Source organism: Quercus robur, chromosome 1 (genome assembly GCF_932294415.1).
Source record: "Quercus robur chromosome 1, dhQueRobu3.1, whole genome shotgun sequence".
NCBI classification, from domain to species: domain Eukaryota; kingdom Viridiplantae; phylum Streptophyta; class Magnoliopsida; order Fagales; family Fagaceae; genus Quercus; species Quercus robur.
In genome coordinates, this window is record NC_065534.1 from 35145179 (window position 1) to 35217267 (window position 72089).

Genomic DNA, 72089 nt, shown 5'->3' on the forward strand with positions numbered 1-72089 from the left:
CCCAAAATATTATCAATCTCATCATGAGCTGTATCTCCACTACAACCACAACACTTCTTTTTAATGGTAGCAAGCTTGAAGCTTTTCACCATTCGAGAGGGATTAGGCAAGGTGATCCAATTTCACCCTACCTTTTTCTGTTGTGTATGGAGTTTCTTGGAAGCCAAATTACTAGCATGTGTGAAGCTAAGAGGTGGGATAAGGTCAAAGCATCTAGAAATGGGCCAAGCTTTTCCCATGTTTTCTTTGCTGATGATCTGACGCTGTTTGCTAAGGTTGATCATAAGAATTGTGAGGCTATTATTGAAGTTCTAGACAATTTCTGCAATCTTGCTGGGCAGAAAGTTAGTTCGGGAAAGTCAAAAATCCTTTTTTCCTCAAATGTCACTAGAAGAAGGAAGAGGTTCATATGTAGGAAATTGGGAATCCATGCAACTACCAATCTTGGAAGATATCTTGGTTTTCCAATCCTCCATCAGAATAGGGCCGGGGCTGCTTACAACTTTGTGGTGGAGAAAATCCAAAACAAGCTTGCTGGCTGGAAGACTAAGCTACTATCGAGGGCAGGGAAGTTAGTGCTTGCCAAAACAGCAGCTGCACCAGTAGCAGAATACTATATGCAATGCCAAGCCTTACCTACCAAAGTGTGTGATGCAGTGGACAAGATTATCAGAGACTTTCTTTGGGGTTCAACTAAGGAGAAAAGAAGAATGCATATGGTTGACTAGGGCACAGTGACATTACCTAAAGAGTTGGGTGGATTGGGTCTTCATTCCATGAAAGATAGGAATCTTGCTATTCTAGCTAAACTGTGTTGGAGGTTGGCAAGTGATCAAGGGGCGCATTGGGCTCAAATGTTGGCTGCTAAATACCTAACTCCCTGAAAGTTCAAAAACGTGTACAAAACACCTTTGAACGTTTAGACCCCCAAATTACAACTTAACCAATACAAGCAATATGTCAAACAACTAGTGTGCGGAAACTTAACACATGCTATAATACGAAATTGGTTAAAGACTATCTAAGCCATAACAAAATAAAACCACAGCAAATAATAAAAAGGCAAAGATAGAGAGGAAGGAAGATGCAAACACAAAGACAACACGCGATATGTTATCGAAGAGGAAACCGAAGTCCTCGGCGAAAAACCTCTCCGCCGCCCTCCAAGCGGTAAACAATCCACTAGAAAATACAGTTGGGATACAAGGACAGCAATAGACCCTCCAAGCCTAATCTACCCAGTGCACCTAAGCCCTCCAAGCTTCTTGCTCCAACGAGGTTGCGCCGAACCTTTTTCTTTTCTAGCTTCCCGGATTCCACTACTAGACCGTAGCATCAACCAATGAAGATTAGTTCCTTCCTAACTGCTTCTCAGAAATCCAAACAACTGTCTCACAGTGATGATAATGGTGAGAACCAGGTTTGGTATAAAACCTCTCAAGGATTTGACAATGGAGTGGAAGAGAGTAGAGGAATTTGAAAAGACTCTAAGGTATAGATTGTGGGTGAAACAATCTTGTTTTTCTTTAGGGTTTCTCTCTCAAAATTCTCTCTGGAAGCTCTCTTTCAATCGTGGGTAAAAGGGGTATTTATACTGGAGTGGGAGAAGAATGTGAAACGTCAGGTTTTACAAAACAGGGGTGGCTCGCGGCTTGACTAAGTCGCAAGATCCAGTCGTGAGTTAACCGTATGGCCAGTTGTCCTGTTTTGTCCTGTAGTGCTCCAGCTAGCATGACTATTCATCTTCCAGCATGCTTGGCACGTGTGCTGCTTCTGGCGGCTTGCAGCCGCGAGTCACCCGCGAGTCCCAGCCGCGAGTCTCTGTTTTCTTGCACACTCTTGAGCAATCTTCACTCTATCTCACTCACTACCCTTACAACAAACCCACCTAAATACAGGGTTACTAAATGCTGAATTACAAGCAAATTTGGTACGGAATAAAGCCAATTAGATGGTTGAATAAATTCAACCTTACACTCCCCATAGGTTGGAGCAAAGAAGATCAGCCCCTTACTCAAGTGTTTGGACTGCCTGCAAAAAGGGTGGCCCAATATATGTCAAGGGTCTAAAATGGGCTGTGAGGAATGGTGAGTCAATCAATGTTTGGAGGGATTTTTGGCTTCCAATTGGCAAGCTTCAAAACCTCATTGAGGGACCTCTGAACCGGACTGAAGAGCAGATTACAGTTAACCAATGCTTTGATAATGAAGGTGCTTGGATAAGCCAAAGTATATCTTTTGAGTTACCAAACCAAGTTCTTAGTGTAATTAAAGCTACACCATTGTCTCTAAACCAATACACAGAAGATACTCTTCATTGGGCTTTTTCCAAAGATGGCGTATTCTCTTTGAAATCAACTTACATGCTGGCAAGAAATTTAAATCCTTTGAACCTAGTGACAAATCCGATAGCTTGGGTTTGGAAGGTAGTAGCTCCTCCAAAGATTCAGTTTTTTTTGTGGCTATGTTTACATAATAGTGTGCCAACTGGAGACATTCTAGGTTCAAGGGGTTTAAATATTGACCCCATGTGTAATTTGTGTCAAAGAGGCAATGAAACAATTGAGCACTTGCTAAGGAGCTGTGAGGTAGCACAAAGGTTTTGGTAGGATTTGAAATTTCCCCAATGCCTGAGGGATTCTTTCAAGTTACTCTTTGGGAAGTGGCTTGAGATCAATTGCCAGAAAGAGATCAGATCTGATATAATGGGGTTGCCGTGGAAAATTTTGTTTGTAATGGGGATATGGCATATCTGGCTCCACAGGAATGAAGTCACATTTAGATCGGGAAGGGTGGATAACACGAGTCACATGAGGTGTATCAAAGAAAGCGCTGAGTTCTTCTCACTGGGTATCAATTACAAGGTATAGAAACTTAAGTCTGTCATTCCCGTTGGCTAGACCAAACCACCTGAGGGGTGGGCGGCAAAACTCAATTCAGATGGTTCTGTGATGGGAAGAACAGGTAAGGCAGGGGGAGGTGGTGTGATCAAAAACCATGAAGGGTTTTGGCTAAAGGGATATGCAAGACCAATTGGGAGCACTAACAGTTGCAAGGCTGAACTTTGGGCTTTAAGAGGTGGATTGGTGATGGCAAAGGAAATGGGGCTCAACAGCCTTGTCATTAAACTTGATGCGCTGAGTGTTGTGCTTCAGTTTGTTCATGACAAATAACAGTATGGAACCTTTATTGACTGATTGCAAGAACCTGCTGAGGGAAATACCCAATAAACAGATTGTTCATGCCTACCATGAAGCTAATCAATGCGCTAATGCATTGGCAAAATTGGGAGTGACTTCCTCGTCTTCCTTTACTGTGTTTTTGTGTCCATTGCCTGTGGTGGATAATATTTTAGCTTTTGATAAAGCAAATATGTGTTGTAACAAACTCGTTAATTCCTAAGTTTAATGTAACTTTCATGTTTTACCAAAAAAAAAAAAAAAAAAAACTATTTTTATTCGTCAACCTAAATTTTGTGGTAAAGACAAAGGAGATAAAATTGAAAGAACGGAGAAGTAGAATATGAAAAGAAAATTACTTGGACCTTTGGGCCGAATCAATTACAAAACCACGAGGTCTTTAGGATTTGGGCCGGTTACACTGCTTTAATTTTGAATTTTCATCCTCACACTTAAAGATTTAATTACTTTATTTCTTGCGGTGTCATTCAAGAACCCGGCAAAGCCTATAATTGACCAATAAGCCAATTATATTACCAATACAACCACGTATAAAATCATATTTTTTTTAAAAAATAAAAAATAAAAACTAGTTTTCAAATTTTTGTTGATATATATAAGCAAAATTCTTGCATGACTTTTCTGAACACTGATTTCGCAATTAATATTTCACCTCCAGTCAGCCTAATAAAGCTTTAACAAACCACAGACGAGGTCGATGCATGGCTGCTGCTTTATCTCTAACCTGACTAGAGCATTCAAATTTCCTCAACAATGTGGTGGAAATTTAAATGCATCTGAGAAGATGCATTAATTATTATTCGTTGATACAACAATAAGTATTAATTTATTGTAAACGGAGTTTAATATCGCTATGGATATAAATGCAGATCTATTATATTCTATTAAACTCAATAATTACGAGTCTATACCTGTGTACGACTCGAGCAAGTTCCATTATTATTATTATTATTTTGGCTGAGTTTGAAGAGGTTCCATTGGTTATAATAGTGGATATAGTACAATTATTTAATAAAGTTTAATTAGTAGTACACAACTTAAATGAATAAACAATATTCAATAGAGTTTAATTTTTTTTTTTTAATGAAAAATAGAAAGAGATATATATTTTCTCCGTTGAAGTTAATAATTATGATTATGCCTCTCATCATTAGCATTCATCATGAAAAGAATTACTAGAAAATATCAAAGTCAAAATTATTTAAATTATCTGGCACTTGCATAAACACCCGTAAGTGAGAAATTTATATAAACTATTAAGACCTTTTTTTTATATAAAATACTTAAATTAACTTTATATACAACTTTGGTCAAAAAAAAAAAAAAAACTTTATATACAACTTAAAATTACTGCGCTTCTTTTTTACTAAAGGGAATACAGCACAAATTTTAACCTTATAAAAATATATACAGCACAAATTTTAACCTCATAAACCTTTCATTACCAAAGAGAAATTACAGATGATGTAGAAAGACCAGACCTAACTGATATTATGATGTGAATTGACTATTGGGGAAAAATTATTCGATCAGACTTTGATGTAAAATGGTTGGATTCATTAACCCACAATATATAAATATAAATTTTACTTCTACTAACTAAATCGTCCTCATGAAATTTTTTGAAACACTAATCATTATTAGAACATTTATTACAAGAGTCCACTGTATACTTCGAGAGCAGTTGAAATTGCACTCAAATCAAAGGTGTTGTCCCAATTTTAATGACTAGCAATGTATATTTGACCTTTTTTTTAGAGAAATATATTCAACAATTTTTGAAACATGAAGCATGACAAGTCAGAAGACTCGAAACATCTAAACACGTATACATCCAAACCACAAAAGAATGTAGAAGAAACATGTGATAAGATTGTCATATTGTAAAACTGTAAGGGGCATTTTTTTCCCCCAAAACTCAAACCACTCAGGGTCCGGCCACTTCATACATGTAGTAGAACTGTGAAGGCAGTAGTAGTAGTATAGAACTCAAAATTTTTAAAAATTAAAAAAAAAAAAAAAAAAAAAAAAGAAAAAAAAAGAAAAAAAAAAGAAAGAAGAAAAAAAAGAAAAGAAAAAAACAAGTTAAGGTCAGATTCCATCCGCTTAATTGGTGAGTGAGAGCAACATTGACTTCAACTCTTTCTGAAACTAGGAGAAAATATCAGGAGCGTCTGCTTGCCAATTAGATCATTAAAAGCATTCACTTAATAACAACCCTTTCCCATCCATCAAATGTTACAATGTCATGTTACTTTGTAGAATCGCAGCTTCGTTCACCTGCAGATGTAGAAAAATGATATACAACAATAAATAAGAGAGAACAAATTTCAATTACCCAAATTAACAATGAAAAGCCATTGATTTGTAAACCATACGGTTCCTAATGAAGGGAACGTAAGAGAACAAAAAGGTTGTTCTCAGAGCATTGGAAAATGCAAACACCTTGATATCAGATGATTTATACTGGATACTAGGCATGAACTCAGGCCATTAAAATTCTAAATTAGTTTCAATTTCTGTCCCACAATTTTGAAATCAGGATTTGCAGGTGAAAGCTAACATTTGAAGTGGAAGGTTAAAAGATATTTTGAAGTGTCCATCTGGAATCAAAAATCAAAAGAGAATACTCAAATTGGGGGGGGGGAGAGGAAGTGTTGGGAGAAACAGAAATGTATATGCTTCCTCATGGAACAGAAATGGTGTTTGGTTGTGTGTGGAAAAGAAAGGGATAAGAGTGAAGCACAAAATCTATGCAGCCACCCAAAAGAAAACTATTATCCAAAAGCAAATAATATTTCATCCTTACCGACTGGCAACCAGACCCCACATTTTTCGGGAGATTGATCCTTCATCAGGCTGCCCAACGAGACCAGTTATGAGTCAGTACATCCTCTCAATAAAGTGCCACCAAATTGCAAAAGATTATTTTCGCTTTTCTGTTTAAGCATAATATTGCCAGCCAAGTAAAAGATAGATCATTCTTATAAGCGACAAGATCACATCCCAAATGTCCTATTATAGAGATCACCAGAACTGGGCATCCGATACTTTGAATCTTCATAACCATTGTAAAATTTGTTATATCCCAATCTTTCATTTCTTAGGAGATCAGCCATAACCAAACTGTTTCCACTTTGAACTTCATTCCAATTGTCCCAGTTGCCATTAGACATATGCGCACTTCTAGACTGTTGGAGGGGCAGCTGTGCAAAATGGGATATATTATTAACTTGTGGTTGATCCACAAGCCTTGAGGAAATGCCATAAGAATCATTATGGTGAGAAAAATTATCTCCAATGTCAGAAAATCTTAAGTTCTGCTGCGGGGAGAGTGATCTTTGCATCAATAGTTGCATTCTTGCATCATTTTCAAAGGCACTTAATTGTGGGGAAAAATTTGATCTCATGTCCAAGCCCGGATTGCCAAGCCCACCTTGAATTCTCCCTTTACCAACAGCCAAAATTGCAGGATCCATAAACTCAATATCCCCGGTATTACCAATATTTCCAGAGGTAGGTGCCTGATAGGAATTTCTCAACAAGGAGGAAGTGTCAAGCAGATGATTTCCTGAGAAGAAAAATACAAAAGTAATACTTTATCATTTTGAACAGAATATATCTATAACAATCTGTTAAAAGATCAGCACAAACTATATTATAACTAACCAGCCATAGGGTCAAAAGCTTGGTCCACTCTCTCATTAGATGAAAAACCCGGGGGCGGGGCCCTGCTTGGAACTGAGAATCCAGGAGGGGCAGAAATTTGTGCTCTCGAAACACCTGATAAACAATGGTAAGAAAAACATGAAGAGATGGTAGGCACAAAATTACCATTTCCACATATACACATTATATCACATGACAAACCAAAATTGTTTTTAAGTTTTTTAACGTAGAATAAAGAGAAAATATCCAATAGATTTAACTTTTGGCATAACCATAACAAGTGAACAACCAATTTTATGCCATCCACTTTCACCAGCAGTTAAAAAAAAATCCAAGATGATCACCACCATTGTTCAACCATGTTAGACATGCACAATGCATGCCTTTTCACGCGGAGTAACTGGACTCATAGATCCATATCTAGTATGTGGCAAACGAACTGTCCTAAAGATCTTATTTCACTTTCAGATCTATTAGGATTGAAAATATATTACTGGTAGGTGTTTTGTAATCTTTTTGACACCTTCACATGCAAACCGGAAAGGATTTTGGGAACTCTGAAGTTGACATGTATGACATCCTGTGTACATGTCAAAGCATTAAAGATATTTCCATGCCCCCAAATCATAGAATCCACAAACATAGTGCAGTCTTTAGAATTGGAAGGGCAAACTAGTCATACAGCATTTTCTTTCTTTTGATAAGTAGTGACTAATCTATTTGCACACCACAAAACAAAATGTCTGTAACAAACAGCCCTCTCTCTCGGGTTGGGAGGGCGCCGCGGGGGGGGGGGGGGGGGGGGGGGGGGGGGGGGGAGAGGGGGAGATCATGTGGTAGCTTTCAACAGTAAATTAAGGATGTGTTATTTAACTGAGTTCCACCCAGAAATATTGAACTACATAGCAGAATCACTTCTCTAATTCTGCAAAAATATTAGATATCAAAAACCTAATTCAAGGCAAAATTGATAAAGGTCAACATGTCAATTTTTTTTTCCCTTCCAGCAAAGAGAAATACCACATTGAACCTAATAAAAAGATTGTTAAAAGGAAACAGAGATATATTATGAATTTTCATCAAATGATAAAACAAAAGTGCTAGTATAAGACAAGATACAGGAGATTTCACACAAATAGCTGGCATAATCGCTTAATAGGGCCACACACAACAAAACAGAGGAACTGGAACAAATTCCTTCAACACACACCAATGACTGAAGCACTGCCTAGCCAACTTTACAGCAGCCCCAAATTCAAATGTAGAAAATACCCAAAACATATACATTTATGATCAAAATCAACATCTAGACTCATTCATGTACGTGAGGAAGCACAACCAGACTAATTACAAATTACAAGCTATCAATATAATGGCAAGCAGAAGCTTACAAACATAGAACCACGATGATCAAGAAGACATCACACAAAAGCAGATGCAATTATATAACTTAGGTTTGCCAACATAAAATCATAGGAGGTAAATAAAAATTCAAAGAAATGTAAAACAACACTCACCAGAAAGCTTACTAGAAGAGATAACAGGATGACTGCTAGTAAGAAATTCAGATTCTTCAAAATTTCGGGAAGAGAAACCATTGCCAATTCCAATTTTATCCATGTACATATCTCTTTCAGCAAAATCCTGGCTATATGAACGGCTCTTTGGAAATTGCTCGATTGCATTAAAAGATGGTTGTACATCAAATATTTGATTTCTCGATTCCTCGTGCCTTGCAAAAGAAAACCTGGACTGATTATTATTATTTTGTCCTTTCCAAGAACTTGACATTTTGAGAGAACTAGACTCTTTATCTCGTTCACCCAACAATTTAACTAGACGCTGAGGGGATGCCAACGATTCATTCCATTCAAAGTCCAATGATAATATATTTGAGATTATACTGCTCTCTCCTCTATCAATAACAGCATTGCTGTCACCATTAGCTACATCACCCAAAAATCGTCCCATCGGATTTCTTCTCTCTTCATTTGGAAGTAAAAAGGAGCGATCCAAGGACCTATCCAAACCAGAGGCATTGCCGACCAAGTTCTCAGGGAAACCATTAGATAATACCGAAATGCTAGATGAATGTAGATGTGAGCCTTCACTAATTCTATTATCCAAAGATATTGGATGATCAGTGTTTAACCTAACTGCACCGTATACCTCACTATGTGGCAATGGATGGGACCTTGAAGCATGGAGTGAATTAGCTGAATTAGGCAAATACGTAGCCCTACTCACAACTTCCGGATCCTTGAGTCTTTGACTATCAAAAGATAGTACATCGTCTTCCACTTCAGAAGCATTATCCTGTGCTACTTGACCATTTGAATCTGATCTCCAGTCACATTGTTCACTTAATGCATACACCCCATTAATTGGGGTAGCTTTCCCAACTGTTGTGGTTGCAGGTTCTCTGTATTGCTCAGCATAATGTTGCTGTAACCCTTGAATTCCAGGCGCTTTAATCAAAACAGGATCAGACTCTGAACTATTAGGTCTGACTACACCAGAGTGTTCATCTCTTGCAATTCCATCAATGCTTATCGAAGACATAACAGAACATAAGTTCTGAATCTGTCCACTAGCAACCACCCCTAATTTTTCAGGAACAGAAGCACAAGAATGCCCTGTATTATAAGCAGAATCTGTAATGTCTGGTGGCATATTAATGCCTCCATCATTGTCCTTGGATGCTGGTGGACAAGATAACTCATTGCTCAATGATAAAGAAGCATGAGTTCCATCCGGTATGGCAAGTTTCTCAGTTGGATTGCTTAGGCAATCCATACTTGTATGCTGTTTCAAGGGTTTCAATGATTCGGATTTACTTTGAGGGTTTATGGTTTGAATATCTTCATTTAATGTTGGCTTCTTGCTGCCATCACCATGCAATGTGGAAGCCTGAATTGTGCCTGCAACTGCTGATGAAAATACTGATGTACTACTAACTGCTTCAGTTTTCTGTTTGGAAGGCCCATTTGCACATGCTATACTGGCAGCTGGTGGCTGGCCATTTGGAGCACGTGTTGCCCTGGTACAAGTAATCAAATTTTTAAGACAAGTAATTATGATCAACAAAATTAAGGCCAAACCCAGCAAAATTGCATACCATGAGGCTGCAGGAGGGAGCGCTACCGGGCTACCAGAACTTGAATTTGGTGGAGAAACTCTAACAACACTTGCCACATTCTGCTAGATAAATGTAACCAATTTCAGTTAACATCAACATAGATGCTGATGTTTTCCATCACAATTATGATAGCTGAATAACAAGAGTTAATGTTCTATAAATCCCATATATTCACTAATAACATCATCCATTCACTCCTATGTTGCATGGAGTAATGTTCGGTGGAGAATCATAATCATACATCTCTATGAGTCAAATCATAAAGCTGGATATTTAAATATCATGAACACTAGATATAACTTTAGCACTAATAATTATTATATGTTTCCTGAATTCTGGTCCCAACCATAGCCATTTGGGATGTCCCAAAATACTTGTCCATTGTGAAAAGTCGATAACCACAATCTTTATACCTTCCCATCCTAACCTTTACTTTATTTGGAAAGTCAATAATTCTTTTTTATTTGCTTTGTTAGAGTTAAATAATGGTAGTTTCGAAAACTGAAATTTTTTTATTTCAAAGAGAATGCATTAAATGATATTCCCTTGAAAAGTTGAATTTCTAAAGTGGACAAACATAATTGGACAGGAGTACTTAATAACAAAATATCATTGATCCTATCCTACATTACAACACCTGCTTGAGTATGAATGCGAGAAGCCGATGATTGTCTTGATCAAATCGTCTTAAACATCCTCAAGCCAAAATATCTTGATTAGCCAGTTACACACATTCAATGAGTGCTGAACCAATAACTGTGAATAACTTACCAATAAAAAAATTATAAAAAAGTGCTGAACTAATGACCTCACCCTCCACTTTATTCATATATACTCTAGGAAAATCAAGCGTACATATAAGCATAAATATTTTCGATTAAAAATATTGTATATGATACATATTTATTTAATAACTATAAATAAATGAAAAGTCAATCAAAGAATTTGTAGAAAAGGCCATACCTAAATTAATTTCAAAAGTTGTTTAGAGAAGATCAAACATAATTTAGTCAGAATTTTGTTGAGTGTTGGGTTGCTTTGTTGAAAAGTACACATGCACACATACCAACACAACTATATAAAAGCAACAACAACAATAACAACAATAAAGTAAAATCCAGATAATTTTATGCTTAGTGTAAAGCAAAATGCTTATGATTTTATGATGTATTCTCTTACACTTGTACTTTTGATAATAGGTTTTGCAGCAGAAGCAGAACTGTTACTGCAATATTCATCTGCTGGTGGTGGCAAAAGATTCCCCGCACGCCGTTGCATATTGTTTGCAGCACCAGTAATTTGCTGAACTCTACTCCTTTAAAAACACCATGCAAGTTAATTAATCATGCAATGAAGGCACCACATAACTATCAAGCAGCACAAAGCAGGAAAATCATTTGAAAGATTTTGCAAGATGAGCACCTAAATGCATATATAATCAACTTTTCAGCTGCATTTCCTACCAAATTTTTACAATTTAAAAACGCAAACTCTAACCACATCCTATACTTCACCAATAACTTGAGATTTCTATTCAGTTCTAGAAATGACAAGCATGCACTCTTAGATATAAGCCTTTCAGAATTCTAATCTCATTTTTACCCATCCCACTAGTGGAATTTCCAATTGTTACAATAATAACTCCAAGCAAATGGTCTAGAATTATCATATTTCTGATATTTAGGTTTCACTAGTCCATTTGGGAACAACTTATTTAGCTTTTTGCTGGAAACTTTTTGTCGAAAGTGTGCTAAAGTATACATGTACTTCGAAAAAGTGAGAAAAAAGTTAGGTTATAAAAAGTTGTACATACAAGCTAAATGCTCAGCTTATAAGCCCTAGCCAAACAGACAATATATGCATTATAATGAGGTAGGTCTTTGACTACATTAAACAGCACCATAGGAAGAGGTTAGGGGGAAAAAAATTTACCTTCAAAATTACTATACAGTACAAAATCATAAATATACCTTGTATATGCCGAAATTATTTCATCTTTAGAGAAACTATCCTCTTGAGAACCAATCTCATGCAAATAGAGACAATCAGGATTGGTGCAAGGCTGTACCAAATAGATGTTTCATACCCAATTAGATTACGCTAAACTTGGAAGGGAAAAAAAAAACATTTGCTAATAAGTCATAAGACCAATCTAGAAGTAATGATTCATACCACATTTCGCAGCCAAGCATGGCAATACTTTGTAGTCCCAAAGCAAGCCCTGATACAAACTTCGAACATTATTAAGCATACAACTACAATGGTGCATATTCATCCAACCCAATGATGAAAGAAGCATGTTTAAAAAAACATAATCAGGCACTTACCTCAACGGTCTACCATCCAAAATAAACCCATGTACATTTTGAATACAACGAATTGCTTCCTCCTCTTTTGAGTAAGTAATATATCTGAATGAATTGATATTTAGTAAGAAGAATAATACAGATAACTCTGAAAAAGTTAATAAAAAACACATAAAAATTAAACATATTAAACAGCTCAAAACCCCATGGAACAGGAGACCATAAATGTGACAAGGGGAAAAAATCGTATAAGCTAAATACACTAAAGACAAATTATGATACATATATAATAAAAATTTAAGCAACACTTTTACTTTACACTTCCAGGTAAAAACTTATATAATAAAATTTCAAACAGCAATAGCAGAATGTTTCACACTGGGTGCGTTCGGTAACCAAACAAAACAGACATTAAGAAACTTACACACTACATGTATTGTTTGGAAATTGTTGAATTACACCAGCAGCTGTCCGAGACATGGACACTTTTAGAACCTTACCATACTGACCAAAATATTCACGGTGCTGGAGAAGCTGCATAAAACATTAAAGAAGAAATATTCAAATGCTCCTCCAAAAAACTCAACTGAAAAGGTACTGATATACACAAGAGAGAGAGAGAGAGAGAGTACATCTTCATCTGCCAGATTAAGAGGCAAGCCAACTATGTAGACAAGGTTCCGTTGAATCACTCGAACACTGCTAAGTTGCTTACGTCCATCAGATGATTTGGTCTTCGCCTTCTGGCATTTTTTCCTCTCGAAACTGATTTCGGCCACCAACCTGCAATGAAATTTATATTAAAATAAAATGAAAACAGAAAAACAAATGGAACTATCAATTTCTTGGCAGTAGCATATACAATGTTTAAAAAATAATCACCTCTCACAGCTTGCAGCCATCCCAACAATTTTTTCCTTATCATAAGGCGAACGACATGCAGGACACCGCCCCTCTGTGTCATCCTTTTCAGCCATGTCCATAATGTGATGCCAACACCAAACACATATCTGTGACAAAGTGGACAAAGCTTCAGAATAACATTAAGAAAAGCAAATTTATTAGAAATGTGAAACAGGAATTAGTATCAAACCTCATAGCCGCACTTGCACGGCTTCAATTGCTGATCAGTCAAATCCATCTCTTCTGCGCAGAGAGGACAAGTCCTTTCTCCTTCATCACTCATGATTGCCTGATAAAAATTCAGGAAAAAAAAACACAAATTTAAATATTCTAACAACAAAACTGTACAACCAACATGTTCAATATGCTTCAATTTGCAAATAAAAACTCATTGTTCTCGTTTTGGTACAACAGCAATTGCAAATTTAAAGCCTTTAAATTATCAAGCGCAAAAATAAATAAATAATAAAAATCCCATCACTTCACTGAACCCACTTGATCCAGGGGCTAAATCCTTCACTTTCCGCACACAAAATAAACACTTTTCCCTTTTTTTTTTTTCTTTTTTTTAAGATTTGGAAAGTAAAAACGGAAATTCTTGATAGCTCATAGCTGGAAGCTACTGATAATCAATTGCCCAATTTACTTGGTCCACATTCACATTAAAATATATGATATATTGCAACAAAGATAATATTAAAGAAAAACTCCAAAATTTACAAAAAAAATTGAAGAAAATGCCCAAGCTAACCCAAAGGCATCTGCAAACCACTGCTAAAGCCCTTCTTTTTTTGCAAAAAAAAATCCAATTTCAAATCCTAAAAGCCCTAATTATTCAACATATCGGCATTTTTCCGATCAAATATTAAAAATTAAATTAACAAAAAAGAAATGAAATTCAATAATCATCGCCGCAAATATATCACAGATCATTCAATAAAAATCTACCAGAGCAAGTTCACCAATCACATATATTAAATAGAAATGTTAATTAATTAATTAATAAAAAATCAAGATCGACGACCTAAACTCCCGAATCGTTGACATGCAACATCCAAATCAAAAAGCAAATCGATAGGCTCGATTTTCAAACACAAATTTTTTTATTAAATTTTGGAGAAGATAAAAAATAAAAATTAAAGCAGATTGAGGTTTTATAAATAAATTTTTTTAAAAAAAAATTAGGGATCTTGGAAAGGAGTAGAAGGATCCAGAAATTAGGGCTGGAGATTAGAGGAAAAAAGGACTTACAGTTTGGGGATCGAGAAGAAGACAACGAATCTGTAAGAGGATGAGATTGTGTGAGAAGCGCACTATAGAAAACCCAGGGACACAGCTAGCGAGAGCGAGAGAAAGAGAGCGAACCACAAAAGAGAGAAGAAGGGTCTATTAAAGAGAGAGAGATAGATAGCTCTTTGTTGTTTGGCTTTTTTGGCTGCTGGCTTCTCTTTTCTCTCTGCGTCGCTGTCATTTAAATATTAGGGATTTCCACTCAATGCCCTTCGATTTTGTCTTAATTGCGGGAACGTGCCCCTTCTTCACTTTTTTGAAGACTTGAGAGTCTACTACATCTACACGTATCATGTTTATGTATTGTCTCCACACTGCTCCAGTTTTGTCGACTTCGAGGAAACTCTTTTTTTTTTTTGAGAAACTCTTTTTCTTTTTTTTGGTGAAATGTATTGTCACATCTTGTATTGTGGTCCATATAATTTTAGTCCCAAGTTTTTTTTTTTTTTATAGAATGTGTACCACATTATTATCTACCTAAAACTTGACTAAAATTGGATCCAAACCAAATGATGAAAACGGGTTATGGGTAAGGGTTTCTTTTTTAACCATGAAAAACATGGTCAACACAAACCCATCCCACTGAAGTCTAAAACATGGTGTTAGGTTGGCTTACTCAATTTTCGAGAACAAAAGGGAGGGAAACTCCAAATCACATGTATTTAAGTTTGGGTGAATTTTCATTTTTGTACCTTTTTTTTTTTTTGTCATTTCAATGCTTAAATTTTAATGTTTCTATCAAATTAGTCCTTTCATTCATTATCATTTATAAAAGTAACACAGTTTTATTTGCTTGAGTGCAATTCCAAGAAAGCCCACCGGCTAGGTCATGGGACAAGGAGTTTGCCTCTCTAAAAACCCAAGAGAAGAAATAGGACTCAAATGATCCAGAGAGATTATATGGATTTCTTCAATTAGGTTGGATATTCACCAAGGAGGAGCAATGCCAAGGCATTTGTCCATTTGGTAAGAGATTTCTAATAAAGTTATTTGTATTTTTTGAAAATACGTGTGTTGATAAGTGTGTGAAAATATGTATAATGTTATTTAAACACTAAAAACTGTTATTTAAACAACGGTAACAAACAAGAGTCTATACATAACTTGGAATCACTTTCTACATAAAAAATTGCCCAGGCTTTACTGTTTTGCTAATTGGATTAACCATTTGATGGCCTCCGCTTCTACTTTGACAAAGGCCATGGTGTCTTCTTTTTTTCTCAAATATTAATACCAGGGATCCTATCCAATCTTTGGCAATTGAGTATGTCATCAAATGGTTTTTGGACATCGTTGCATCACAATTAATTTTGATTGGGTTTTCAAGTGGAATGGTCCTGAGAGGTCTCTCTTGAAGATAGTTAGGATTCAATTCTTTGCTTTTTGTGCTTTTGAAAGAGCAGGGAAATTCTTTATGGCATAGATGGAAGTATCCCATCGTGAACAACTTGATTTTGCTTTCCCCATATGAAATTCATGGCCAATGCTACAAAGAGGATGAAATCATCTTCGATCAATTTGACACACAAAAGCAGCTGTGAGGTTTAGAAAATGATTGATAAGGTCCCTAGTTGAGTTTTGCATATGTATGAAGGCCTCACATGCTATTGAACCCTCCAACTTTGACTAGGGGCAATGAAGAATTAGGTGGATTAGAGTCTTTAAAGCTTGGCCACATAAAGGGTAGCTTGTGTCTAACCCTTGAATGGAGCTGAATATCTTAGTTCTGGTTGTAAGAACATTTGAAGAGCTCACCATAGCATCATTTTACGCCTCTCTTGCAGATTTAGCTTCTAGATCTTGTCCCAAATTATTTCCTCATTCCTTTGTTCACTCAAAACGAAGTTCTTAGCAAAATTGTTTGAGATTTTAGATTTTACAAATTGTACCCAAAAAAAAAAGTGTGCTTTGAGTAACAGATGATTATTTCTAATGGTTAGTAACAATTTTAACCACTACTTTAAAGGCTATGATTCTTCATGTTTACATTTCAGCAGTGTCTTTTCGTTGTTGTCTTTTCGTTATATATTTAGATGTTTTATATGTAGTTTTTTACTACAATACTCATATGCAAGGAAATTATAAAATTTAGGATAGTAATTATGTTGATACCCATTTTCACGACTCATTTTCTATAAGCTCAATTCAACCAAGCCCGACTTCCTTGTGGGCTCAATTCATGTATTATATTTTATTTTATTCTTTTAAGCATGGCCCAAGCCCATATGATTCATGGGGGAAAATGAGGAAGTGTGGTTTGGAGGGTTTGGGTCGGTTTCTTTCGAACCTTTTGCATGAGCCCAAACCAAGTGTGCTACCAAGTGGACTAGGGACACCAGTAGCATATCAGGCTCATGGAGGAAGTCTTGTACCTGAAATTTCCACCTCAAGAGAGCTTTTATGCTATGGCCAACCGTGACCTAAAGTTTCTACCCTAACCCGCTTTTACCTTTAAAACATAGTTAGCTCTCATTGGCCAACTCCAACAGTTAGCCCTCACTTAAGTAAGTGTTCCAATAATCTGAAATGTCTAACCAAGGGCAGCCAATTAGAGCAAACCCCCTTTATTTCCCAAATCATGTTAAAAGCATGTCAAACTCTTCCCTAAACAAAAGCAACCCAAGCCAAGACACTAAATTAGTGTCATGGGGGATAAAAGCCCCTTCTACTATCAAAAAACCAGTCATTAACAACACCCCAAACTCAATATAAGACTTTTTCTTCAGTTCAAAAATGAACCAACCACGTTTTTCCCTTAGAGTTGAAACTTGAAAGAAAAAACCCACTGAGCCAGGAAACATTCTCACAATTTTGAACCTTAGGGGTGGAAATATGAGTACAGGGGAACCTTCCCTCTCTTTCTCACAACCTCTCTCAATTTCCTCTTCTCGCTGACTGTGGGTCGAAGTTTCAAACCTGTTATATTTTTATATTTTTTCTGCACTTTTGTTAAGCCCATTCAGCCAGCTAACATTCTCGAAATTCTAAAGCATAATGGTGGAAATATGGGTACAGGGGAACCTTCCCTCTCTTCCTCACAACCTCTCTTAATTTCCTCTTTTCGCTAACTGTGGGTCGAAGTTTCAGACTTATTATGTTTTTATGTTTTTTCTGCACTTTTGTTATTATCATTTTGATTCTCTCTTGTCAAAGCACCATTAGCCTTTTGTTCATTATACATTTGGAATTTTAGACTTGATTCTCCACAATAAACACTTCTAAAGAACCCAAGCGGAGATTTGGGCCATTCTCGCATTTTCGACCTTGTCGCAAAAACGTCCCTGACAATTTATTCAACATATGACTATTCATTATGCTTGGATTTGGGATAAGAATTGTTAAATTGTGAAAATTCATAAAAATTTGATTGTTCATTTGGCAAAATTCTTGAGAATTATAACTTTCACGAGTATCTCAATTCTCATGAAACATGAGAGTTAACTCCCCCACCTTTTAGGTAGGAAATATCTATTCCCACAAAACTTGTATATCTGAGAATATCTAATATAATACTTAAATAATTTTTCACTTTTTTTAACAAATTAAATAAAGTTAATTTTTAAACAAAAATAACTATTTTCACCAAAGTAAATATTCAAGGGTATTATTGTTGTTTTTAAATGTATCTATAATGGTCAAATTATAATTATTTAGTTACTAAAATAATGTTTATAAGATTATTTAAAACAATTCAACTTTATGTATGTGGCATGAAATTAAAGCGTGTTTAATTTAGCACTTATAGTCACAATTTTTTTTTAGAGAGTTTCAACCTATGACGTCATCTTCTCATGATAGCTCCTTATCATTAGATTAAGATATCAATCAGTTTTCGGTGTACCGCAAATCTTGATAGGAATTTGCTTGTTCCTATCCTAATCAAGATGGGAGCAATTCTAATAGTTCTTCGAGGGAACTAGGCCTCCTTAGAGAATGAATGGAACGGTGAAGGAAATAGGGAGAGAGATAGAGAATAAAGAGAGTAAGGAATAGAGAATTGTACATCAATCTTCATTAATGCCTTCTCCTTAACAGATTACACCTTTGTAACAGAATGACAATGCTATGGTTTACAATGATACAACACTATAACTACCTCTAACTAACTAACTGCCCATCCAATCACTTGACACAGCTATAACTAACTGAACATTCCGCAATTATAATTGTTAACTACCCAACTTATTAGTTACTATCTAGCTTACAACAAATTACCAAAGCAACACACACACGGTAGCAACACAACAACACAGCAGCACCTGATCCCAGCCATAGCAGCTCTTGATCACAGCCATAGCAACTTCTAATCACAACAGCTCCTAGTCCACTCCACTCAAATCATAGCAACACTTAAATCATTTTTATCATATCTCTTATTCAACCATTAAAGAATTGTACATCAATCTTCATTAATGCCTTCTCCTTAACAGATTACACCTTTGTAACAGAATGACAATGCTATGGTTTACAATGATACAACACTATAACTACCTCTAACTAACTAACTGCCCATCCAATCACTTGACACAGCTATAACTAACTGAACATTCCGCAATTATAATTGTTAACTACCCAACTTATTAGTTACTATCTAGCTTACAACAAATTACCAAAGCAACACACACACGGTAGCAACACAACAACACAGCAGCACCTGATCCCAGCCATAGCAGCTCTTGATCACAGCCATAGCAACTTCTAATCACAACAGCTCCTAGTCCACTCCACTCAAATCATAGCAACACTTAAATCATTCTTATCATATCTCTTATTCAACCATTAAAGACTTTACCAGTTTAGCTAACTGGAACCTACTTAATTTCTATTATGGGTTCATTGTAATCCACAATGGGGATTTGAATGAGAACCAAACAACTTGTTACTAGTGAAATAGTATCTAAGATTTTGTTGCTCTAACTTTATTGTTACATTCCTCACTGTGTATCCCTCTTCTCTCTTTTCTCTCTCAAAATCTCAAAAAACAACCAACCCCTATTTCTATCCGTCTTTTTCCTTTTAGACTCCCCCTCCCTCTCCTTTTTCATCCTTATACATTATTTTATTTGCCTCATTTTCTTCTCAAGTATGAACTTTAGCTGTTTAGCACATGTTGTCATAATTTAGTTGGGCAGCCTTCTATCCCATTAGGCTCTCATTTTCTCAAGGTTAGGATGAATAAAGACTTTTGGGGCTTCTTATCTTATCCTAATCAGATATCTATAGCATTAATGCAAGTGTGTCAAGTAGGTTGTTGTAGATCTATTAGGAAGATCCAGAAAGCATCCTCAAATATCCACGTACACCTTAGAACTATTCCTTGGTAGCTCAAAACATAGGTTGACATGGGTAGTATGGTTGAAGTGATCCACCTCTGATGGTTTCCATGGTTGTTCATGAACAGATCTAAGGTGGTGGGTTCCGTTGGGTTAGAGTTCGAGGTTCAAGTACTTTAGGGAGGTTTTTGCTGACCCTTTGGTTACCTTCAATTTGTATTCCGAGGTATGTGCCCTATAGAGAGACTTTCCACTTCGGAAGGATAGGTTTTGGGCATGTTTTAACCTACGGCCCAATGTTTATTTAGGCTTTATAAGCCACCTCCCTACAATATATTTAAATACATATTTTATATAATATGATATTAAAAAAATCAAATTCTAAGTATATCGAACAATATAAATATAATCTCTCAAGAATCCATAATTCTCGTGACTTTAAATTCTAAGCAATCTTAATTCAAGTTTTGTTGTATAAATACAATTGTTAGGAATAAAATAGTAAACTTTCTTATGAGTGAGAGCAAATATCATTTTAAAAGATAGATTCAACAAAACTCAAGACTAATATTTTGTGATTCTTCGTCTTGTTTTAACTTTTCATCGTATTTTCCATACATGATAAAACATTAAACCTTATTCCACTAACAAATTCGCAAAGTGTCATATATGGTGCTCCATGACTTTCTCATTTTAATTCAAGATTCTAGTATGTATAATTCTTTATGTGATATGGTTGTGACGATGCGCAAAAATCGTCAGTGAGTTGATCGTCCACACATGCGCCAATGGAGGTACCTGAAGAATAGAAGAGAAAACCAATCAAAGGGCACCTATGGGATACCGGTCAAAAACCCTCTGAAAGTTAAATCAGTGATAGAAGAATCTCCAAGAATTTAAGAGTATAAGAGTTAGAGAGAATTCACGTACCTCAAGAACGGTAAGGTCTATAGTTTATATAGTGGTAGAGAGCCGACTAAAATCCCTTGATTTGGGGGAATTTCCTTGTAGAAAGAAAAGGTCCCAAGATACTTGGGATCGCATTTCCATATATAAGAGATCTGATTGTGTGATAGGATCTTCGGCCGTAGTGTGCAAGTAATTTCCATATAAGGATGCAAAGATGGGCCCCATATATCCATGGGAAACCCTAGATGACGAGTCATCTTGACATCAAGGATCGTCGGGCCTAGCACTGGGGATTGTTGGGCCTGATGATCCTTTATAGGGTCGTCTTTGGTTAGGACTGATCGTCCCTTAGGGGTTTGATCATCCCTATGGGACTGATCATCTCTTAGGGACTGATTATTCCTCGGGGAATGATCGTCCCTTAGGGTGTCAATCTGTCCTTCTAATCCTCAATCATCCCTTTCTAGGGTATGTCTGAAATTTTCCTCATCAAGTTGTATGGTCTTGCCGAAAAGTTTTAGAGTTAACTCTCACATGGTTGGGGTTCAACTCATAGCACAGTTGTAATAACATTGTTTTGGGATGACTTATGTATGTGGTTCAAAAATCTGTTACTATCTACCTAGAACAAAAAACCTCACAAGTCAAAAGTTTGTTACTATTGCGTGGGGTTCTACGCCATTCATGACTAGGGTTTAAGTGGGGCGAGGGCATTGATCTATATATATATATATATATATATATATATATATTTGAATATGATTAAAAAAAATTGAATATTTAAGAAAATTTTAGGCAAAAATACACTTTAAATCCTATAACTTTGATTAATTGTAATTTAGTCCATTAAGTTTAAAATTTGTCAATTTTTTTTTTGAGAAACAAAACTTGTCAATTTAATTTATTAACTTTGATAACGCAGTCACTTTAGTCCTATTGTCCATTGTCCTTAAAAAATTTATGTTAACCTCCTTAAAAAGATGTTGTTTGACATTTTTAACATTAAACAATTAATTATAGAAATTATTTTATTAACTTATTAAAAATGATAAATTTTAAACTTAACGGACTAAAATGACAAATCTTCAAGGTTAATGGATTAAAATTACAATTTTAAAGCTTACTAGACTAAAAGACAATTAATCAAACAAAGTCAATAGACTAAAATGACAAGGGTGTTAAGTGTATTTTTGCAAAAAATATATAGTATTTCTATGAAACTCCTTGTAGGTTTCTTTAAGTCTTTATATATACCAGTTTCTGAGCACGCGCTCACAAAAAAAAGGAGACACTCATCACACCCCTAGGTTTTTTTTTGTGATTGAAAAATATATTAATTCCAAATTATAATTTATGCATATGATTAATTTTTACCCAAAAAAATAGAAGAGCCTCTGAGCACGTGCTCACGTGCGTGCTCAGAAGCTAGTATTTTTTTTTTTTTTTTTAAATTAAGTAGCCATATGATCGAATTTAAGAAAATAACCTAAGGAACAGCATTTAAGGTACTGTACCTAAGACTAAAAATTTGTAGTATTTTTTTTTTAATTTTTTTTTATGATTTCGAGCAAAAAATCCTAAACTTTGGGATTTTAGAATCCTCTACTAATAGCCTACTAACCAGCACAGTTTTACATTAAAAAAAGAATATAGAAGTGCTATGTTCACAATATTTTTACAACATTTTTACAACAAATTCTAGGTAGTTAGTTTTTATTGTTTCAAATTTGAATTTAGAATTGAGATTACTTTTTTAACCTAACAATAACAACCAGTAACAACCTGCCACTTAGGATTTATTGTAAAAATGTTGTAAAAATATTATAGACATATCATTTTTCTAAAAAAACCCCTTGTTTTAGGATTTTAGAATCCTAAATTTTCTTTTTATTTTACAATTTTTTTTTTACTTTCCTTATTCTGTTTTACGGTTGAGACTCAGATTTTTGGATTGTGCAATATTGTCAAGGATAAATTGCTTTGTTTAAGGATAGCAATGTTCAATAGAGTTTTGGTGAAAAATAATATCCATTATTTTATTGTTTCAGTTAATAAATTGTGAATCCTTGAACGTTGCTCTGATATTTTTTACAATTTCAAGCCAAAAAAAAAAAAACCCATGTTTTAGGTATTTTTATTCCTAAAAGTTTGCCTATTATTTAGAAGCCATTTTTTCTATGATTTTATAATTTTATCTTTAAAGAAAAGAGGAAAAAAAAAACGTTTTTAGGTTTTTACCCGGTATTTTTATTCCTAAAAGTTTGCCTATTATTTAGAATCACATGATTTTACAATTTTATCTTTAAAGAAAAAAAAAAAAAAAAAAAAAAAAAAAAAAAAAAAAAAAACCCACGTTTTAGGTTTTACCCCTAAAATTAGTCTATTATTTAAATTTTATCTTTAAAAGCAGATTTCTCCATCATTTTTAAATTTTATCTTTAAAGATAACTTCCCCCTATTATTTAGGCACAACAATTATTAGGGATAATTTCATATGAAAGATATGAGATTGAGAAAAATGAAATAATTATCACTAATAACAAAAAATTATTACGTTAAGAGAATACATATGGCAAAGTCAATAAAACCTAGGCACTAATATATGCAATTTTTTTAAAAATGGGAGTTGTGAAGTTATATTTAATCCTTAAAAGAAAAAAAATTATAAGAAAGGCCATCAACATTAGCAGGTACTTAATCACCAATAATATCATTTAATTTATAAAAAAAATGTATTTCCATAAAAAAAAAAATGAAAAGAAGTTGTAGTAAAAAGGCGCAACAATTGTTAGGGATAATTTCATATGAAAGAGATGAGATTGAGAAAAATGGAACAATTATCACTAATAACAAAACAATTATTACATTAATACAATACATAAGACAAAAAACCTGGGCACTTTGTAACTTGATTAGAACTCTTTCCGCTTAGGAATAGAAAATTGACAAAAATATCTAAAGAAAAGCCGCCCCATAAATAAACTTGTTTCAAGTTTCAACTGCTTGTACCCTGCACCACTCGTGGTTTTTGTACCTTGTGCTTCAAAAATTTTGTTTCCAGTTGATTACGGAGTAGGGAGAACGGGAGAAGTAGCCACTTTTGTCTATTTTCCAGCACAAAAAACCTGTCCACATTAAAGCCCAATGATCCAATCAGTGGCTTTTTTTTTTTACAAATATATTAGTAATATGGTTGTATATTGTCAATCACTCTCCTTTGCCTATATATTTTATGCTTTGAAATAGAGTTAAGTGCAATATCTTTATAAAAACAAAATAGAAAAGTGCAATGTACATTGACATATCAATAGAATCGAAACAATTAGAACTGAACTTTTGTTTTTGTAAGTAAAGTTTTTTTTCTTTTTTGGATTCTAAATTTAGAAAAAATTATGATTAACAATACCACAATCAAACAAACCATCACAAGTAACCGTTTACAGTAATAATTTATTCAATATATGTTGCCTGAGATAGCAAACGTCGAGGTTTATGAATCCATTTTTCTAATTCTCATTGCAAAACACAAATAGAAATATAATTGTAAAGTAGTGGGCTGTGCTAGCGGTGTTAGGCTGTTTCTTGCGGCACTAGGCCCAAGTTTTCTGCATAAGGGAGTTAGGACCGGTCCAGCTGCAGCTCAAGTTGGTCCGGCTTGTGCACAAACTAGGCCAGGTTTGCCAGGAACGTGCTTGCAACAAGCAGAGCTGTTTCAGACAAGTTGTGGCAGACAGACATAATAATAATAAAATAAATAAAATATCTGGCCACTCAGTGGGAAATGACCAAACAACCCTCAAACACAACTACATGAATAATAATCACTTTTACAGAAGGAAAAGAACATAACAAAAATGAACAAGTATTAATATGTATGGGTCAATCAAAATGTTAGGAAATCAACTAAAATTTGGTCCGCAGGAGCAAAGTTAGAAAGGAAAGAACGTTCATTCTCAACACAATTAATCTCTCAGGAAAAGTCCTGCCGTGGAGATTAACTGCCCTGAGAGAAACAGACCTGAATGGTTTATGTACAGAGGCTCCTTATGATTTTCACAAAGAGCAGGACTTCGTGAGGTAGAGAGGGAATCGATCTACCGGTGCATGCCTGCCGTTCTAATTCTCACTTTATTTTCTTTCTGGTTGTTTTTTTTCTTTCCTTCCTACTCGTTTCTTTTTCTATTTCTTGGTTTTTCTCCTCAAATTCCTATTTCTTAGTTAAGGTTCCCATTGTTGCTCTGTTTTTTTGTTCACAGCAAGATCCTCTTTTTATAGTGTCTGCCATGACCGGATTTTACTGTTTTAGCCCTTAACCTTCTTTGTCTAATCTGGGCATACTGGCCGACCATCATTGTTCCGTCTGTGTGCCACCCCCTATCACCGGACAAAGAAGGGTATTTTGTTTGCTTTTCTGCCGTGGCACCCTTTCTTGCTACGGTCTGGGTTCTTTCTCTCTCCCTATCCCTCATGGCATGCACCTAGTGGTTCCAACTCAGCTTACTTCTTTTGGGTAGTAAGTCATCCCAACAGGACACCTCTCCAAAAGAGCCTGAGTCGGAACCTCAAAAATATATTTTTTCCCCTCTCCCCACCACCAAACCATGCCCTCTGAATCTCTGACCCCCGACCTCACCATGTTCTGTATTGACTGGGTACAGGCTGGTGGTGCATGGGCCTTGCGCGTGCCTTCCTTCCATATGTGTCCAAAATCTGCTTGCTGCCCATTCGTCTTCCGTGGTCTGGAGGCTTGCCTGTATAGCCTGTCGTTTGTTTTCTTTGACCTTTTATGTGGGCTGCTTTTTTGATTTCCCGCTCCTCTTAGGAGTTGAGCCTTATTTGATGATGGACCTTATATTTCTTTGGCCCACTTCTTGATTTCCCTCATTTCCTGCCATATTGTTCAGTTATTCCTACTGTAATGACTCAATTCTGCTAGACCTCTTTAGGCCAGCCATTTACTCTTTTCCCCCAATGGCTTGGTATGACCACTGGTTTTTCCTACTTATGGACTCCTATGTCCCTTTTATCTTTCTCTTAGGCATCCTTGACCCACTTGCTCTCTTTAGGCTTCCTTGACCCTTTTACTAACTCTGCATTCCCATGAGCTTTTATTAACTTCATTGGGCTTCCCTGGCCCAATTACCTTATTCTCATCCTTGGGGTTCGTGGGCCTGCCATAAACCCCTTACTTTCTTAGTTTGCATTACTTTGGGTCTGTGGCGATCCTTTCTCACTTTTCTACATCATATACTGCCCATGGGTATGTTATTTCTCTCTTTCCGGGCTTCTTTAAGCCCACCTTGGGCCTCATGGTTTTGCTATCTGCTTGCCAATTTTTTGCTGCCTTTGTTATTGGGCTTTTCTTCTTTCTACCTGGATTCTCACAAATGGCCCTCAACAATAATCAAGAAGATCAAATAAGTTCAGATCTAAGATCTAATGCTGAACATATATTAAAGATTCGAATAAGAATGAGAAATTATAAAATACGAATGGAGACAGCAAAATCGGAATCAAACAAATAGTTTGAATTTATAGTGAAAATAAAGAGGAAGTACCTGATTTGGTTAAGGCCAGCTACAGCAGATTTGAGATTATTGAGTTATAAAAATTTTTTTTAGAGAAGAATAGAAGTTAGATTTTTTTTTTTTTTTTTTAAAGAAAAATCTCGAAGGGAACATTAGAGCCTTACACCTTGGCCTAGGCTCTTCATCATAATTTGTAAGGGTTTTCTTGCAGTGGGGGAAAGGGAGAAAAAGAACATAAAATTGAGAGGATCTGAGTAAGAAACAAATACAAATTATAATGAAGAAGAGTTTGAAACTAACATGAGTGTGATCTTATTTTGTAGGTAGTGTTTTAAGTAAAAGTAAAAAAAAAAACATATTTACCAAGTTTTGCCCCTACTTAAACATAGACTGTAGGGTTATTTTGGAACAAAAATAAATCTGGTCCAAATAGGGGCAACCCCTTAAATAGTAGTATAGTATAGATATATAAATATATATATATAGATATATAAATATATATATATAGATATATATATATTTTTTTTTTTAATGCATCTTATGGATTTGGGTCAATTAACTACCTTGTCATCTTTCGTTGGGCTTTTACACAAGGTTTTTTTTTTTTTTGAAGGGCTTTTACACTAGTTGTGGCCACCAAAGTCAAGACTCTGATTCCACATTTACAATGTTAGCCTTAGGCCTGGTTTCTCAGGCCTGAGCTGAAGTTTGGGTATCATTTTGAAATGTGAAACATCTTTTATGTTACATGGATGACTTAGCCCGGATTTACATAGAAATTATACATTTATTAGTTTCATTTAAACCTCTAGAAAATTAATTTTATGTAGTGTCTCTCTCTCTCTCACTCTCTCTCTCTTACACACACACGCACACACACACGCATGTCCCATATCATATAATTTCATTAAAAAAATCCATAGAAAGCAGTTCCATAGGGAAAGCATTAGCCAAATCTAGATTCAGTTTAGTTTACAATACTCTTCAATCCGAATCCTTTCTTCTGCACCATACTGATACTGGGCATGCTTAGCAATATAGTGTGCTGCCTAGTTATAGCTTAAAAGACTGGTCCATGAAGTACCTGCGTTGCGTGAGGATATGGCCGAACCCTTCACAATCACAATTGCATTATAAACCGTCATGTAACTCATGTTGTTAGTCTTTGACCATGTGGAATATTTTCAGTTCCTTTCTTATGCCATTATATTTTCGCTACCATATTTTTTTATATTTACAATGACATTAAATTATCCCCAAAAAAATAATAATAAAAAAAAAAAAAGAAAGAAAGAAAAAAGGAGACATTAGTGGGTTGAACAAGTGGGCCGGTTGGTATGGACCTACAATTTTTGTTTGGTGCGTTAATTGCACAGTAATCCAGGCCCAAATATCATCACCGAGTATATGATCAAAAACAATTGCACTATCCCTGTCCCAAAAAATAAATAAAATAATCACTATCTTTGTGAAATAGGTGACATTTATTCGCCTTTTCTTGGAATATTTTCCTATGAAAATCAGGGTGTTTAATTCTATTGATAAGTAGCTTTTTTTTGGGCCAAGAATGCTGACTTTATGCGGCAAGTCCTTGTCATACTGGTCTTTCAAAAAAAAAAAAAAAAAAGTCCTTGTCATACTGGAAATTTTCACTTAACTGAAAATCAATTGCGAGATGTTGTTTAGGAACATCCAATGAGATACAATTGTCGATTGATATTGAAATAAGGGTGTAGCTTGATGGTAAGAGTTTTTGTCTTAGCACATAGAAAGGAGCGGTTCAAATGATAAACCCAACAAGGCTCGTATGGTATACATGGTATTACTCGTTACCGTTATATGTAGTATGTATGATTAAGCTCTAAATGTAGCCAGCAACTATAGAATTAAAATTTGAATTATAAACCTAGAAAATTTGGATTGTTGACCCTTCGAAGAAAAAAAAAAATTGCTATAGATAAAGATTTTTTTAGACCAGTGAACAAATATTGTCGACTTGACCCCTATTTATTTTTATGAAACAAAAATCAAGGGGAAAAACTCCAGTTTCTCTATGGTCTCAAAATCCTCAAAAGCATCCGCTTCAGTCTTCACCAACATCTCTTAAAAGGCTTTCTCCTTCACCACTAACCTCAATCTTGACTACATCGGTCTGGAGTCTTAGGATTTAAAACTATATATTTTTTAATTAATAAAAAAAGGGAGTTTGTAGATATGATTACTACCATGGTAAATTTATACCCTAATTCGACAAGCCATAAGGACACTCGAGAAATAGTGAGGCATGCTAATATTTGATCTCTTAACCTTGAGACCCACAAGATAAAGAGTTTTGAGGGCATCTAACCACCTCCACGGATGGTGAGTCTTAGGATCTAATACAACCAAGCCTCAAAACTAAAGGCTCGTGAATTTTATACACACTTGGGTAATTGCTTGCTTATTTATGTTTGGTGTAAGCGAAATTTGATCACATGCCCATTATTTGAGAACAAGAGTCTATCAGTTAAAGTAAATATGAATACAAGAGCCCTTGTATATGTTGCCTACTTTGAAATTTATAAATATTAGTTTCTTTGATGTATGTGTAATTGGAATGTTTCTTGCAAGAACTCCTTGCCAATGTAACTTCAATATAATGTTGTATTATGCATAATGACTTATGACATCTCCAAAACTTTCATTGCTTTAAAGAACCTTAACTTCAATTGTCTTGGTTTCTTAGAAATCTATACTCTCTCTCTCTCTCTCTCTCTCTCTCTCTCTCTCTCTCTCTCCTTGTATCTTTTGAAGGGGACCATGAACTTAGTTATCAAACCCACTCTCTTTATTTGAGAGGCAAAGGTACTAATCGAGCTTTAAGGCAAAGTGGTGAAAACTTAGAATTCGACATATAGACTTGCCTAATAAACTAGGCTTGTCTGATTGAATCCATAAAGAATGAATGTGCCTTTACGTGATTTGGGAATATGCAATTTTATGGCTAAGGGCCTAAGGCTATGATGCTTAAAACACATAAAAAAAAAAAAAAAAAAAAAAAAAAAAAAACAGAGAGACAGAGACATATTTCAGGTATTTTGTGTTTAGGTTTAGACAACAATTGATGATAGATTGGAAGGTGGTTGTTTTAAAAATTTGAGAATGGAATTTTAGATAAAAAATGGATGGTTTTTCTTCAAAAATTTGTGGCTCAAATGGACTTTTTTTTTAGAAGATGGCTCAAAGGGACTTCAAAATGAAAAGAAAATTTCTTCAATATCAGACAATTTATCTTCCAAAGGCCCTCCAAATGAGTGGACTTCCCCTCTATTTGATGTGAAGAGGTCTCTCAGAATTAGGCCCAAGGATTCTTTTGAATATTATCTAACTCATTTTAACCCCCCAAAATGGTAAGGTAAATGAAAGCATAAGAAAAATCAAGCAAAAGGCGAAGATACAACACTCTACACTCAAAGTACCGAAATTCTTGTTTTGTATGCTGCACTTGGATTCTGGTTCATGCATATCTAATTTAACTTTGATTTTTCTGATATATTTAATGGATAATTATGAGTTTATCTTCAAAATTGAGCCATTATGGAACCATAATAACCCTAAGAGTGTTGGGTTTTCTAATTATCAATTAATTAATATTCATTTTGAGAAAAATATTTAATTTAATTTAATAATTAAAATAACTAATTATCTATTAGGTTTTATTGCATGCATTGATGTCTGTCATTCTTTTATGTTAGAACCAACAAGATTTTAACATGTTATTATGATAATTAATTCCTCTAAAAACTAATCTCAATTAATTACTCATTATTGTGCTTATTCAATTCCATTTTAAAAATACTTTGTTGCTGAAACTTTAGTTTTGCAGGATCTTTTAATCTTGTGGTCTGATCTCAAAATCCTAATGTGCTTGGTTGAGATTCGAATCACTTATTGATGTGGATATTCATTCTCTGTTGGTCAAAAATGATTCTTTGACCATCAAGCATGTGAAATGGCAATTTTAATTGTTATCCTTAAAGTAATTTTAACAATTCATACTCTAATGGATTTCTTTTTGTAATAACTTAGTATGTATGAAGATCTTATTGATGTGGATATTCATTCTCTGTTGGTCAAAAATGATTCTTTGACCATCAAGCATGTGAAATGGCAATTTTAATCGTTATCCTTAAAGTAATTTTAACAATTCATACTCTAATGGATTTCTTTTTGTAATAACTTAGTATGTATGAGGATAGGAGAAGATATTTGGTATCAAATGATACCAAGTCAGCAGTATCAAAATTCAATAAGTGTGAGACATGTTTGTAAAAAATAACTACCTTACTAATAAATGAAAGACATGTGTTAGTGGGTTGTTATTTTTGCACATATATCTCTTGTTTATTCGATTTTGATATGGATGATATAGTATCATTTGATACAAAATATACTTTTTTCGTGAGGTAGGAGGATTACTCATACTCGAGGAAATATTCAAGTGCTCAAAGAGCTTTAAATACCTTCATTTCTCCAATATATATATATACACACACACACAGAATAAAAATGGGTGTCTAGCCAATGTTTAAAATTTAGATCATTACCTCTTTGTCGTTGGTTCAATCAATTGGTATTTGATAGGATAATTTAAATATTGTTTCTAATATAACATTTGATGATGTATGAAATCAGTAGGTTGTATGCTCCGGACTTCAACGGCGGATGGATGACTTGAAAAGAAGAAAAGAGACTATCAAAGGTGATCGGGATGAACTGGCTAAAAACCCTCCAATGGTTAAGTTAGTTTTTTCTCTAGGACTCAAGCTTAATGAGTGGATGAATGGTAAAAACGTACCTTAGGCTAGTGAGATTGGGTCCTTTTTATAGAGAGTTCAGAGTGGGTCTACTTGTTAGGTATCACTAACATCAAGAAGGATGTGTGAACTTAGTGGGGGAGAGTGGAGCGAATTTCGAGGAATTCACCCCGCGTTTTGAGATGAGAGATCGCAATCTAATCAATTGTGATTAGTGGAAAATACTTAGAATTTTACTAAGTGGTTGTTGATCGTCCACACCCTCTAGTGATGTGGACGACCTATATCTCTATGGATGATTGGTATCCATTTGGATGGCTTCCTTTTACATTTGTGGTGTTCTTTCTCTTTTCTCCCTTCTGAAGGTTGTCTTTGACGTGGTTGGGCTTGGATGAACCTTATGGACGGATTATATTTGTTATGGATCACCATCAACATTGAACATAATTTATTTTATGAATGGTACAAAAAGAAAGATAATTAAATGTTTAACCTTCTTTTTTGGGTTACTTTTTAAAAAATCTATCAAAATAAAATAACCAAAAGTGTTCATGATAAAAAATGTGTATATTTGATCGATTTTATGTGTATACATTTGTGTATATGTTTATTTATAGTTTCTCTTAACATATAAAGATTTTTTTTTATACATGTAATATACAACTTTGTTTAAGAAGTTCCCAATTTTTTTTTTTTTTTTTTAGAAAGAAATTAAAAGAAACTAATCGTTAATTCGTATAGTAGGGTATAGAAATTTTGGACACAACATTTTGAAATGGCGATATATATAAGTAGTAATAAATAAAAATGCTATTAAAGAATTTTCTTTTTGAGAATCTGTAGACAATAATGCGTTTAATATTGGGTTGCTTTGTATAAAAGAACAATTTTTAGTAAGATTAAACTAATATAGTTTTTGGCTATTTGTAACTTTAAATTAAAAAAAGATGTATAAGAATGATGGTGTGAAAAAAAAACAGTAAATTTACAAAATTTTACGTGGCAACATGAGAAAAAAATCTAGTTTAGTAGAATAGAAAAGTGGAAGGATCAATGTACATATAAACAAAAAAAAAAAAATCCCCCTCCTCCACTTGTTGTAATAACTGAATTATCAAAAAACTTTTCATGTTATACATGTTATAGATTTGAAATTACCATATGCATTGCTATATAAGTTCTTTACCTAGTAAATTTGGGTTCAAAATTCAATTCTTAATACTTTCATTTTTAAAGGAACGAAAACTTTAGTAGCATAACTGTATAAAAGTGAACTTGGCATGACATTACGACCCTCTATAAAATCTAAGTTACTCAAAATATAATATGTTTGGTATGATAAAAAAGTGGGAGGATAGAAATGAAGAAAAAAAAAGATAGATTAATATTTTCTTTTGTAGAGTATAACATAAAAGGGAGTGACAATTTAATATAAAAATACAATAGATATTATAAAATTTTCTTTATTTCCTCTTTTTTTTTTTATCCGTCCTAATAAACACCTTTAATGCCTATTAAAGAGGGTCAGCCCATATCCATCCTCTCTCATAGGAAGGCCTATTAGAGAAGGGCCATAAGCAGGAGCTAGGGCTGTCTAGACTCGATCGGAGCCCGACAACCCGGCCAAACCGCCCGACGCCGATCCGAACCGAAGGTCTAGTCAGTCGGCGGCGGGTTTCCGTTCTCAAGAACCAACACCGGCGGGTTGAGTGGCAGGTTTGCTTCTCCAAAACCATAGCAACCCAAACCCGACCGGAGTTATATAAAAAATCCGGCCAAATCCTGCAAAATCAAGCCAGATCCGGCAAGATCTCGACCAAATTTGGCAAGATCTCGACCAAATCCGGCTAGATCTAGTGGGATTTAGCCAAAACCGGCCAATTCCAGCAATTTTAAGTGAAAAATTTTAGATTCCAGTGAGAAAAAATGAAGATACCGGAGAGATTTTCCAAATTCCAGCATGATTTTCCAGATCCTGGCAAGATTTTCCAGATTCTGGCATGATTTTCCAAATTCTAGCGATATTTCAGATTCCGGCAACCTTTTTTTTTTACTCCAGCAACTAACCGACGCTCACCCTCACCCGAAACCGACTTGACCGATTTTTCCAGCGGTCGGTTTCGGGTTCCTCTGCCGACCCGACGCCGGCAGGTTGAGTCCAGGTTGGACCCAAAACCGACTCGGCCCGACTCGTGGACAGCGCTAGCAGGAGTGGAGGCACAGTTGGACCTTGGGGGGCAATGGCCCCCCCTAGTTTTTTTTTTTTTTTTTTAAAGATATTAATATTACATAGGCACTAATTTTAATAATTTTATTCTATAAAATTACACTTTGTCCCTCTTAATATTATCATTAATTCTTTTACAAGTAATGCTACGAGCACAAAGTTTTCTACATCATTTATTGGTTAGCATCTAGGCTCGTCACTTTTAACTTATCAATAACCATTCACTACATCAGCAATTTATTAAAAAAAAAAAATGTTATAGCATTAGCATTTTCCTCCTTTTAAAGGTCATAAAAAAATTTATAGATCTAAAATCTAAAACAAAATATACAAGTCCAAAAAAATTAGGCCAACAACAAATTTACCATTAGTAAAGCTAAAAACAATTAAGCTTAATCAACTAATTTTACCCAAAATAAACAGCTCGATCCTTTAAAAAGTTTTAAATGAAATAATTTTGTCCTTACCTAGAAGCAACACACACATCAAAAACACACAAATAAGTAAATAAAATTTATTAGCAGTTAAATAGTAGAGCCGGAGGCCAGAGCTACTACATGTAGCCAGTAGCAAAGTTGCCTTCCAAACTCCAAGTCCTGATTCCGTCCCTGGCCATAAGGCCTACATTTTTCTAGCGGGGCGTATTCATGATCAGGCTCCATCCCCCAAAAAAGTACAAGGTATCACTTGAACTCTCACGTTGTTGAGAGGACAATTGGCCAACCAAAAAGCTATTGCACTGAACATTTTACTCTTGGATCGCTCAACAAAACCAGTAATCCAATCGAGGAAAAATTGTCATTGTACTAGGAGATACTTTTACTCAATTGCCTCTTAGAATGAATATCTTTGGGTATCTCGCCTAAGATGCTTTCTCGAACTTAATTTAGTTAGCTTCCTGAAGAAGGCAATTGTCACATTTGCAGTTAATGCTCTTACCAAGTATCACCTCTACATTAAATGCAAAATGACTGCTTTGGAACAATTAAGGTGGTAGAGTTAGCCCCTAACCCATCCCTTTGTCCTAATAGCTAATCGAGATTTGATTGAGACCTTCCTTCTCCCTTTTGGAGATACAAACCAAGAGCGCCTATAAATTCCTATCTAAAATCTTAACAAAAGATTTTGCATCCAGGAGTGAAAAATTAGAGAGAAATAGGGTGTGAGAGAGAATTGTTGATACCCATTTTTGCGACACATTCTCTATAAGCCCAACTCAATCGAGCTCGACCTCATTATGGGTCAAATTCATGTATTATATTATTTTTTATTCTTTTAAGCATGACCCAAACTCATGCAATATACAGGAGAAATTGAGGAAGTGTGGTTTAGAGGGTATGAGGTGGTTCTTTTCGGACCTTTTGCATGAGCCCAACCCATGCGTGCTATCAAGTGGGCAAAGGACACTAGTAGCACCTCAGGCTCATGGAGGAGGTCTTGTACCCAAAATTTCCACCTCAAAAGAGCTTTTATGCTCTAGGTGATTGTGCTCCTAATTTCAGCCCAGCTCCATTTTTCACACCAAAACACAGCTGACCCTAAACTAATTAACTAGCCTATTGTAGCCACCAAATACAACTATCAAAAGCCTACAATTATAAGGAAACAATAGCTAATGGAGTTAGCCACTTTATTTCCAAAATCATGCTAAAAGCATGTTAAACTCTTCCCTAAACAAAAGCAACCTAAGCCAAAACACCAAATTAGTATCATGGGGGATAAAAACCTGTTCCACTACTCAAAAACTAGTCATTAGCAACACCCCAACTCTATATAAAACTCTCTCTTCAGCTCAAAAAAGAAACTAACCACGCTCTACCCACATATCTGAAACTTCAGAGTAAAAGCCCATTTAGCCAGTCAATATTCTCACGATTTTGAACCTTAAGGGTGGAAATATAGGTACAAGAGAACCTTCCCTCTCTTCCTCACAACCTTTCTCAATTTCTTCTTCTCGGTTACTGTGAGTCGAAGTTTCAGACCTGTTGAACCACGTTTTTCTCATAGAGATGAAACTTGAGAGCCAAAACCCACTAAGCCAGGAAACATTCTCACAATTCTAAACTTTGGGGGTGGAAATATGGGTACAGGGGAAGCTTCCCTCTCTCCCTCACAACCTCTTTCAATTTCCTCTTCTCGGTGATTGTGGGTCAAAGTTTTAGATCTGTTATGTTTTTATGTTTTTTCTGCACTTTTGTTATTTAGCAATTTGATTCTCTCTTGTCAAAGCACCATTAGCCTTTGTTTTCTGTACATTGTGAATTTTGGGCTTAATTTTCCACAAATAAACACTTCTAAAGAACTCTAGGGGATTTGGGCCGTTTTCGTATTTTCAACCCTTGTCACAAAAACGTCCCTGACAAGAATCAAAGTCCATCACTCTCGAATCATTAGCCCTTCGTACTTCCAAACGAACATTCAAGTCGACTCTTGATTCCTTGAAGGATGAGAAACATACATAGACCATTTTGTAACGAGTTAGAATAATTTGGCTATTTTAGTTCAACCTAATGTAAAAAGTTTATTGGGCCAATTCATATGTCTTGTTAGTAGTCCCTATCCATAAAAATAAATAAAGATAAAATTTTGTTATCTCTACCCATTACATCTATTAAAAAAAAAAACTTGTAATGAAAAATATTACTATTTTCTTTCCATCTTTCTTATATGTTGTATCCTCATGTTTTTATCCAACCATACCAAACAAAGCATTTGGGGCAGTCGTAATTTAAAGTTTGAATAGATCAAATAGATTTGATCGAGTGGACCACAACAAATCGAACTTCAAAAAAAAAAAAAAAAGCTTTGCCTAATCTCCTGATTTATTGTCCAACCAATGCTTAGTTTAATAACACATTAACACTAATTTAAAACTCTTATATATATATATATATATATATATATGCAAACACACACACACTAGCACAAAAATATAAATAGACCAACCACACAAAATAAATGACTTTTTTTTGTTGTTGATAATTTGATAATTACAACGGAAGAGGGGATTTAAATACCACTGTTTCATTTGGAAACACCAATTGAGTTAAGAAAAATGTATCAACCAAGAATTGTGATGAATGGTTAGTTTTGTCATTAAAAAAAAAAAAGGGCCTTTGGGCACACGCAAGTGACGCAACGCCTACGTGAAGAGGCTAAATATATGGGTATATGTATATAACTAATTTAAACCAATAAGGATTTTTTTTTTTTTTTTTTAGTATAATTAAGAAAAAATAACTCTTTAGTTCTTCATGTGGATCGAATCTGGTCTGGTCCACTATTTCGCCAACCTATATAACGAGATGGTCTAAATTGTACACTTCAATAGGAAAAAGTGATTCTCCTTTCAGGTGTCATTACATAAGGAATTAAGGATGAAGGGGCAACACTACAAAAATGATAATGATACCTATCAAAAAAAAAAAAAAAAAAAATGATAATGATAAAGATAGGTTGACGCTACAAATACGATATAAATAATGGTCTCCTTAAACATATTCTTATCAATTGACCACAGGTATAAACGCAAGAGTTATTTTTTATATCCCAACACGAGTTGGTACTTGGTATTTATTTGTGACTTTGCGTAATGGGTACCTACAACTTTACTGACTACTGTCACATATCTGTGGAGTCTATAGGAATATTTGGCAAATCACATATCTAATTCAACTTTCATACAAACTGAAGCGAAAGCAGAACCAGTTCAATTTTTAAACTAATTAAGTTTTGTTTATATCAAGTTTGTCTCGAATCAGATCAAAATTAATTTTAGTTAAGACATAAGATGCATATCAAGTAAATTTAAAACTAGATTTTGATGGGAATATGAATGTGAAAACATCAAAAAAGTTAAACTTGATTTTGGGAAAATGTCTATTTGAAAGAATTAAAGTCACTTAAAACTAGTTTTTAAGACTATATTGGATTCCATTTTGAACCAACTCCATTTGTTTTAATAAAAACCCTTATGTGAAGATAATTTTCCATATATATATATATATATATATATCTATTTTTTTTTGAGTGTTTGTTAGTATAAAAAAATAGGTTAAAGAAAAATTATCTCTTAATTTTTCTTATTTAGTTTCGTATGAGATAGAGTTGTTTTCCATAAATTCTGTCTTACAATAAACTAAGTAAAAAAAACAATTGTTGAGGTCCAAAATGGAGGACCCACAACAACTTTATCTCATTCAAAACTAAAAAATAAGGGAAAGTTACACTACAAAAAACTTGTTCTACACCAGCATTTTTTCCCTAACGATTTTGAAAACTGCCACAGTAAGAGAGTTACAGCAGCGCTTTTAGAAGCTGCCCCTATAGGTTAATTTATTAAGGCAGTTTAATGCTAGTGCTTTTTAAATCGCTACTATAGACAACCTACTGTGATTTTTCAATTCATTTCAAGGTCGCTACCAAATATAAGTGTGGGGATGCAAAAATTGGCCCCCGTGGAGTTCTTTACGGATTCTCACTACAATTATTCAAATAACCAACATGTAAGTAAACAAGAAGGGATAAAAACTACACAATAGGAAACTCAAGTAATTGATTTCTTTGTCCTCATATATTACAATTTCAACATAGATATTACAATAGATAACTCTCATGTTCCTACAGTGTTACCCTTACTCATTTTCTTTGACTATTTTTTCTTCTAAATGTTCCCTTCCCCCCTCTTTTGGATCCCTTGTCTTTTGCCTCTCCTCCCTCTTTTATAGCTTTAATCCTTGCTCTTATCACTACAACTGTCTTGTTGCCTACCAGAGTCTCAAGAATATTTTCCTTAACTTTATCGATTTTCTCCCCACCCTTATCCTGGAACACTGACTTTGGGGGTTGTTTGTACTGTTCAGGTTGTCTTACTTGTATTTAATGTGGTAGAGGTTAAGTAAGAACCCCATCATTAATGCGGAAGCATAGTTCTTCGACCTTCTTGCATGTTCCGGAAGTTTTTCGCGGTCCTGGGTATCGTCTAGAAGTTACATGTGGATCATCCATACACCTCGCCTCAAGTAAGGTTTGTCCCTCTCTTTCTCCACGAGAATCATTTTCCCATGGTATTCTCCTTTCTTGGGTGTGGAGGATGGTTCGGCTTCCTCTTTCTCACAACCTGTTGTCTTTTGGGACTTCTCTCAAACATATAGGCTTGGCCCAGTTCACTCTCGTGGCCCAATCCATTATTGGGCCTAAGGCCTGGACGGGGATTCTTCTAGTCCCCACAACAGGTAAATGAGATAGTTTCTAGAAAATGATTTATTTTTTTATAAAATGTTAATATCAAAACAAACAAAATTGTATTTGGTAGCATAAGAAAAAAAATATTCCTATAAAAAACATTTTGTAAAGATAGTTTTATCATTTATGCATTTCCTTGTATTTGATAGCATAGGAAAAATTATGTCATATGAAAACTATCATTAATCAACAAAAAATTCTATTAAAAGTATAAATTATTTTTTAGAGATTATTTTTCACAAATTTTTTTTGGAAAACAACTTTATCTTATGCCATGATCATGCTAAATAAAAGAAATTAAGAGGTAATATGAAAACTATTGAAAACAACCAAACATAGGAAATATAGTTTTATTGAAACAAACAGCATTGTGTTTAGTAGCATTAGAAAAAATATTTCTATGAAAAACCTTTTGTAAAGATAATATAGGGGTGAGGGCCCAAGATCATATATTGGGCTTTGGGCTTTGGGCTTTGTCTGAGGACATTGATAAGTCTGAGGAGGAACAAATAGTTATTAGGGGTTCTCAGTTAAAGTCTCATAAGTAGGAAACGAATGTAGGATGATCCGAGGAGGAGTTCCTCCTCGGATATGATGAATATAGTTCAAAGTACGTACTTTAGCAATTAGAGTGATCCTCCAAGAAACTCCAACAATAGGGACATGCCTCATGAACATACGAAAAGGAAGGAAACCAAAAAATTTTTAAGGGAAAGTTGCCACTACTGCATTAAATGCACTGCAGCTACTTTTCTGGTCGCATTTATGTGCAACTACTTTTCTGGTCGCATTTATGTGGAGAAGACTTCTGAACAGTGCTACCTTAGCTACAACAACTCATAAAAAACCAAAGAGGGTGTTTGATGGGACAGGTACTCAAGTAAGAGACAAGTACTCAAGTAAGGGCCCGGATGATCAAAAAGTATAGGATGAAGATGATCCAAAGGATGATATATAATGTGAAAGGCTCTTCATGAGGTGGGGATCGGAAAAAATAGAGAGAAAAAGACTGTAGAAAATCTAAATTATTTTTGTATCCATTTGTGATTAATTTACACAAGGGGGACCTCCTCGGATTGAAAATATATTAAGATTAAATCTCTTATTTGTGTTTGAAAGTCATTCAAATTAAGTCTATCCGTTATTCAATTCATTAGGGCCTAGTTCTTCAACCTATTCTCTACAAATTTATTGTACTAGGCTCATTGGGCCAACATCCCATACGTTTTGGGCTTGGACTGTAAATCGAGACCCTACAGATAATTTTATGTGTTTCCCCGCGTTTGATAGAAGGGGAAAAATTATGTCAAATGAAAATTATCATTGATAAACGAACAATTCTATTAGAAGTATAACTTATTTTTTAAAAACCATTTGTTGCTAAAATTTTATGGAAAACAACTTTATCTCATGTCACACTAAATAAAGAAAGTTAAAAGGTAATATGGAAACTATTGAAAACAACCAAACATAGGAAAATGAGATAATTTTTTAAAAAAAATACTTTTTGAAAAATGATTCATTTGAAAAGAAGAAGAAGTTAATATCAAAACAAACTGAATGTAAACTAAAAATAATAAAAAACCAATTAAAATCAACTATTTTTTTTCTTCACTTGCCTGATTACATGATGGGTCTATTTGAGATTTGTTTATTTTGCTGAAATTGAAAACTTTTTGCTGAAAGTACCATAAATAAATGTAAAAGTTAGCTGAAATAATATAATAAGACCCATGAATAATACCAAAAGTATATTGGGACCCATAATTATAAATAGTGGTAAAAATAAACTGAATAATAAAATAAGTTGGCAAAATTAATCATACTAAACAGACACAACATGTGAATCAATTTTTATTGTACATGTCAAAGAAGGAACGTGTACATTGCATAACACACCATTCATTTGTATTTATATTATAGTATTTTTATTAGCTTATTTTGCTTAGGATATGTGAATATCCTTTTGCGCATGTCCAATAAAGAACGTATAATTTTGCATATACCATCCATGTGTTTGGATGAGTAATTATTGAGCAGTTTGGAAATACATCGAAATGATACTTCTTTATTTTTTGTATATAATAATAAATTCCACCAATTAAATTTAAAAATAATTTCAAATTTTATTATATAATCTTTACAAAATTGGTGATGATAATTATGAAATGAATCTCTACCCTACCTTCATTCATCTCCTTGTTTGCTAAAGACAAAAAAAATGCTAGGTAGAACCCACCACCGTGGAGTAAAATTCTATTTTTTAAAACAATAATACTAGTAGTGTATATTTTGCTATAATTGTTTTACGCGGTAAATTGAGTGGTTGAGAAAAAAAATGATAGGTCAATGTTATAATAATATATAACCAATTATAATCAAGGTTTTCAGACTCGGATTGTTCATTGAACTGTAAAAGGGAGATGTTCAAGGTTTTTGAGGTCGAACCGGGTTCGAACTGTGATGACGTCATAATTAATTAAAGCCTAAATATAGATATTAAATTTATAAAACTCGCAAAATTGACTAATATATCTATATATGTGAGGGAAATTTAATGATTTTCGAGCATATATTTAATAATTAAATAAGAAAATTAATAAAATAAAATAATAACTATGAAAATATTAAAATTTATGATTAATTTTTGAAGTAAAGTTGAATATCTTTGAAGGATTTTAATTATAATTTTTTTATTCCTTCTAGGAGATGGATAATTTAATTAAGTAGAATAAAATTGTGTTAAGTTGTTTTTATTTTAAAAAAAAAAATTTGCTAAGGGGTTGGACCGCACGGTTCTTGCCACCGGTTCGTATGGTCCAACCCCAATTTTAGGGGTTCATGGAATTGCCACATATGCCTAGTTCTTTATGCTTAAAAAATCGGTTTTCATCCCAGTTCTCGGTTTTTACGATCCGACCTCCCGATACAATCCGATTTTGAGAACTATGATTATAATTTACCACAAAAAATAGTTGTGACAAAATATGTGTGAAATTATGCGATACTACTGAGTACTACCAACATTTATTGTTTTTTAAAATCAAAATAGAGTAAAGTTGTCGTGGGCTGTAATCTCTTCTAAATTCTGATGGTGATTGAGAAAGTATATCTTGTTATGGATGTATGTTTTTTCCATCTCACAAGCTGATAGGACCATATCTGAGAGGAGAGAAACATATGGTGAGGTGTATTTTCTCAGTGCCAGTGGTGACCACAAGGTGCACAATCCTTCTCGTGAGTCGTGACACTTTGGTATATTCCTTTCCATATTACAAAAATGCAATTGTGCGGTTGTGCCCCCATCTGCCACTTTCGTACTACTACAAACTATCATTGAAGACAATTTTTTTTTTTTTTTTGATAGGAACTATCATTGAAGACATACATAATAAAATAAAATTTCTCTAAATTAATGAACAATAAATTATTTTATTTCTCTTTATGTATGTCGGAATTTGTTGTTTAATGGAAACATTTCAAACTGCAACAAAAATAAATTAACATAATTATATTTTTGAAAATTTAATTGTTAAGATGTATATTCTTTATATTTTTAATATGTATGTCAAATTTCATTCAAATCCAATATTAATTATTATTTAATTCATATATTTTTTTATATATAATTTAAAATTTCAAAATCTTGAAATTTAAACATTTGATTGGTGATATAATTTTTTTAAAAAAAAGAAAAAAATTGATGACATAATTATTAATCATTGATTTTTTTTTTAATTTTATAATTTAAAATAAATTTGTTAAAATTTACATCAAATAAAAAGATATAAAAATAGTTTGATATGTATAGAGAGAAACTTTCTCGTTATTTTATTATTCCATTGTGTCTTCTCCTCAAAAATAAAAAAATAAAAAAAAAGAAGAAGGAAAATTCAATCAATCAACGTTTCTCATTGTTTTATTATTCCATTGTGGGTCATCTCCTCAAAACAAAAAAACAAAAAAACAAAAAAAAAAGAAAGAAAGAAAAATTCAATCAATCAACGTTCAGAGCGGGACGTAATAAAGTGCTTCGCGAACTATGTCAACGTGGCGGTTACGCCCAGGAAATTTCTCACCCTCAAATCCGTCACAGTTGTGTTCATATTCACGTGGCCATCTACTCAGTCACTACCCAATGATATCAAAACTTGGCCGTGATTATAGAACAAAAAAGTGGGAAAAATATCGCACGTGCAAGCATGAAAGGTTTCTATGTAATGTATGTGGCCCAATCAAATTAGTGGGGGTGACAAAAGTGGTAGACTTCCACGGGTGACTTGATCATTGCTCGAACCGAATCTTCTGAACTTGAAACGCGTTCACACTCGGTGATAAAAGATTTTTTTCACGCTTGGAAAGTTCCTAATCCGTTTGAAGAGTTAAATGACAAAAGTAACCTTACAGTGAACTTTTATTTATGTGAAACGCTTTTTTCGGCCTCCTAAAATGTGCTCCGTCTTCCGTCAATGCTGTCTTGTTATTTTTAGTAGAATTATCATGCTGTCTTTGCCCTCCTTAGAATAATGGAATATTATTATAGCTCTTTTTATCTCTTTATATGTTCTTAAAAAAGAAAAAAAAAAAAGAAAGAAGAAAAAATCTCTCCTTTTGTCATCTTAATTTCTTTTTAAATTTTTATAAGTAAAAAAGTTCTTCTTTTTTCCCCCCTTTATTTCTTAAAAGTACAGATCTTAAGAATTCTACACAAACAAATAAACTAAACATCTAAAAGAAAAGAAAAAAACTCATTATTAACATCTATTTAACCATTAAATAGTGGGGAGAGACTTCGAACCCAAATTCTCATTTATAAAAAAAACTAGATAATGTCAGTGAGACATTTTTAAATATAAATTACTGTAAGTATTTTTAAGATATTTTCCCTTCTACTCGTGTGTGTATGTTAAATACTTAGTAGTCTTATAAAAAAGTAGAAGATAATATTAGTGAATTAAGAATAAATGAGATAAAACTAGTCATCTAAACAATGAAAGGTTGTTATTAGCTAACAATTAGTTGACACATTCAAATGGATTAAGATATTTAATCTAAAAGAAAAACAATAAACTACAAACTCTAAAATATTTTTTTAGAAACACCTCTACAAAGTTTGTCAAGGTTCTTACCATTTTATTATTTTTTTTAATCACTTAATCTACACTAAATTGTGAACTTATTGAATCAAGCCAAAGGATTTGAATTTAAATTGGATTGTTTAGACTCAATTATTATCAATAAAAAAAAAATTTGAATAAATTTCTTGATTAAGTTTTTAATCAACCTTAAATATTAGTTATAATGAACATTTTTTTTTTGTATCGATATATAATTTCACATAGGCAATATTATTTCCACTAAAACTAGTATTGCTTCAACAAATCGCTCTCGTATTCAAAGAAGAAGCTTTTATGCCTATTGTTAACGAACAAATGAAAAGTCTTGTCTTCCATTCTTAGACGGGATTAATCATACAATCTCGAGTTGAATTGGTTATTGTACATTTTGTTAATTAGGTTTAAGTTCAATTGTGGATGATCCATCATATAGAAGTCAAGCATATGTTTGAGAAAACAAATAAGTGTGTTGATGCTTTAGTCATATCGGGGGTATCACAAACTTTAGATTTTGTTTTGTTTTTTGCTCCACTTACTATATTTATTAGTTTTGTTAATTTTGATAGATTGGTGGATTTTATACTATATATGATTTCTTCTTAGTGTTTCTTAATTTATGTAATTTCCTAATTATAAAAATTTATATAATTTTTTTTCTTTTTTGCTCTTAATCAAATTCTTCTATTAATTCATTAAAGGCATTTATGTGGAAAAGTGTTTTTTTTTTGAAGGAAAATCAAAATGAAGTAACATAAAGAAGAACATTCTTGGGTTGACACGTCCATATAAATTGTATGGTTAATTATTTTTCCCTTGAATCAAATTTCTTGCTAAATTATTCTCAATAAAAAAAATTTCTTGTTAAATTGTTAAAATAAAATTTTAAATTATATTATACTTATATTTTTTGGTTCTTAAAAAAAATTATTTTAAGTTATTTAAAATAAAATTCATTTTTTATCAGATTAATGGCCAAGGTTTAGAAAAAAGTATTTTGTATCAAATGATACTAGGTCATCCGTATCAAAATTTAATAAACGAGAGACATGTGTACAAAAATAACTACTCATTAATACATGTCTTTCAATTGTTAGTTGGTCAATTATTTTTTGTTGACATATCTCACATTTTTTAAATTTAGTTATCGCTAATATGGTATTATTTGATACCAAATCCCTTTTTATAAGGTTTGACTAACAAATTACAAGCTTATCAAAAGTCAAAACCAACAGGTAGATATTAGTTGTAAATCTGGTTTTAGTAAATTTTTATTTTTGATAAAAATAAAAATCTCGTTTTAGTTAGTGCAACTTATTTATTAGCAAATCCTTATTTGAGAAAAATAAGTGGGGTATTGTAGTCATTTAAGAACACTCCACCTCCAAAGTTTCCAATTCTCCTTTTTCCCGGTGGACAATCTCATCATTTTTTTTGTCAATTACCCCAACAAGTCAAATCGATTTGTTCAGTTTATATTATGTTTCCTTAATAACCCTCTTGACCTTTATTTTAAACCCATTTTCATCTCTCTTATTTTTATATATATATATATCTTTTCTATTTTAATCTTACACCAACCCCAAAAGCTTGGCCGTACATTTTTGGCTGTCCAAGCTAATCACAGCCGTTTAAATCCAAAACCAATACTATCCACAGGATCGTCTTAATCCAACGGCCTTAAAAAAAACAACTAGAACTTTCTTTTCTACAAGCCTTTTAGCTTCACCTTTATAACTTCATTCTCCCAGGCCTGTGTTCGACTCGTGCCACACACTCTCTCTCTCTCTCTCTCTTTAGGGTTTGAATTCTCTCACTTCTCGAATCGGCTTCTCTGTTTCCCAAGGTTCGTTACTGATCTTCATCGATCAAGGATCAAGCTATTTTGTGTTCTATTTGTGCGTGTTTGTGTTTCTTTGATCGTCTGCATTTTTGAATCGAAGATCTTTGGATGTATTTTTTGGGTTTCTGATTTGGTTGTTTGGTTTGTAGAATCGTTGAAAAATGACGAAGCAGTACCCATCCGTGAGCGCTGAGTACCAGAAGACCGTCGAGAAGGCGAAGAGGAAGCTCAGGGGACTCATTGCTGAGAAGCACTGCGCTCCTCTCATGCTCCGCATCGCGTACGATCTCTCTCTCTCTCTCCCTCTCTAGCTCACTATCAATCACTCAGTTTCAACGGTGAGGATTTGTTGTTGGTATTAACGGTGTATGATGTGATTGGGGTTGTACAGGTGGCACTCAGCTGGTACCTTTGACCAGAAGACAAAGACCGGAGGTCCATTCGGAACCATGAAACAGGCAGCTGAGCTCAGCCACGGAGCCAACAATGGCCTCGACATCGCCGTCAGGCTCTTGGAGCCCATCAAGGAGCAATTCCCCACTCTCTCTTACGCCGATTTCTACCAGGTACTCTTATTTTTATTTTATATAATTTAAATTTTTAGATTTTTAATTAATCTTAATTGGATTTTAATTAATTAATTAATTAATTATTTTTTTTATAAAAAATTTAGCTGGCTGGGGTTGTTGCTGTTGAAATCACTGGTGGGCCCGAGGTCCCCTTTCACCCAGGACGCGAGGTCAGTGTTGGCTATTTGGAATTTGGTTTTTCAATTTCTATAATGTTTGTGTGTTGCATAATTTCTGGTTTGCTTTTAGGAATATATGGCCTTACTCTTGCTATAGTTTCGTTGTTCTGTTTGTTACTTTTGACTTCATTGGTTTCGTTTATTGAAAAATAATAGTGTGTACCAAACGCACACGATCATCCCGACTTTTGGTCTTGACTTTCTTGATGTCACGTGTTTGTTTGTTTGTTTGTTTGTGAGGAGATTTGTGCTTAATTTATTTGATTTGGTCGGCTTTGCTTTTTAAAATTATTGAATTTTCTGATGTCATTTTCTCTTTACTCCTCGGAAAAGAATATGTGAAAGTAGATGCTTTTGTTATTTGTCATTTAATTGCAATGTTGTCATTTGTGGGAGCCATGGGTTTGTTGTTTGTATTGATCACCATCATCATCATCAGTCACTGATATGTTTGGTGTTGTTTTGTATTCTCAGGACAAGCCTCAGCCACCTCCTGAGGGTCGTCTTCCCGATGCTACAAAGGGTTAGTATTCTTGTACCAGTCGATATTCCCAAATCAAAATGGCATGTGCTTTGAAATTAATTTATAGAATGCTTTATTTTTTTACTTTAATTTAATTGATGATGCAGGTTCTGACCATTTGAGGGTTGTGTTTGGCCAACAAATGGGCCTTAGTGACCAGGACATTGTTGCTCTTTCTGGTGGACACACTTTGGTTAGTATATGATTCCTTGGGGATTGCTTGCTAACTCTTTGGAATTATCGGTTATGATGAAATCAAAATGCTTTCTTTTGGGGCTTTGTTATCAATGTTATTGATTTATGTGAATTTGTTTTTGTAGGGAAGGTGCCACAAGGAGCGTTCTGGCTTTGAGGGACCATGGACTGCTAACCCTCTCATCTTTGACAACTCATACTTTAAGTGAGTTTCCTGTCCTGGTCTGACTTTCATGGTCTAATTTATTTGCATTGTGTTTGTTCTTTATTATGTGCTTCACAATGCTAAAATATGTTCTTGAACTTGATAGGGAGCTCTTGAGTGGTGAGAAGGAAGGTCTTCTGCAGTTGCCTTCTGACAAGGCACTTCTCGCTGACCCAGTCTTCCGCCCCCTTGTTGAAAAATATGCTGCGGTATGTAATTTCTGTGTCTCTTAGTTGTCAATGAGATTTCGCTAATGATGGATTAATTTGTAGTTTTCTGATTGCCGTTGATCTTATTTTAACTCTTAGGATGAAGATGCCTTCTTTGCTGATTATGCCGAAGCTCACTTGAAGCTCTCTGAGCTAGGGTAAAGTTCGGATTTTAATGATTTGTGGGATGCTCGATAATTTTGTTTTCATTCTAGAAGTTGTGAGACTAAATTTATTCACCTTGGTTTGCAGATTTGCTGAAGCTTAAGTACTTTGGAAAGCATGGGACGTAAAGGATGGTGCCAATCCCTGCTTGCCTTTACTCTTTTGTTTTGGATTTGCTTGGAAGCCCCAGTTTTATTTTAGGCAGTTGTTGGTTCATGAAAGTTGGGATGGTTTATATTGCTTTGTTTTGTTGGACATGACAAATGAACGAAATCGTGTTTCCATCATTTTTAAATAATTTAAATTATTAGTCAGTATGTTTGCATCTCTCTCTCATTCTCAATTACACACCTGTGATTTAAGTGTTTAACTATCCCCTGAGCCCATAGGATTTTTGTAATTTTGGTTTTGCTATCAAGTTGAATTTTGAGCTACATTCTACTGGAGAGGCCTGGGGAATACAGGGGACTCTCATTTGAGGGGATAACTGAATGAGTAATTGCTCTCAATATGCCCTCTCCTTAGCTGTGTTTTGCTTTGTCATGCCATCTAATTCAGACCTAATTTTCACTGGCTTGAAATATATCTCTTTAATTTGATTAAATAATTTCATGGTTTAACGTGATGTCCTTGCGGGATTTGATTAACCTGGATTACTTGATCTGGGTAGGCCATTTCTTTTACTCTTTTAGTACTGTGCCCCCATACAGTAATGTAGAATAAATCATGCTTGAAGAACTTCCGTTTACAAGAAGGAAAAAGTTAATAAACTTCTAACATATTCTCAAAAGGAATCCTGATCCTGATCCCGAAAGTTTAATTTTAGTAAATCATTGACGTGGGTCAATTGATCTGGGTTTACAACTATGCGGTCTATGCTCCATAGAGTAATGTAGAAGAAATCATGTTTGATAAAATTCTGTTACAAGGAAACGTTAATTACATTTTTCTTATTAGAGGATGAACTATCAGGATCAAGATCTCTTTCTTTCTTTTTATTTATTTATTTAGTTAATCAACTTTTAGGGTAAAATACAATAAACTATTCTGAGGTTTGGGATGATGCCAAAAACATCCAAAACTTCTTTAAAATGTCCAATTTGGTCCTTTAAACTTTAAACATTAACGGCGTGTAAGGCTGTTTGTGCACTCTCTCCCAGTGCAAAGCCACTTGGGATTTCTAAAGTAAGACTACCATGACAGCAAGCAAGTGGGACATTAACACCACACCATTTCATGTTTCATCAACGCCACAACAATGATTTTCTTAGATTTTTTCTTAAAATAAAACTATCAATAATTTTGTGTTTGGTAGCAAGAAAACCCAAAGAAAAAGTCACATGGATCTTCCCCATTCTGTGTTTGGCAGCCAAGAAAATCAAAAGTACAACCCATAAATCTTCTTCATTCCTAATTTAGTAGCCAAAATATCAACAGGACAACCCATGGTCTCATATGCTCTTTAGACTCCTTTCCTCAGTGTCTGGTTGTCGAGAAAACCAAAAGGAACATATTCATCTCTTTCACAAAGGCTGTGTTTGTTTTGGGTGAAAATCACTTCTGGAAATGCTTTTCCGTAAATGCGGGTGTTTGGTTGCGCATGGAAAATAAATTTTCCAGAAATGCTTTTCAGTTGACCGTGTGTTGGGGTGTAAAATGATTTCCGTTTTTATTTTACCTTCAAATATCATTTTCCGGAAAATAGAGAGAGAGCTGAGTGAGAGTGAGATCGCGCCCGTGCGCAGAGAGAGAGAGAGAGAGAGAGAGAGAGAGAGAGAGAGAGAGAGGAAGAAGAGTGAGGGAGAGAGCACCCCCCTCCGGCCAGCCAAGCTTCGGCCAGAGAGATCGCACCCAGAGAGAGATCGAACCCAGAGCCCAGAGCCCTTCGACTTCGACTTCGAATCGCACCCAGATCGCACCCTTCGACTTCGCCGGCGAACCCAGAGCCCTTCGACTTCGCACCCTTCGACTTCGACTTCGAATCACACCCAGATAGCACCCTTCGACTTTGCCGAGATTGCACCCCAGGATCACACCGAGACGGCACCGAACGTACTAAGATCGCAATTGAGAAATGGTTGGGTTTTGATGAATTTGACCGGATTTGATGAATTTTTTTTGGTTGGGTTTTGTTTCTGTGTTTATCTATTGAGAAATGGTATTATATATTTGTTTGGAAGCTGAGAAAATGTGAGAAAATATGAGGAACAAGAAGAAAATGTGTTTTCTATATTATTTTCAGCTACACAACCAAACACTAGAAAATATTTTCCAAAGCATTTTTTGGAATGCAACCAAACACTTGAAAATATTTTCCTTTCCCGAAAATAGCATTTTCGGAAAATATTTTACATAAACCAAACACAACCAAAGAAACTCATGAAAACCTGAATGACCTTAACCCAATCACACTAGCCAAGGTCCAAAATTCCATCACAATATTGCTATTAAACCCAAATCTAGTTTCTGTCAAAAAAAAAAAAAAAAAAACCCAAATCCAGACTATCCAGTTATCCCATCGAAAATGGTTGACCCACCAGCCACCATCGAAGGATTTCCATCAGCAAAATAGAGACATGAGAGAAGAAGAGATGGGGAAAATGAAAAGGGTAAGATTTTGGCCTGGCAAAGGAAAAGAAAATACAAAGAGAGAGAATCAAGTGAGAAATAGTGGAAAAAGAAAAGAAACAAGAGATAGAAAGAAGGCAAGTGTGTGGAGGTGAGGTGTTGACTGTGACTCTGTGAGGATAAGAAGAAAGAACGGAGAATATATATATATATATATAAAAACCTTTGGGTTTGAAACATATGGTGTTACACGCCGTATGTCTTCAAGGACCAAATTGGCTATTTTTATGAAACTTTGGATGTGTTTGACATTATCCTTAGGGTAGGTTAGTGTAATTTACCTTAACTTTTAACATTAGCTCAAAAAGGATCCTGATCCAGAAAGTTTAATTTCGGTAAATCAAAGGCAAATTTGTAACGAATTAATAGTCGAGAGCTTGTTTGGCAGAGTGAGTTGAACACACTCAGCCCTTAAAATATCAACTTACGCTCCTTTCTCCTTTTATTTTGATGGAAATTTTGTGTAAATATAGTTTTCCGTTTTTCAGTGTTTGGTAGTATTAGAAAAAATAAGTCAAAGGAAAACTATATTTTAGGAAAAAGTATGGCTTATTTTTAGAGATTGTTTTTCATTAATTATTTTTGGAAAATAACTTTATCTCATAACAAGTTAAATAAAGGAAGTTAAAAATTTTTTTTTTAACTTATTTAAGGTTGTTACTAAATATAAGAAATTGAGATATTTTCAAAGAAAATACTTTTTAGAAAATAACTCATTTTCTAAAAAAAATATCGTTGAAACAGAGCGTTAGAGCATTCTCATCAAGAATGCTAAATGCTATAAATGTTATTTTTAGCATCTGAAACCCAAAAAACCCACTCCATCAAACCTGGTTTATGCTATAAAATTTGCAATCTTGCTACAATGCACTCTCATTTTTGAGAGTGCATTGCAGAAAGATTGTATAATATTTTATTAATTTATTTATTCTCTCTCTAGCTCTCTGTCTCTCTGTCTCCCACATCTCTCTCCTTTCTGATTTCTCTGGTTCTCTCTCCGTCTCCCACATCTCTCTCATTTGGTCGCTAGCTTGTTGGTGGATGGACCGGTGGTGGATGGGTATGGTTTGTGGTTTTGGATGGGTATGGTTTGTGATTTAGCGGGTATTGGTGGTGCTCGGCGACGGTTTTGATGGGGTTGAGATCAGGGTGGTGGGTTTTGGTTGGGGTTGAGAACGGGGTGGGTGGGTGGTGGTGGGTTTTGGGTCCAATGGTCCGATGTTGTTCTGGGTCACGGTGCGGTGTTACTAGGTCGTGGGTTGTGGTTTTGATCTTGATTTTGGGTCACTGATGGTCATGGGTCATGTTCCTGGGTCGTGGGTGTGATGGCGTTTGAGATTGGCGTGGTGGCGTTTGAGATCGTATGTTAGGTTTGGGTTTGATTCTCGCTGTGGATGTGGCTGTAGTGTTTGGCCGTGGGTGTGGTTTTGGTGACTGGTTTTTGGCCGTGGATGTTGATGGGTCATGGGTTTGGTTGGGTTAAGTTGGGTATAGGTGGTGGTGGGTTTTGGTTGGGGTTGAGATCGGGGTGGGTGGGTGGGTGGTGGGTTTTGTGGTGGCTGTTGGTATTGGGGTGAGGCTGGGCTGCAATGATGGCTGGCAGTGGCTAGCCTTGGGTGTGGGTTGTGCCGTGGGTTGAGAAAGATGGAGAGATAATGGGAGAGAGGGGGAGAGAGGGAGAGAGAGGGATAGTGAGAAATAATTTTAAAAAAATGAATAAAAATATTAAAGAAAGGCTATCAAAAAAAAAAAAAGTATTAAACAAAGAATATTTAAATGAAGTTGTAAAAAAAAGAGAATGTTTGATGTTTGGTATATTGTAAAATGAGGTGTTAAAATGGTAAAAGTAGTGTTTTGAGATTGTAATTGCTAAAATTTTTACAATTGTTGATGAGAATGCTCTTAATAGCATCCAACGGAATCACAAAAGTTCAGTTTCTTAACCTTTGTCACATAAATCCTCTACTAAACACATGAAAAGAAAGGATAAGTGTATCTAACGGTGGTGCCAAGAGTTTTGTAACTCAACTGGTCATGGTTGGTACCTTATAGTGTTTTCAATAGAGACATTCAAGTTCAAATTTCTTCTTCTCTAACTATTGAATTATCAAAAGAACAGAAAAGAAAAGAAAAGAAAAGAAGTGAATCTAATGGTTTCCTCATCACCCTTCACTCTTAGTGCCAATCTTACAATTGGAATCTATTCGATCATACACAGGTTGGCTTATTTGATCATTCAAATTTATTTATTTATTTTATTTTTTGTGGGTGGTTAATAACTTTTTTTTTTTCACTCTATATTTTTACCCTATTTACAGTATCTCTCCAAACTATTAATTTGCTTGATTAACACTCCAATTTTCATAGAATTGTATCAATATACCATCTATTGTCTAAATTGAGAGTTAAATTAAATCAAAATTGTGTTTTTTCATTTCCACCAATGAGTAATTTTTTTTTTGATAAGTAAATGAGAGTATTGTTGTAAATATACCCAATTTTTCTGTCTCGTGTGAATTTAACATGAGACTGTTGTTTTCATCTCATTTAACACCAAATTTATGGCCTGTTTGGAAGTTAAAAAAAGGAGGGGGAGTAGAGTAGAGGGAGGGAGAGTAATTCAATTACCTTATTTGGAAGTATTTTAAGGAAGGAGGGGGAGGAGTTTGGAGGGATTTTAACCACCTCTAACTCCTCATTTTTAATTCCCCCAAATTGGAGAGATTTGGAGGGAGAGTAGAGTAGATAAATTATTGATTAGATAAATTTCTCAATTTACCATTTCTAAATTAATAATAGACCAATGTTGCAAGTCCATTTTCAAATAGGGGTAAATTTGTCTATTTTAATTCTTTCCTCTCCTCTCTATCCTAATTTTTAAAATATCCAAACAAGGGGAAGGGCTAATTACTCCCTTCCCCCTTACTAATTTTAAAAATATCCAAACAAGGTGGAGGGGAACCATTCCCTCTACTCTCCTCCCCACTACTCTCCCTCCCTCTACTCCCCTCTACTCTCCTCCCTCTTTAAACTTCCAAACAGGCCATTAGATGGCAGCGGGCACATTGATGCAATTATGTCAAATTGAGTGTCGATCATGCAAAATGATAATTTGAGGGACATTACAAATAGGATAAAAGTTTAGGGTAGAAAAAATGTGATTTTTCCACACCTCTTTTTAAAATGTACATATGTAATGAGAACTTAGTATCAGGCTTCAATTGTCTTCAACAATCAAAATATATTTAACCCAAAAAAAAAAATTAATGTTAATTCTATTATATATCATCACCAAATTAAATTGACAATTTCTATGGCTTAGCTTACCGATATTGTAGCAACTTTAAAATGCTACAATCTTCTAAGTCAAACATCATGTAGCGAAATTGATGACAACTTCTAATAAAATAGATTTAGTTACATTTGACTTCTTATTTTTCTGCAATACAATACACTTGTAAATTGGAAACAACATCTTATAAACATATGTATGAGCTCACTACAAATTTAGTTCTAATCCATATCTATCTAATTTATTAAATTAATAGTTTAATCAATAATCTATTTTAAATTTTAATTGTATTCCAAGTTTTTGTCAAGTGTTATTCTAATTGTACTCTGATTTGATATTAAATGTCTTTAAATTTTAAATGCACTCTAAGTTTGTATCGAGTACCCTTCCAATTGCACTATAATCTTATGTTAAATGTCTTTATATGTAAATTTATTAATCTAAACTTAGAAAATATCATGAATGTGTAGAACTTGTTGCTTATAAATTTAAAATGAAAACGACGTTTTATAGAATAACGTTTTTTCTTTCTTTTATACATCACTTTATTTAGTGATCACAAAAAAAAAAAAAAAAAAAAAAAAAAAAAAAAAAAAAATCAAAATCAAAGAGGATTCCGTATGATTTTCAAGAAGATGGATTTATTATCAAATAAATTGTTTTTGAATATTGATGTTACAACAAAAAATAGTAATTATTAAGAGAAAAGAGTCACAAGTTTTGAAAATGATAAAATAATAAAATCTTACAATATATATATATATATATATGTATATATGTATATATGTATATATATAACATCTCAATGGCCAAATTAGTATATTTATTCTCAACAAGTTCAAAACCTAGTCAAATCTCTACAAATAATGGTTGGATGATCATTTTTTAGGTTTCAGGGATATTTCAGTCATTTTCTAGGTTTTGGAGGTATTTCGGTTAATTTTTAGGTTTCGAGGGTATTTCGATTATTTTTTAGGTTTAGGGGGTATTTTGGTCAATTTTTAGGTTTAGGGGGTATTTTAGACATTTTTTAGGTTTAGGGGGTATTTTGGTAATTTTTAGGTTTCAGGAGTATTTTGGTCATTTATTAGGTTTAGCCTTTTAGGGGGTATTTTGGTCAATTTTTAGGTTTCGGGGGTATTTTGGTCATTTTCTAGGTTTAGGGGTATTTTGGTTAATTTTTAGGTTTCGAGGGTATTTCAGTCATTTTTTAGGTTTTGGGGGGTATTCTGGTCATTTTTTAGGTTTAGGGGTATTTCGGTTAATTTTTAGGTTTTGGGGGTATTTCGGTTATTTTTTAGGTTTTGGGGGGTATTTTGGTATTTTTTTAAGATTTCAAGGGTATTTTGGTTATTTTTAAGTTTAGGGGGGTATTTCGGTCATTTTTGAGGCTTAAGGGGTATTTTGGTAATTTTTAGTGGTTTGGGGGTATTTTAGAGTTGGGTGATTTGTAGAAATGATACTTGGATCATAATTGGGTCTAATTAGGTACCTAGTTAAAACCGAATAAACATTAATGTAAATTGGGTTAATACTCATTTAACCCAGTCATTTAACCCAATTAATAAATGAGTGGGTGTTAAGGTCCAAAATATCACAAGTAGTATGTTGAGGCCCAAACCATCATAAATATTGAAATCTAAAATCCAAAGGGGCCCCTAAAGAAGGGCAAGGCACAATCCGCCAACCAAGGCCCATTTAAAATGAGCAAGATGAGGCCCAAACCCATGAACAGGTAAGTTATGGGCCTTAGAAAAGAAATGAAAAAGAAAAGGGAAGCTTAGCCCAGCCTTTGTGAGGAAAATTTCCAGGGGTGTCCAGAAAGGGACTGGATCAGGATACCTTGGGACTCCCAGAAACTTGGGATCATAGGGAAATTCAGAAAGGGATTAGCTGGGATTGGGACAACTTAAGGGAGCATGCTCATGGACACAAGGAACGAAGATAGACATGTCTCATCAGCCACTCATGGTTCAGAAAAAATGTTGATGACTTAGGAATCAACACTTCATGAAAAGGAGCCTAGTACCTCAGGGAACGTAGTAAGGTGGACCATGAAGGAAGGTGGCTGGGGATCTTTCAGCCTGATAGGGAGGAATCTGCTTATTTAGAGAAAATGACAAAAGGTGAAACAGCAAAAAATGTGGGTTTGAGAAGGAGCATCTAAAAGCTTTGGGAATTGAAGATTGAAAGTCAGCTCTTAAGACCTCCCAAAAGAGGAAGGTCAGCTGGAGACTTTTTAGGAGGAAACCTCAAAAAGGGAAAATAGTGAGAAAATAAGGAAGGGACTAGCCACCAATGTTGCTAACACAACATTGGTTTTAGTACCAGGACATCAAATGGGGGGAATCAGTAGTATACCAAAAACCCTAAGAAGGTACTATAAAAGGGAGTGAAGTAATCAACAAAAACCAGTCAGCAATAAGGAATTAGAGCAAAAAGATCATTTGAAAAACTTCTTTGAATTTCAAAAAAGTAGAAAAGAGGGAAAACACTGTGAGGGATCCTGAGACAGGCACTAGAGGTTACACTTGGATTCAAAGGGATTCAAACCTCATAAGTCTTAGAAGCCTACAAAGAGCTATATAAGTCTGTGACTTTTGAATTTATTTGGACCTTGTGACATATCCCAATGGAGAAAGGGACCCAATGTACTAAAACTCAAGAAAAATAATGAAATATTATTTATCATTATGAGAATCCCTCGTGTCTTAGTTATCCTTTTATTCATTCCTTATTGTACAATATGTATATATTTTGTATGCATAAATGTGTATATGTTGTAGGAATTATGTTTTGTGCGCAACTTGGTTTGTAATCAGCCCAAAATAGTTGTGGTGAACCAAGTTCAGTCCACCAAACCACAAGCATAAGGCCCAGGATCCCTATTTCTACTTGGGATTTGGGTATTGTAAAAAAAAAAAAACAAAAAAAAAAAAAACCCACAATGAGTTTGGATCTTATTTAAGTGGGTGGGTTTGGGTAGACAAATGAGCTTGGGTTGATTTTGCCAAAATAGTAATTTCAAACTATGAAAGATGTTTTTGGGCTTAGTGTGAATAATGTTTTTGAGCTATGCTTGGAGTGTAAGTGGATCATTAAAGAATTTAGATACTATTATCAATACCCCATTTATAATACAACTATACAAGCCCATCATATTTTAACTTAAAAAAAAAAAATTTTGAACTTGTATTTAAAGTGGACCATGACACTTAGAAGCCCACACATTTTTTTTTGTTTGATTATAATTATGGTCCCTAATGTTGCCTTATGTATCAAAATGATCCCTAATGTTTTAAATGTGTTAGTTTAGTCTTTAACATTTTGGAATTATGTCAATATAATCTCAATGTATAGTGGTAAATGGGAAAAATTGACGTGAATAACATTAATATTGTAAGTGTTATTTTTATACCACCTAAGCTTCCATGTGGCCTTAATTTAAAAAAAAAAAAAAAACATCTAAACTAAAATTACAAACTTGACATAGTTGGGATTGAGATCCCTAGAGTCTCAACTGATAATAAAAAGAGTGAGATTTCTTTCTGTTGAGGACCAAAATTTCACAAGAATGCCCATTCCATGAAAAGTAAAGAAAGACCATGGGTCTTAACAAAAGAAGGCCCAATTCATGAAGCTAAGAGGGACCATGAAGGCCTAAAGTCCCAAAAAGAAGGAAAAAGAAAGGTATAATAATAATAATAACAAAGAAAAAAAGAAAAGGATCCCGGTCGGGCAAGAGGAAGGATCCCGGTTAGGCCAAAGGACATGCAGTGAGGATCTCGGTTAGACCAGAGGACATGCAGCAAGAAGAATCAACATCAAGGCCTTATATATGTTCAGATTTCCAGCAAAAAAACCGTTAAAAATCCAGCAAAATTCAGTGAAAGAACTGGGTCGGGATACCCAGAGGCTGCCAGAGGCTCGGGATCCTTGGGATGTGCAGCACAGCTAAAGTGGGATTGAGATAGCTCAAAAAGGGTACTACGAAATACAAGAAACGAAGAACAGATATGTCATTCTCAATCACCTAGTGGTGCAGCAAAGAACCAAAAAGCTTGGATGATGGAGATCAAGGCACCGCTTCGAAGGATCTTGTTCAAGTACCAATTGGGCCGGTTACGAGAGCACAAGCAAAGAAGTTCAAGGATGTACTTAACGGACTCATCCAAGAGTTATGGGCTTAAGCAAATTCGTGGAGGCCCATTGAGCATGATCCACGTGGGCAACAAAAAATCGTCACCTTGATTCAAGTTCTAGAAGGATTCGGTCAAGGCTAAGAATTGGCATGAAATATTTTGGGTCTATGTAAAAAAACGTTATTCTAGGTTTAGGTGATTTATTTCCTTGTTTTTAGGTGCATTTAATACTTTTTAGGTCAAACTTTATTCCTAATATGATTAGGTATCAATTAGGAGTTATTTTAGAATATATTTTCTTGTCTGTCAAGTTTTAAGGAGCCCTTAAATAGTCATCTAAGTCTGTAAACGTTTTTCAGACATTATTGATAAAACTTGTGAGGTTTATTCTCTTTGGTTCTTTGAAGAACTACTCGAACTTATCGGGAATTCCCATGGCGTTCATCTCGACTTATCAAACGGTGTTTCCACCACCGTTTGTAGCGTCTTCCTTATACCGAGGTTCTTGTTTGTCATAAACAACGGGTCGAGGTATCCCATTTGAATTTGTCCATAGAACGATCTTGGGTTTCCTTTCGTTGTTGGGTCTCGTTAGTCTTGACGGGGTTCACATCATTTGGTATCAGAGCAAGGTTTCTAGTTCAGATTTGCCTATCCTTTAACATATTTATCTCTTCTTAGCCGAATTTCCTTTACCCTATCTGTTCAATCTTTGTTTGTCTTGTTGATGTCTAAACTATTGGTCTGGTCTCACATCTCTTAGTTATTTCGAAATCTTATTTCATTATTCTCAAAAGCTAGTTGTTGATCATAAAAAAAAAAAAAAAAAGAGTGAGACTCGAAGAAGAAGACAGAAAGGAGTCCCAAAAAAAAAAAAATTTTCACTATTCTGTGCTTCCAAAATTCCAAAGCTGCCATATTCCTTCTAATTCTAATCTGAAAATTTTCATATTCCTTACGTTCAAATCTGAGATTCCTTAATTAGTTCTTGGTGAATTGTTGCTGGAAATTTTGAGTTGTTTGTTTAGTTTCAAAAGAACTGAAAGAGAATTATCGAGTGGAAAAAGGCAAGAGTGGTGAGAACATCAGAGGGTAAAAGCCATATTATTTTGAGTGAAACATGAGTGGAGAGTGATCCACATTCTTGAGTGTAAACACGTAAGGGAGTGATTTGTGAGGTTCCTTTTTTTTTTTTTTTCTTTTTTTCTTCTAACCTTTGTTTTGCAGCAATCATGTCTCATGATGGTGGTAAGAGCATTTCCGAAGATGATACAAAATTGGCTGATCCGAAAGCGTTTTTAGAGGCCATGATGAGTGAGATGAGGTGTGTGATGAAGATGGACATGACACAGGTTCACGAACGGATAGATCAAATGGAGAATAGACGTGAGGAGCAACCACGAAATGGTCATAATTTGCGTAGAAGGGAAAGAGTTCCACCAAGGGAGGAGGATGAAGAGCGTTATGGGTCTGGTTTTGATGAAGAAGAAGATCGGGATTCCATTGTTAGCAATAGGAGACCTGGAGGAAGATTTAGAGAAGCTAGGAATCGTGAAGATAACAACTTGGGTGGTATTAAGATGAAGATTCCGTCCTTTCAAGGTAGGTCTGATCCTGAGGCATATCTTGAGTGGGAGAAGAAGATGGAGTTCGTGTTTGATTGCCACAATTACTCCGAGACAAAGAAGGTAAAATTAGCCGTGATTGAATTTTTTGAATACGCTATTACTTGGTGGGACCAGCTTGTGATAAACAGGATGCAGAATAGAGAACGCCTAATAGACACATGGGAGGAGATAAAAGTAGTGGTGAGAAAGCGATTCGTTCCAAGTTACTACTACCGAGAGTTGTACAAAAAGCTACAAGGTCTTAGACAAGGAAGTCGAAGCGTAGATGACTACTACAAGGAGATGGAGATTGCTATGATCCGCGCTAATGTAGAGGAGGATCGGGAGGCTACAATGGCTAGATTTTTGCTTGGCTTAAACCGGGAGATCCATGATAAGGTAGAGATGCAGCATTATGTGGAATTGGAAGATATGGTGCATATGGCTATCAAAGTGGAACAACAACTCAAGAGAGGGAATGGGACACATGCAGGCCATAACTCTAGTTCTACCTCTTGGAAATCGAGTCATGCTAAGCCGCTGGACAAGTCACAAACGCCCAAACTCGAGCCCAAGTCCTCGACCACTAGCCATGTTCCTCAAGGTAAAACCGAAGCCTCTACCTCTAGGAATCGTGATATTAAATGTTTTAGATGTCAAGGCAGGGGCCACATAGCAAGTCAATGTCCAAACAAGCAAGTCATGGTGTTGCAAGCCAATGGTGAAATTGTGACCGATGATGAAGATTTCGACACCGACACTGACGACATGCCGCCATTAGAGGATATTTCTGAGGAGGAGTATTTAGCCCCTGGCGCATTGACATTGGTAGTGAGGAGAGCATTGAGCTTGCAAGCAAAAGGAGTTAATGAAATACAGCGGGAGAACATCTTTCACACTAGGTGCTACGTTAAAGACAAGGTATGTAGTGTGATTATCGATAGTGGTAGTTGTACTAATGTTGCAAGTACAATTATGGTGGAGAAATTGGGATTGTCCATGGTAAAGCACCCTAGACCGTACAAGTTGCAATGGCTAAATGATAGTGGTGAGATCAGGGTGAACAAGCAAGTGTTAGTTGCATTTCGGATTGGTAAATACGAAGATGAAGTGTTGTGTGATGTAGTACCGATGCAAGCGGGACACTTATTGCTAGGGCGTCCATGGCAGTTCGATAGGCAAGTGAAGCATGATGGCTTTACAAACAAGTACTCTTTTGTACTTAATCAACGATCAATCACTCATGTACCATTGACACCGTAGCAAGTATACGAGGATCAAGTAAGATTACAAAAGGAGAGTGATCAAAAGAAAGAGAGTGAGCAAAAGAAAAAGGGTGAAAATTAGAGAGAGGCCGAGAAAAATGGGGGAGAAAAAGAAAATCAAAGTTCGGCCCTTGAGAGAAAATCAGAGAGAAAAAAAAAGAATTTCTATGCAAAAGTGAGTGAGATCAAGCGAGCAATGTTTTCAAATAAGCCGATGATTGTACTTTTGTACAAAAAGGCACTTTTAAACACTAACGAACTTGACCTTGCTTTGCCTAGTTCTATTGTTTTTCTTTTGCAGCAGTACGAGGATGTTTTCCCCAAGGAAACACCACATGGGTTACCTCTAATCCGAGGGATTGAACATCAAATTGATTTTGTTCCCGGTGCAACCATTCCAAACCGACCAGCTTATAGGAGCAATCCCGAGGAGACAAAGGAGCTTCAATGGCAGGTAAGTGAATTGTTGGAGAAAGGGCACATGAGGGAGAGCATGAGCCCATATGTAGTTCAGGTCTTACTTGTACCTAAAAAGGATGGGACGTGGAGAATGTGCGTTGATTGCCGAGCCATCAACAACATAACGGTAAAGTATCGTCATCCTATCCCACGCTTAGATGATATGTTAGATGAGCTGCATGGTTCTTGCATATTTTCTAAGATTGATTTAAAAAGTGGTTATCATCAAATTAGGATAAAAGAAGGAGATGAATGGAAAACCGCCTTTAAAACAAAATATGGTTTGTATGAATGGTTAGTTATGCCTTTTGGTTTGACTAATGCCCCGAGTACCTTTATGAGACTTATGAACCATGTTTTACGTGCATTTATAGGCAAATTTGTTGTTGTCTATTTTGATGATATACTCATTTATAGCAAAAACATAGACGATCATGTAGTACATTTGAAATCCGTTTTAGATGTGCTAAGGAAAGAAAGGTTGTTTGCTAATTTAAAAAAGTGCACTTTTTTCACCAATAAGCTTGTATTTTTGGGATTTGTTGTTAGTGCACAAGGTATACAGGTTGATGAAGAGAAGGTACGTGCAATCCAAGATTGGCCGAGTCTCACAAGTGTAGGTAATGTTCGTATTTTTCATGGACTTGCTAGTTTCTACTAGCGGTTCGTGAAGGACTTTAGTAGCTTAGCCGCACCGCTTATCAAAGTGATTAAGAAGAACGTTGGATTTCGGTGGGGAGAAGAACAAGAGAAGGCATTTCAATTAATCAAAGAGAAGCTGACTAGGCACCTTTGTTGTCTTTGTCCAACTTTTCTAAAACGTTTGAAATTGAATGTGATGCTTCAGGTATTGGTATAGGAGCCGTTCTTATGTAAGAAGGACGACCAATTGCTTACTTCAGCGAGAAACTCAGCGGAGCAGCCTTAAACTACCCGACTTATGACAAGGAGTTGTATGCATTGGTTCGGGCTTTAGAGACGTGGCAGCACTACCTATGGCCTAAGGAGTTCGTGATTCACACCGATCATGAGTCCTTGAAACACTTGAAGGGCCAACACAAGCTAAACAAAAGGCATGCGCGATGGGTGGAGTTCATAGAGATGTTTCCATACGTCATTCGGTACAAGTAAGGTAAGGAGAATGTAGTCGCTAATACACTTTCTCGCAGGTATGCGTTACTCTCGACACTTGATGCAAAATTGCTTGGTTTTGAACATATTAAAGAATTATATGCTGAAGACCACGAATTTTGTGAAGAATATCGAGCTTGTGAGAAAATCGCCTCTGGTAAGTTCTTTAAGCTTGATGGATTCATATTTCGAGAAAATAAACTATACGTGCCTAATTGTTCTATGAGGGAGTTCTTAGTACAGGAATCACATGGTGGGGGATTAATGGGACATTTTGGAGTTGCAAAGACTTTAGCTATTTTGTAGGAACACTTCTATTGGCCTTACATGAAACAAGATGTCGAACGGATATGTGGTAGATGTGTCACATGTAGGCAAGCTAAATCCAAAGTGCAGCCCAACGGTTTGTATACTCCTTTACCAATTCCTAGTGAGCCTTGGATTGATATCTCAATGGATTTTGTGTTAGGATTGCCTAGGACTAAACGTGGAAGAGATTCAATTTTTGTGGTCGTGGATAGATTTTCTAAAATGGCACATTTTATTCCATGACACAAAATGGATAACGCTTCACATGTTGCTGATTTGTTCTTTAGAGAGATTGTGAGATTACATGGCATGCCTAGGACAATTGTTTCGGATAGAGATGCTAAGTTCTTGAGCTATTTTTGGAAGACTTTGTGGTGTAAGCTAGGTACTAAGCTATTGTTTTCCACTACTTGTCATCCACAAACTGATGGTCAAATTGAAGTAGTAAATAGGACTTTGTCTACTCTATTGAGGGCAATCATTAGAAAGAACATCAAAACATGGGAAGAATGTTTACCACATGTTGAGTTTGCATATAATAGAGCTGTTCATTCTGCTACCAAATTTTCGCCATTTGAAATTGTGTATGGGTTTAATCCTTTAACTCCATTGGATTTATCTCCTTTACCTTTGACGGAGCACGTTAATTTAGATGGCAAAAAGAAAGCTGACTTTGTGAAGCAGATTCATGAGAAAGCAAGACTCAACATTGAGCGAAGAACGGAGCAATATGCCTCACAAGCCAACAAGGGACGTCGCAAACTGGTTTTTGAACCCGGAGATTGGGTTTGGCAGCATATGAGAAAAGAAAGATTCCCGGCGAAAAGACGTTCCAAATTGCTCCCAAGAGGAGATGGTCCCTTCCAAGTCCTCGAGCGTGTCAATGACAATGCTTACAAGCTAGATTTACCTGGTAAGTATGATGTAAGTGCCACTTTTAATGTTACTGATTTGAGTCCTTTTAATGTAGGTGATGATTTGAGGGCAAATCCTTTTCAAGAGGAGGGGGATGATGGAGATCAAGGCACTGCTTCGAAGGATCTCGTTCAAGTACCAATTGGGCCGGTTACGAGAGCACAAGCAAAGAAGTTTAAGGATGTACTTAACGGACTCATCTAAGAGTTATGGGCTCAAGCAAATTCGTGGAGGCCCATTGAGCATGATCCACGTGGGCAACAAAAAATCGTCACCTTGATTCAAGTTCTAGAAGGATCCGGTCAAGGCTAAGAATTGGCATGAAATATTTTGGGTCTATGTAAAAAAACGTTATTCTAGGTTTAGGTGATTTATTTCCTTGTTTTTAGGTGCATTTAATGCTTTTTAGGTCAAACTTTATTTCTAATATGGTTAGATATCAATTAGGAGTTATTTTAGAATATATTTTATTGTCTGTCAAGTTTTAAGGAGCCCTTAAATAGTCATCTAAGTCTGTAAACGTTTTTCAGACATTATTGATAAAACTTGTGAGGTTTATTCTCTTTGGTTCTTTGAAGAACTACTTGAACTTATCGGGAATTCCCGTGGCGTTTATCTTGACTTATCAAACGGAGTTTCCACCACCGTTTGTGGCGTCTTCCTTATACTGAGGTTCTTGTTTGTCATAAACAATGGGTCGAGGTCTCCGATTTGAATCTGTCCATAGAACGATCTTGGGTTCCCTTTCGTTGTTGGGTCTTGTTAGTCTTGACGGGGTTCACATCATTGGAGAGTGACAATTCATGAACAAAAGGCTGGTATCTCGGGAACCCAGAATGAAGAACTATAAGGGGAAGTGGCTGGGAAAACTTTCAACCTAGCAGGAATGAATTCTGCTCACTTGGGAAAAATGACAGCAAGAAGGACGGCCAGAAGGTGAGTCTGAAAAGGTAAAAAAGTCAAGAAGCTGAGGTCAACTCCCTAAGGACAGCTCAGAATGGAAAGTTAGCAAGGGACTTTCAGGGAGACAACACCAAAAGGAGAAAATTATGAGGATCAAGGAAAGAACCAGTCATCAGAGTGGTTGGCACAATAGGGGTGCTAGTACCCAGGGAGCCAAGGAGGGGAATTAGTGGTACTTTGGAACCCTAGAATGACACTATAAAAGAGGGAAGCAGCCAACATTGAAGGGGCATTCAGCAATAGAAAATCACAACAGAATCATTGAGAAAACTTTGTCAAAAACTCAAAGAAAGTAGGAAAATATTGTTCGGTATCCCAAAAATAGCTACTATAGAACATACTTGGATTTAAAGGGATTCAAACTTTGCAAGTCTTAGAAGTTTAGATAGCCATTTAAGTCTGTAATTTTTGAACTTATTTGGACCTTGTAACACGTTTTAGTGAGCACATTGTAATCCACAATTAAGAAAAGAAATGAAATATTTCGTACTGATTTAAGGATCCTTAACAATTATTTCATGTGTTTCTTTATTACATTGTTTTCCTTTGCTGCTTTCTTGCTGTTCAATACATATATTCTTGTTTGCTAGTTTTCCTTTTACTCAGCCAAAAGCTGAGTCTTTTTATCGGGGTCCTCACTTCAATTTGGGCCTTGGACACACTTAGCCTCCAAAGAAACATATGCCAAAACATGCACACATCAGATATCACTCTCTCCCGCAAAAATCCTTCTCACCTAACTATCTTGGAAGGTAATGCCCAAGCAAAGCCACTTGGACTTGAATTCCAAATCCCGCAAGTTTTGTGCAAAAACACTAAGTCTTTGAGAATTGGGGTCAGGATCCTCGTAGCTGAATCATTCTTATGAAATTCATTTACATATATGTATATGTATTAAAATGTATATCCTAATCTAAGAAACTAACAATTATTTGAAGATATGTGTATTGTATAGTGTGTTCTTATGTAAGACCTATAGAGGTAAGGGAAATGACAAAACTCCATTGCATAATAAGCATGGAGAAAGATCGTGTAGTTCAGAGAATTAGCATTCTAGGTTCTTACAGGCCTAGTACTCCTGGGAACCATGACAGTACGCTTGGGGTACCAAGTGAATGAACTTTTTTAAATGTTTACACAATAAAAGATAAGCTTCAAATACTCTATTTCAATCTCTTTCTCATTGTGAATATTATGAATAATTATTTTACTTGTTTCGTAAGAATTAAGGGTCATTTTATGACACTAAAACACTTATAATGGTATTTTATTGCTTAGGAGGAATCGCATTTTGCCTTGAGGAGCTTTATTTGACTTGTGCACAACTTGGTTCGTAATCAGCCCCCATTTAGTTGTGGTAAACCAAGCCCAGTCCACCAAAACAACAAGTAAAGAGCCCAGGATCCTTGTTTCTACTCGGGCCTGTGTGATAAGAAAAAAGCACCCACACACTCTCTATGAGAGAGAGAGAGAGAGAGTACATGGTCAACACTATAGGTGGCTTAAAGATCAGGTAGAGGAAAATTTTAAAAATAAGACATGTTTGGTACACCCACTTAAACACATGTTTTCAATTTTTAAACAACATTACACGTATTTCCACACACTTTTCACCTACATGTATTTCCACATATGTTTTCAGTTTTTAAGTGCATGTACCAAACACCTCCTAAGTTTGAGATTTAAAAGTGGATTGCGTTTGCAATGTACTTGAAAGGAACTGTATCTAAAAGGTTAGCACTTAGCAAAACTAGGCATGAATTTCAACAAATAAAATTAGTTTTTAAATAAATAATTGGATTTATATTTCAAGGGTCAATAAGTTTTCCATCAAAGGTAGTGGGCTATCAAATAAAACGTAGTTATAAGATAAAGAAGACCCATTCTTGGCAAGAGCATTTGTGCACCAATCGGCTTCCCAATAGAAAAAATTTTACGAAAAAAGTTTACATATTATTTAGACTTTATTTGGGAATTATTTGTCATATTAAAAAGAATTAAAAATTGCCATACAATACAAGCACTTTACTTTTGTTCTTAGCATCTTTAAGAAGATTATTGTCATTTTTAGAAGAATCATTATATGTGAAAATTTTTGTGTATTTATTTTTAACTAGTCACTAATCCATGCGATGCATAGGATTGTTTTTAAAAAACATATATGTAGGGGCGGTTTTTGGGGCTCAGGCCCAACAGGCGGGCGATTCTGGCCCAAAAGTCCCTCAACAATGAATTTGTAGAGAGTAGGTTACAGAACTAGGTCTTTGACAGCGGGAACATAGTTATGAACAAGCCATGCAACCAGTTGGACGTAGGGATATTCCTCCAAGCTTTTGGGATAACAGTCCTTGGGGCTGTATCTTCTGCTTTTTATCTCTAACTCCTTTCTCTTTTTCTATGTTTTTCTTCCTCCTGCTTGCGATCCCTTGGCCATGGGGATCTCCTTCTCTTATATAGCATCCTTCCTAAGATCACGACCCTACACTTGTTAATCATCTGGGCCTCTACTTGAGTGCCTGTCCCATAGGACATCCTCCCTCTTTTCTGTGAGTTGCACTGGCCAAGATAATTCTGTGCTCTTGTCCTTTCCACATTAATGCGGCTGGAAAAGTAGCTCCTTGGCATTTAATGCGGCAATCGTGGTTGCCCCCCTCCTTGAACGTCATGCACTATTCCTTCGTATTGGATGACTTTTCGCTATGTATAGGGTGCGAATCGGACGCATACTTGGCGAGTCCGAGGAGGTACTCCTCCTCGGACGCCCCTAAGCAGGCCCGGCCCAACATGGTTGGGCTGGGATATCCTATGCCCATGCCTTTTCTTCTTGTCGTGGTTGGGCTTAGTACATGTACTATGGCCCAACGTCGATTGACGGATTTTACCCCTACAATAGCCCCTCAAAATTCCTGCCCTTTTTCTGGGTCCGAGGAGAAAAGGCGGGATTTTGATACTCACTAGACAGTTCGTGGTGAATCACTGCTTCACACGTGTAGGGGGGGAGCATGCCTTCACGTGCCTCATTAATGTTGAGGGCATTTAATGACCCAAGGGAAAGTAACCGCAGCTTTCGAGGTTTTACACTCGTCCAATCCAACGGTTGAAGGCCGGATCTACGGTGGACAGCGTTTCACTCGCCTTAGACGTAAGTGCGTCTGTTCAACTTCTTCCGAGTATAATAGGTTTTGAGGGCGTTTGTCCCTCACTTTTGACGAGCATTCCAATATTCAGAACGTCTCAGAGCTTTCTTCTTCAGGCCGTTCTCACTTCCGTTGCCATTCTCTTGAAGACTCCTTCGAGCTTCTTACCCGTAAGTGCGCGCTTCTTCTCCATTATTCTTCATTAATCATACTGCCTTCAAGTTGTTTTTAGGATTAAAGGGGATGTGTAGGCTTGAGAAAATGGTAGATTCTCCGGCCGGTATGGCGGGCTTCAGGGCGAAGTATCGTATCCCACCGGAGGTAGATTTAGAGTACTGTCATCTGGAGGACATTTTGTTCAAGCGGAGAACAGGGGAAGTCGCAATTCCAATGATAGCCTTCGTGGAAGGAGGAATGACTATTCCAATGGGGAGAATAACTAGGGATTACCTACGTGGTCATAGATTGGCCCCCCATCAATGCACCGCTAATCTCTTCCGGATCCTGGGGTGTGTCAAAACCCTGAACAATCAGATGAACCTCGGCCTCTCATGGCACGACGTGGTTCATCTTTATGAATGCCATAGGCTCGGTGACTCATACTATCTAAAGTCCAGGACTGACGAAGTGAGGTTGATATCCTGCCTTTCGAAGTCCAGCAAAGGCTTGAAGGACGACCATTTGATCGTCTCCGGACCATGGCATGACGGCCCTCACTGTCCGACTAGGGCGGGAACGCCAGGTGGGGTGTCGTAGAACTAGATTCCGTGGGGAGGACTTTATTTTTAAGCTCCTCCCCCTCCTTTTTCTTTTATTTTAAACTTGTTGGCTTGGTTGCATGTCTCCTCGGACTAACATAAACCTTTTAACGGCCTTCGCAGACAAGGAGCGAACATCCCCTCGGCTGAGCTTGGTCAATATCCCGGCCCTAAATTACCTCCTGAGGTCCGAGATCTTCGTTAGCGAGGACGGACAACTACGGTCGGCTCCTTTGATTTTGGACTTCACTCCACTCACTCGAGCCCAGGTGGAAGCCGGAAAAGCTATAAGGGCTGGCAGTCCGAGGTTGGCACGCATTGACGTTTCCATACCAGGGTTTCTCGCTGCCACAGATTTGCCTCCTATTCAGTTACCTCCCCAACGTGCCTTTCCCCCAGTAGTTATCCCAGAGGAGGAGGCTGGCTCTTCACATTCAACCTTAGAGGATCAGATAGACCAGTTTTAATTTACTGAGGAAGGGGAGGCTTCGGTCAGAGTAGTAGAGCTCTCCGACTCTGACGCTGATTTAGACCGCGCCTCAGCGGCTCCTGGTACTGGTTTGGTCATCGCACAACCTGATATCAGCGAAGACACAGAAGAAGAAGAAGGAATGGATCCCCAGCCGAGGACTGGCCTCAGGGGTCTTCTATCTAACAGGTCCAAGGGGCAGACCTCCAAGGAAGTCTCGAAGGGACAGACCGTCCCCAAAGCTCCCGCTCCTCCTCCCCCTCCCTCATCGGATGCGGCGCTGCAGCCTATGCCTAACTTAAGGCGAAAAAGGCCTGTAGAAGAGACGGAGGAGGGAGAGGTTGCCTGTGAGAAGGCCGGGCCTAAAAAGAAGGGCAAGGAAACGAAAGAGCCCCGAGAGAAAAGGACCAGGTCCACTGAGAGCCGAGATGAGGCGGCCATTCTGAGGGGACCACGAACGTGGTCTCCTCGGATAGAGTTAGATGGCGCTCCAATCCTCTGGGATGCGACCCTATGGGAATCCCAGCGAGAGCAGGCTTCGTTCTTGGCCGAGGCGCTGCAGCAGCCTCTTCTCTTGCCCCGTGACATGGAGGGTCTCAGGAAGACTCGTCAGCCAGAACTTTTCATGTCGCTGAAGAGGGACATAGCCATGGTAAGTGGAATCTTCTATCTTGTCTTTGTACTGAGTACCCTCTTATCGTCTTGTTTTGATATCGTCTTCATTTCCGTCCGAGCGCAGGTCACTCAACAAATTTATGTTGCCGAGGAGTGGGCCAAGAAGGCCCGTGAGGATATGCATAGGGAGGCTCAGTCTCGTTCTGCTGCTGAGAGGGCCGCTGGCGATCTCAAACGAGATTTTGATCGTCAGGGTAATGAACTAAAGGAGGTGAAGAAGGTCAATGCGAGTGCAAAGGCTGGCCTGAAAAATGCTGAAAAGCAAGCTGACGAGCTGCGCAAGCAGCTCCGTCACTCTGAGGAAAGACTGGCAGCGGAGCAACAGGCGGTTTCGGAGCTTAAGGCTGAGCTTGCAAGGACCAAGGAGGAAGCTCGCTTGTCCAGGGAGGTTGCCGAGAGGGCTGTGGAGGCTTCATATGAACGTGGAGTCCACGATACTGAGGAGAGACTGGCCGAGGAAGTTGCCATCGTCTGCAGGGAATACGTCACTTCGACCTGGGGCGTGGCCATGGATCGGGCAGCCGTCCCCGCAGATTCTGATCTCAGGAAAGTTGAGAACATCTTTTTGCCTACGGAGATACGTGAGATTCCTGGCGAGGTCGCCTCCACTGAGCCTCCTCCAACAGACTCCTCTGTTCCCGAGACTGGGGGCACGGAGCAAGCTACGCAGGGCCAGTCACCCGAGGACAGTCTTCGCATCAGCGAGATCCTTGCCCAGGCCCAGGAAATCGCCCCGGAGAACCCAGCAGCGGATGATCAGCCTACCCCGACTCAGGGCTCTTAGGGACGTAGTATAGGAATTCGTTTGTTTTGCTTTTTGTGCCTCGTTTTGTTTGATCCTTGCTAATGTTTGTGAACCGAGTTACTTTGAACATTAAATGACAAAAGTTATTTCATTTCAGATATCGTTGCTTTATTCTATTTTGTTTACATCATGAATGGATATTGGTTTTGCCATTTTACTGCTGAAAGTCAAGCAATAATGAATGAATACGTTAGAATGGCGATACTTTATAATTGGGCAAAAACGACTACGATGCTGACTTCTCCCAAGTCCGTGGCTAAGAATCTGCGCAGGACTTGGGCTCCCTTTAACACTTATTGAGAATCGCATAACGGTTAATTTCCCCCAAGTCTGTGGTCCGAGGAGCCATGCAGGACTTGGGTTCTGTTTAACACTTATTGAGAACCGTGGCGTGGTTAATTTCCCCCAAGTCTGAGGTCCGAGGAGCCATGCAGGACTTGGGTTCTGTTTAACACTTATTGAGAATCGTGCCGTGGTTAATTTCTCCCAAGTCTGTGGTCCGAGGAGCCATGCAGGACTTGGGTTCTGTTTAACACTTATTGAGATTCCTTGCGTGGTTAATTTTCCCCAAGTCTGTGGTCCGAGGAGCCATGCAAGACTTGGGTTCTGTTTAACACTTATTGAGATTCGTTGCGTGGTTAATTTCCCCCAAGTCTGTGGTCCGAGGAGCCATGCAGGACTTGGGTTCTGTTTAACACTTATTGAGAATCGTGCCGTGGTTAATTTCCCCCAAGTCTGTGGTCCGAGGAGCCATGCAGGACTTGGGTTCTGTTTAACACTTATTGAGATTCGTTGCGTGGTTAATTTCCCCCAAGTCTGTGGTCTGAGGAGCCATGCAGGACTTGGGTTCTGTTTAACACTTATCCCAAATAGTTGTATAGTAAAACGGTATCAAGTATAGTGTTTTTCATTAATAAAAGTACCTTTTCAGGTTATTTACATTCCACGGACGTGGCACTACACGTTCGTCTAAGTCTTCCAAAAAGTACGCTCCAATGCCAGCCACTGATGTGATACGGTATGGGCCCTCCCAGTTTAGTCCAAGCTTTCCCCATGCAGGGTTCCTCGCGTTGCCCAGGACTTTCCTTAGCACTAGGTCCTCGGGCGTCAAGGGTCTCGACTTCACCTTGGCGTCATAGCCCTGCTTGAGCTTTTGTTGATACTGAGCTAGGTGCACCATCGCGCTTTCCCTTCTCTCTTCGAGGAGGTCCAGGCTTTTTTCTAGAAGCCCGTTGTTAGCAATGGGGTTGAATGTAGTAGTCCTCTGGGAGGGAAAGTTTATCTCTAATGGGATGACGGCCTCGGCCCCGTAGGTCAACGAAAAGGGGGTTTCTCCCGTGGATCGGCGGGGCGTGGTGCGGTACGTCCACAAGACATGGGCGAGTTCTTCAACCCACCTCCCTTTCGCGTCGTCCAACCTCTTCTTCAGCCCATTCACTATGGTTTTGTTGATGGCCTCTGCTTGTCCGTTACTCTGCGGGTAGGCTGGTGTAGAGTATCGGTTGACAATCCCCAGTTCACTGCAATATTCCCTAAAGGCCTTGCTGTCAAATTGGAGGCCATTGTCCGAGATTAGGGTGTGTGGGGTACCGAACCTGGTGACGATATTTTTCCAGATAAACTTCTTGACATCAACATCCCTAATGTTTGCCAGTGCTTCAGCCTCGACCCATTTCGTGAAGTAATCGGTGCCGACGAGAAGAAACTTCTTGTTCCCGGCAGCTTTGGGGAACGGACCTAGTATGTCTAGGCCCCATTGTGCGAATGGCCAAGGCTAGACAATGGGTTAAGTACCCTACCCGGCTGATGTATATTCGGAGCAAACCTTTGGCATTGGTCACACTTCTTCACATATTCCAGAGCCTCCTTATGCATGCTCGGCCACCAGTAACCCAGCGTCATGGCCCTGTGGGAGAGGGACCGTCCCCCTGTATGGCTTCCGCAAATCCCCTCGTGCAACTCCTCCAGAATGAGTTCCGTATCCCCTGGGTGCACACACAGCAAGTATGGCCCTGAGAATGAACGTCTGTAAAGCTTGGAGTTCTCGGA

At 36.2% G+C, this 72089-nt stretch overlaps 2 protein-coding genes and 1 pseudogene across 5 annotated transcripts; 2 read left to right on the forward strand and 1 right to left on the reverse strand.

The window, feature by feature from the left end:
• Window positions 1-5051: 5051 nt before the first annotated feature.
• Window positions 5052-14664, reverse strand: LOC126732997 (uncharacterized). Of its 3 annotated transcripts, none has more exons than XM_050436117.1 (14): window positions 14468-14664; window positions 13407-13505; window positions 13196-13323; window positions 12946-13096; window positions 12738-12847; window positions 12335-12418; window positions 12180-12228; window positions 11978-12069; window positions 11187-11316; window positions 9987-10069; window positions 8386-9908; window positions 6869-6982; window positions 6009-6770; window positions 5052-5479 (listed from the first exon to the last, which is right to left on the reverse strand). In XM_050436117.1, exons 2-13 carry the CDS (start codon window positions 13497-13499, stop codon window positions 6199-6201), a joined length of 3129 nt encoding a protein of 1042 aa, XP_050292074.1. In that variant the 5' UTR covers window positions 13500-13505; window positions 14468-14664; the 3' UTR covers window positions 5052-5479; window positions 6009-6198. The 3 variants fall into 3 exon arrangements, with proteins under 3 accessions (XP_050292074.1, XP_050292073.1, XP_050292065.1); XM_050436116.1 differs by having other exon boundaries at window positions 9987-10066; window positions 11187-11322; XM_050436108.1 differs by having other exon boundaries at window positions 11187-11322.
• Window positions 14665-45272: 30608 nt separating this feature from the next.
• Window positions 45273-47814, forward strand: LOC126733006 (L-ascorbate peroxidase, cytosolic-like). Of its 2 annotated transcripts, none has more exons than XM_050436118.1 (10): window positions 45273-45443; window positions 45590-45720; window positions 45832-46006; window positions 46114-46179; window positions 46663-46711; window positions 46819-46904; window positions 47032-47111; window positions 47218-47320; window positions 47420-47478; window positions 47573-47814. In XM_050436118.1, exons 2-10 carry the CDS (start codon window positions 45602-45604, stop codon window positions 47586-47588), a joined length of 753 nt encoding a protein of 250 aa, XP_050292075.1. In that variant the 5' UTR covers window positions 45273-45443; window positions 45590-45601; the 3' UTR covers window positions 47589-47814. The 2 variants fall into 2 exon arrangements, with proteins under 2 accessions (XP_050292075.1, XP_050292076.1); XM_050436119.1 differs by having other exon boundaries at window positions 45386-45495.
• Window positions 47815-58779: 10965 nt separating this feature from the next.
• On the forward strand, window positions 58780-64636 carry LOC126704201 (uncharacterized; annotated as a pseudogene).
• The last annotated feature ends 7453 nt before the right edge of the window (window positions 64637-72089 follow it).

Excerpts from the sequence above, each read along its gene's own strand:
- LOC126733006 (XM_050436118.1), top strand. The coding sequence starts at position 45,602 with ATGACGAAGCAGTACCCATCCGTGAGCGCTGAGTACCAGAAGACCGTC. Across the intron at positions 46,007-46,113 it reads CTTACGCCGATTTCTACCAG|CTGGCTGGGGTTGTTGCTGT; the intron begins GTACTCTTATTT and ends TAAAAAATTTAG. Across the intron at positions 46,905-47,031 it reads TTTCTGGTGGACACACTTTG|GGAAGGTGCCACAAGGAGCG; the intron begins GTTAGTATATGA and ends TTGTTTTTGTAG.
- LOC126732997 (XM_050436108.1), bottom strand. The coding sequence starts at position 13,499 with ATGAGTGATGAAGGAGAAAGGACTTGTCCTCTCTGCGCAGAAGAGATG. Across the intron at positions 13,097-13,195 it reads ATGGCTGCAAGCTGTGAGAG|GTTGGTGGCCGAAATCAGTT; the intron begins GTGATTATTTTT and ends ATTTCATTGCAG. Across the intron at positions 6,983-8,385 it reads CTCTTCTAGTAAGCTTTCTG|GTGTTTCGAGAGCACAAATT; the intron begins GTGAGTGTTGTT and ends ATTGTTTATCAG.